The sequence below is a fragment of the Hydra viridissima genome, unplaced genomic scaffold (assembly GCF_058129835.1).
Source record: "Hydra viridissima isolate aposymbiotic clone 2 unplaced genomic scaffold, HvirCarnegie_v1 scaffold_20, whole genome shotgun sequence".
In the NCBI taxonomy this organism is placed as follows: domain Eukaryota; kingdom Metazoa; phylum Cnidaria; class Hydrozoa; order Anthoathecata; family Hydridae; genus Hydra; species Hydra viridissima.
Genome location: NW_028324319.1, coordinates 288,183 through 350,000, shown reverse-complemented (window position 1 = coordinate 350,000; position 61,818 = coordinate 288,183). Strand labels below are relative to the sequence as shown.

Below are 61,818 nucleotides of genomic sequence, written 5' to 3'. Positions count from 1 at the left end.
AGTTAGCCCTTTCAGCCATCTCCGCTGCTAAAGACGTGGCTATTGATAAAGGTAAAAAGACCATTGAGAAATTAAAGACTGGTTCATCTATTCAAATTAAGAAAATGTCTAAAAAGAACGCGATTCGAATTCAAGACCTGGTGAAAATGGGACAGGGTATGAAAATAGTATGAAGATAGCATTTTGTTGCGATGACTTGCAATGAGAGACATTTAAATGAATTAAATAATTTTTTTATTATATAAAAAATGATAAGTACAGAGCGATTAAGAGTTACTGAGAACCCAGAGTATGATATTGGTATTGAAAAAGTTGATTTTTTTGAGTACCTTCCAACCAATCTCGATTTAAATTCTTCAGGCACGATTACTTTTGAGATTGACTGTCAATCGATTCAAACAGTACCATCAGAGGCTTACATTCTTATTGAAGGAGTGTTGAAAAAGAGCGATGGAACCTTTTACGATGCTAAAGACAACATTGCACTGGTGAACAACGCTTTGATGTATTTGTTTAATGATGTGACTTATGACTTGTCGGGAGAGCAAGTGGAAAGAGTGATGTATCCAGGTCCAGCCACCACCATACTTGGATTGATGAAATATCCTTATGGATTTCAGTTTGCTGATGGATTAAAGCAAATGTGGTATATGGATACGTCAAATCTTGTTGAAAATTCAGGATTTAAAGTTAGACGAGACCATTTGTTTGCAGACACTACATCCGTTGGAGCTTTTTCGTTTAAAATTCCGTTGAAGCACATTTTTGGATTTTGCGAAACCTATGACAAAGTTGTTTATGGGTTCAGACATACCATCACCTTTACAAAGAAAGAATGCGATGATGCGATTTACAGAGCGGAGAGCGTTAGTGCAGGAATGATCAACCTTAAAAAATTCAGACTTTATATGCCTCGCGTTGAATTAGATATTTCGAAAAAGACTGATTTCATGAATTTAATAGCTCAAAAAATTCCCATTCAAGTGGCTTATAAATCAAACAAATGTGAAAGACAGCTTATTCCAGCCGGTCAAACAGAATTTACCTGGTCGCTTGGAAGAGTCACTGACAAAAGCATTCCAAGATTTATCTTGTTCGGACTTCAGACAAACAGAAATTCCAGTCAAACAGTTAATCCATCGCTATTTGACCATTGTGATGTTAGCAATTTTTACGTGACTGTTAATGGAATAAAGTATCCAAATTACAATTACGACTTGAATTTTGGAGAAAAGAGAGTGGTCATGGCTTATTCAGATGCGTTCTCTTTTGATGAAAAATATTACGGCACAAATGATCTTGTTTGTCAATCAGGGTTAACCTTGCTTGAATATATAAAATTATATCCGTTGTTCTTTGTGGATATCAGCAAGCAAAAAGAAAGAGTGGCGTCGGAAACAGCTGAATTAGTGGTAAACCTTAAATTTCGAACTTCAACTATTGCAAATACCGTTATTTTTGCAGTGGTGATCTCTGACAAACTGCTTAAATTTGTTTCAGACGGAACCAACATGACTGCTGTTTATTAAGTTTATTAAGATGTCTTTTCAGGAAAAATTGAATTGACTTAAAAAAAATCTTGGTATAATAAAATGAGATATACAACATCGTATTTGAAAAATTTGTTGAATGAAAACGGCGTTAGTAAAACAGCAGATGATTTAATGACGTTGATGATGCTTGCGGTTGAAAATAATTTGATTAGTAAAGATGAGATTTTAGAAAGAGCAAAAGAAAAAAAAGTAAAGCCTCCTCCAAAAGAAAAAAAACCTGTTGATCCAAAATGGGAATGGCTTAGTTTTGTTAAGAAAAAACCCATCACTGTGAGAATAACCAACATTGAAACGGGTGAGGTGACTGAATACAAGTCTCTTTACAAAGCGATGGCAGGAACTGGACGTGGATGGAGATATTTAGAGCGTCGAGATGGAAAGGTGGATGATGGAATCAAGATTGAATTTTTAAATTCTGAAAAGCTTGAAAAACGTAAAAAGCAGCAAAATTGATTTTTTAACTTTTAACATGTTAAAAAATTGACTTAAATAAAATTCTTGGCATAAATAAAAAGATGGAGAGGAAGTATGTGATTGAATTTGATACCATGGGTCGTGCGCATCTGTTTGATGAAGAAAAAGAAATTCATGTGGCTGGATACGAATTTACTGCACATGACGAGTGGGGAAGAAAGTATACGATTAGATTTGATGAAATGGGTCAAGCACATGTATACGACTCAATAAGCGAAATTTTTGCCAATTATCTTGTTTCATAAATTTTTAATTCTCTCGCGAAAAGAATTAAAAAACGGTAAAAACTTTTCGAAGAAGAAAATATGCTGAAAGTGTGCCAAGATTTAAAAAAATTGAATTAACTTAAAGAAAATCACGGCAGAGATAAAATGAGTCTCCATTCTTCAAAAAAATTAATTGCTAAAGAGCGAAAACTTGAATGCATCAAAAAAAATTTTCTTTCCCTTAATAAAATGGGTGATAAAACTGATGCTAAAAAGCAAAAAGCAAAAACTTTCGACAAAGAGCGAAAAATTGAAAGTGACATAAAGAAAAATCTTTCCGTAATAAAAATGGAAAGTAAAACTGTGAAAGATCGAAAAGTATCAATGGCATCATTAAGAAGAGATGCTAAAGAAAGAGCTATAAAAGACTATACCAGAATGACTATGGAAGAGCTTGTTGAAGCTATAAGAACAACAAGACCTGTCATTGGCCAAAAGCCTGTTAATGATCGAAAAGATCGAAACTATTCTAAAATGGATGTAAAAGAATTAAAAGAAATTGCTAAAGGACAAAAAATAAGAGGGTACTCTAAAATGAGAAAGGGGGAACTTATAATGGCTTTGCAGCCTCCTAGAGTTGTCTCTGCTCCTGCTTCTCTTCGTAGACGAACGACTGAGGCAAGACCGCTGCCTGTTAATGCTACTGTAAAGCCTGCAAAAGTAAGGTTTGTTGTTAGTCCTAAAAAGCCTGTGCCAGCTCCTCGTCCTGCGGTTCAAAGACCTGTTCCAGCTCCAAGACCAAGGTCTAGCGACTTGATTTCATTCGAGCCTTCTACTCTCTTGCAAAATCAGGTAACAAGAGATGAACCCTCTATTCTTAACACACCGGTTGTTGATTCAACAAACGTTATTACACCTATACCTGTTCCAGCACCAAGACCTGGTTTATTTTCAACTCTGGCAAGAGTTACAAAAAGTGTGGCGTCGTATGTTAAAACTAAGTTTGATGATGTTAAAGAATGGATAGAGCCCTACGTTCCTGAAGTAGTCAAGAAGAATGTGAGCGAATCAGCAAAACAAATCGATAAAAAGATACAGTCTATCAAATCGCTTGTATCAAAAACAGTGTACAAACAGCCGTTGCCAAAGCCAATTATAGTAAAGTTTAAAATGACTGAACATTCAGCGGAGAGTTCTGTGAGACAATTTTCTTATAGACCTTCTTCTCGATATAACGACCTTGCAACCTTTTTTAATTTGGTGAGAGAGTCTGCCATTCAAACCATGGAAGGGGAAAGAAACACCAGAGTAAGAATTATTTTAACGTGCGAAATGAAATCTGTAAGCATCATGACTGGTGCAGAAGTGACTCGGGAAGCGAGCTTTTCATCAAGATCAGAGATTGTTCTAGCAACTACAGATGTAAGAGAGCTCATGGGTGAGATGGAAGGAAAAGTATTGGAAAGTAGTGTTAAATACAATGCTTTAGGATCTAATTGCACTATATCTAAGATTTTAAGAATGGACATTAACTTTACTGATTATGAACCTATCAGTGGTTCTTCCTATATTGAGCTGTCTAAAGAGCTGAAAAACAAAAAGGCGATCATCAACATGAAAAACGATGACAATCAATGCTTTAAATGGTCAGTCACTAGAGCGTTGAATTTAAAAAATACGCATAACGAAAGAATTGACAATGATCTTATTTTAAAATCAGAAGAGCTGAATTGGGATGGAATGGAGTTTCCTGTCAAGCTTAATAAAATCAAAAAGTTTGAGAAAAATAATCCAACTATTAGCGTGAACGTCTTTGGGTATGAAAATGAAAAACTTTATCCTTTGCAAATATCTAAATTTACAGATCGAAATCACTGTGTTGATTTGCTGTTTATTTCAAACGAAGACACTGACCATTATTGTGTGATTAAAAGTATGAGTCGGTTATTGTCAACACAAACATCAAATCATCAGCATAAAATGTATTATTGCAGAAATTGCTTGCAAGGCTATGACCAGGAAGAAAAGCTTCAACAGCATCAACCTTATTGTTATGATAACACCTCAGTAAGAATCGAACTTCCTAAAGAAGGAACAACCGTTCAGTTTAAAAACTATCAAAGGGGTATGAAAGTTCCATACGTTGTATATGCTGACTTTGAAAGTTTTATCAAACCCATCGAGGACAACACTGAATATAATAATAAAGAGTCATACACCAAACAATACCAAAAGCACGTTCCAAGCTCCTTCTGCTATTATATCAAATGCTTTGATGATAGCCTTTACAAAGGAAAACCAGTCATGTACACAGCTGAAAGCGAGGAGGATGATGTTGCTCAAAAGTTTATAAATATGCTTGAATCAGATCTTACAAAGATTCTTGACAAGATTGATATAGTAAAAAAGAAAGTCATGACTGATAAGGATGAAAAGAATTTTGAGGTTGCAACTCTATGTCATATTTGCAATAAAGGTCTTAACGATGACAAAGTGTGGGATCACTGTCATTTGACTGGAAAATACCGCGGTGCTGCTCATGATGCTTGCAATAAAAAATATCGAATTCCAAAATTCATTCCTGTCGTTTTACATAATTTGTCTGGTTACGACAGTCATTTGTTTATCAAGAAATTAGGAGGGAAATTAAAATGTATACCCAACAATGAAGAAAAATATATCAGCTTCACAAAAAGCATCAAAGTGAGAGAATTTACTGATAAGAAGGGTAAGCTAAAGGAAGTATGGAAAGAATTGAGGTTTATTGATAGATTCAGATTCATGGCTGGTAGTTTAGACGGTTTGGCTAAAAATCTAAACAACGACCAATGCAAAAACGTTGCTCAATATTACTCTGGAGAGCAGTTTGATTTATTAAGAAAAAAAGGTATTTACCCTTATGACTGGGTGGACTCGATTGAAAAGTTCTCCGAAACGCAATTGCCTCCTATTGAAGCATTCCATTCCAAACTGAATGATGAGGGAATAAGCTCTGAAGACTATGCGCATGCACAAAACGTTTGGAAAGTATTTGGATGTGAAACGTTTAAAGATTACCAAAAACTGTACAACATGTCTGACGTGTTGATACTTGCCGATGTCTTTGAAAATTTCAGAGACACTTGCATGGAATATTACAAACTTGACCCTGCTTGGTATTACACCTCACCTGGTTTGGGTTGGGATGCTATGTTAAAGCTAACTGGAATTCAGTTAGAGCTTCTGTCTGATATTGATATGCTTAATATGATAGAAAAAGGTATACGTGGTGGAATTTGCATGATCAGCAAACGACATGGAACTGCAAACAACAAATACATGAGTGATTATGATCCTTCACAACCATCGAAATTCATTCAGTATTTAGATGCAAATAATTTATATGGATGGGCTATGTGTAAGCCTCTTCCTGTTAGAGGGTTCAGATGGATGACTGAGGATGAACTTTTAAATTGGAAATCCATGCCTTGCATTCTTGAAGTCGACTTGGATTATCCTAAAAGCCTACACGATTTACACAACGACTATCCTTTAGCTCCTGAAAGACTAACCATTGGAAAAGTAGAAAAGCTCGTTCCCAATTTAAACAACAAAGAAAAATACATCATTTATCATGAAAACCTAAAACTCTATGAACGACTTGGATTGATCGTTACCAAAATTCATCGAGGTATTACCTTTGAAGAAGAACCCTTCATGAAACAATACATTGACCTCAACACCACATTAAGAGCAAAAGCTAAAAACGAGTTTGAAAAAGAATTTTTTAAGCTCATGAACAACTCTGTCTTTGGAAAAACCATGGAGAATATTCGAAAGCATGTTGATATTAAACTGGTTACCACAAGAAAAGAAGTCTTAAAATTGTCAAGAAAACCTAATTATGATAGAAATACCATTTTTGATGAAAACCTTGCAGCGGTTCACATGAAAAGAACAAAACTCTTTTACAACAAGCCTGTTTACTTAGGACTGAGCGTTCTAGACATAAGCAAAATTCTCATGTTTGAGCATCATTACGACTATATCAAACCTAAATACGGAGATCGTGCGAAATTACTCATGACCGATACTGACTCACTCATTTATGAAATCGAAACAGATGATTTTTATCAAGACATTGCTAACGATCTTAAAAACATGTTTGACACGAGCAACTTTCCTAAAGACCATCCTGCTATTGAAAACGTTGGGTTTCTAGTTGGCTTAAATAATAAGATTATCGGAATGTTCAAAGACGAGGCTGGAGGTATGATAATCATAGAGTTTGTCGGCCTTCGACCCAAACTCTACTCTTACAAGATTGCTAAAGATGAACACAAAAAATGTAAAGGGGTTAAAAAGAAAGTCGTTGATAAACACATCACTCATCAAGATTATAAAGACTGCTTAATGAATAAGACAGAAAAGCTTGCAACCATGAACGTTATCCGATCACATCAGCATAACATTTACACCGAAGAAATCAACAAAGTTGCTCTCAGCGCTAACGATGATAAAAGACACATCTTACAAGACGGTATTCACACCCTAGCCCTTGGACACTACAAACTAAAACCATGCTTTACATTTATGGACTATGATAAACTCTTTAACATTATGGAATAAATACTTCTTTGCAGGTTCTGGCATGATATTAACAATGAGATAAAAATATAATAACATCTTGAATTCATTAACTATGGAGAAGACTGGTAATGTCCTGGAATCGATATTGTGTCTTGAAAACTGTCAATGCATATAGAAAACTGTCAATGTCCTAGAATCGATATTGTGTCTTGAAAACTGTCAATGCATATAGAAAACTGTCAATGTCCTAGAATCGATATTGTGTCTTGAAAACTGTCAATGCATATAGAAAACTGTCAATGTCCTAGAATCGATATTGTGTCTTGAAAACTGTCAATGCATATAGAAAACTGTCAATGTCCTAGAATCGGCATTGTCTAGTAGTAATGTTTATGACAATAATGACTACTTTAAAAAAAATACCTTAACGTACAAAATAATGCTACATTTTCCCAGCGTTTTCTATATTTTGAATTTTTTCTGCCTTTCTCCAAAAAGCTCTCCAACAATTTATTAACTTTTACCTCGGTAACTCATCGGTTAGATTATTATATCTTCATAACTTGATAAAAAATTCCGATTGCAAAAACAGAACTCTATCTCCAGTTTTGTAAAAAAAGCAAGTTACTATCAAAATTAAAGCTCCTATCAAAATTATAATATTAAACAATACCTATTAAAGTTCCTATTAAAAAACTTAAAGTTCCTGTCAAAATTATAATACAATACTAAAAAAAGTAGTTCAAATAAAAATTTAAAATTTAAAGTAATCCGTTAATTCCTCAAAGATCTCCACGTGTGTCGTTGGCTTTCCACTTAACATTGTTAGAAATCTTCTGAAAAGAAAGTAAAAGACGAGGGGAATCAGAGCCTGCAGAATATTGTACGGCTGAGAGTTTTCTTTCACCAAGAGCAGTGTAGTGCAGCCCCACTCTCAGTCTAGTTCCATTCTAGAGTTCAGTTCCACCTTTAGGCAAATGACACACTTAGGGTGTAAGGTGCTATTGATGAATAAATACATTTAAATTAAACACTCGTTTCAAATTTTAAGGTAGTTTTCCTTTTTTTTTCCCGCATTTTCGCATTTTTTTTCAATTATAATATAATACTAAAAAAAGTAGTTCCAATAAAAATTAAAAATTTAAGGTAATCCGTTAATTCCTCAAAAATCTCACGTTAAAAAAAAATCTCCACGTGTGTCGGTGGTACTATTGATGAATAAACACATTTAAACTTAAACACTCATTTCAAATTTTAAGATAGTTTTCCTTTTTTTTTTCCCGCGTTTTCCCTATAATCTTTGTAAACTTCAACATTGATCACATTATACTGCAGTGTAATGAGATTTATCATTTATCAGAACGTAATTGTGACCAGTGCACTGGTCACAATTACGTTCTGATAAATGAGAAAGGCGCGAAATTATTAGAGATGCCTTAAGTATTGGGAAATTATGTTCATGCACTTAAAATATTAAAAAATGATGTAGCTGAGCATTTTTTGAAGATTGTTGTATACTTCTAACATTTTCTAGAACCATTTGCCTAGAATGACAATAACTAATTGCCATCAACAGGCATTTGATTTCTGTGAGAACAGCCTACGGCTTTAAACTCATTTTTCAAATCATTTTTTATATTTTTGAAATCTTCTTTTATATTGGCCATAAAAAGTTCTTCTGATCATTTTGCTTTGATTGCGCTGATAAAAAAAATACGAAAGATAACATTTTGAAAGTTTTTGCTAGTTGTTGTTGCGGCGTGTTGCGGCGTTTATCCTTTGGATATAACACATTAGCCAGCCGAAAAGAAAAAACAAACAACTTCAAAATACTGGCACTGATGACTGTCAGCTCAGCAATAGCACGAAAAAGCATAGAGATTCTGTAGCATGTTTCAAAAGATAGAATGGCGTTTAAAATTTAAAAAGATTTTCAGCTGATTATTCAAAAACAAGGTCTCAGAACCCACAGAACTCATGCAGGTTCAAACCATTTTTTTTTGTTTCTCAATACATGTAAAAACTAATTTATAAAAGTGAGTGTATTTTGATTTTTAATCACTTTATAACAAATATTTTCGTACTCTTTCATATTTTTGATGGAGTAGTTTAGGTAAGCAAAAACTCAAAGTATAAACTTAAAAACGAATTCAACTAAAGTCACCATTAAACCTTCATGACCATTTAAAAATGATATCTTTCTTATGGAAAAGCGAATATCCATTAAATAAAGCATGGGGTAGGCTTTTTTAGGTTTGAAGTTATCTAACTATAAAACTTCTTAATCAAGTTAATTCCTGACCTTTTATGAACTTACAGTGTTTGCTGAAGATGTAGTGATCAGGGAATATCATCGGTTCATGTTCGGCCGCCGAACGGGTAGTTTCAAGAAATTTTTCGGATCCCGAATCCGTTTGAGTATATGCCCGTTAAACAACCGATAACCCGAACACCTGGAAAAAGTTTTTGTCGTGCACTTCCTTCTTCATTTCCGTGAGTACGAAGGCGTTTTAGTTTTGGGCGGCTCTCGAAGATGACAAGTTTAATAAAACTTACGCCAAATAACTAAAATTAATTTTGAATAAAACTTTGAATGCTTTCTATTGTCTCTTAATTCTTGGCGACTTAAAGCAATGTTTGAAGGCAATTAGCGGCTTGTGTGAAATACACAAGCACTAAACAAAGAAATTAAGTTAATTAGCAATCTATTACCTGGTTTTTTGGCTTCCCTTTCATGGGGAAGTGGGTCATCTGGATCTGAAGATCGTATTGGAATGTCTTTTTCACATTTATTTTCTTCATCGTTTTCAGTACCAACGTCACCTAGACTTTATGATGACAGAGCACTTGACTGGCTTGCAAACATTTTTGAAATGTTTTGCTCTTTTACGCAAGGCCGATTTCAATTTTAAAGTTATAGTCTTTCTCATATAACTTTAAGAAACGGAAAAGGAAATAATTCTGAAAACACACAACGATGCTTTGCGATCGCTTTTGCTGGTTTTGGTTTATCTGCGTAACAACTAATCAGAGTTAAGCATTTCAAATAAAGGGTGTGATACAGTAATTTTGCTAATCAGATTGCACGAATAGAATGACAAAATACATTAAATTTTGATTAACTGCCGAAATGCCAAGTAAAAATGAAATATTTGCCATTACTGCGTTGTACTCACTTAAGATAAGACTAAGTCCTTCTGTAAGGATTGAACACAAGTAAACTACTATACAAACAAGAAGTAAAGTGGTGTAGTATGTAATACATTTTTTGAACTTTAAGCTTCCCTGTCATTTGTAAAACTTAATTGAAATAAAGAGCTTTTTTATATAATTTTGAGTATCAAATTATGCAGAAAACAGCCTCAGAACACTTAAAAACCGTTCGAGTATTATTTTTTTAACGAGTAATTGGGTTCGGGTATCGATAGGATCAATAACTTTCGGGTACCGATGATTAAATTACTCAAAAGATTGAGTAATTTAATCATCGGTACCCGAAAACTTTTCAACTACCCGATCTTATCGACGTCATCGGGTTATACCCGTAAATAATAAAAATAAAATATTTTTTGCCTCATATTAATGTCTGATATCCGTTCGGGTTGAATCTTGTTCGGTTTGTATCAGGACCCGGACATTCCCTAGGAGAGATATTTAAGTTACTATTATTATAGAAGTGCTTTTAAGGGTTGTGTTTCAGTTTTGAATAATTGATGTTGCCATAAATTTCTCATTGAATAACATGATGCCAGACATGATTGGGGAGAATTTATAGATCTAGTTTCACAGGCTGTAAACCGCCGAACATTGACCGATTTTTAAATGCGTAAAATATTTCTTTAACACCGAATGAGGAAATTTCACAAAACCCCGCGTTTGCCAGCCGTTTCGAATTACAAAGCACGACGAACATTTTAAAAGAGATCATTTCTAATAAGCAAATCCCAAAATCATAAACCAAATCTTACGTTTTCCGTAAAGATAAAAAAGGAACTGTAAGTTTTACATCGTATTAAGTTTGGTCTGTATATCGCGAGGTTTAAATTATTTTGTTCTATCGTGGAGTGGCCTAACAAAGTCCTATGCTTTAAGAAAATCCTAATTTATGAAATTTCGTAAATATAAAATAAACATTAAGAAAAAAAATTAGTTATTTTAACTAAATAGATATCTAGTTAAAATAACTAAGTTATTTTCCCCAAATATTTCTTTTATATAGACGAAATTTGTCATTTCTTAAGGTGGTCCTATACTAATAAAACCAAAATTTTAAAAATACACTCATATTTTATGATTTTCATATAAGAAATAGTGTTTTATATTAAAAGCACAGTAAAGGAAAAAAAAATAAAAAAATTTTTTTTTTGGTCAAAATTTTGGGTCCATGAACCCTAAAAATGGACTAAGCGCTGCGATAAACAGCCTGTAAACTAATAATGGTATGATCATGAAATTTTCACAGCTTTTTAATATCAGATGATTACACTCACCCTGCCAAAATCAAATAATTTAACAAACTATTGAAGCTTTTGTAAGAAAACAGGCTTAAGGCCTAAAAAAAAGCCCTGAAAAGGCTTAGAACCTAGACCTTATTTTTAGAACCAGTTAACTAACATGAATTCATTTGGTAAGGTGAATGTGCATATATATAATAAACAACTCCTGAAAATTTCAACACAATCAGACAAACCAATCTCAAGATATTTATCGCAGCGTGCTTAAAACTCATATATTGAGAAAAACAATTATAAAGATTTTTAATGAAAAAAAATTTTTCAATATATTAAAAAGGTCAAAAAATTATTGAAAAACAAAACGACTTGAGCATTATTGAAAACACAGAAAAAAAAAAAAAGTGAAAACTCTGATATTTGAAAAACAGTTAACCAAAATAGAATTATTCAATGAAAAAAAGCTTGAATATAAAAAGATAATATACAATAACTACATTCTTGATTCCCATGATGTACAGGCATTGCATATTTTTGAAAGAACTCGATAGTCAACACATTTCCCTGAGTCACTAGCAATAACAGTAACAACACCATTAAGTGAGGAATGACCCCTTTTTTGCCAAGTTCCATCACAGGAAACAACTACATCAGCTAATACATTAATATCAAAATCATTTGGTTGGATATTGTTGTTAAGATATCGAAATTCATTTGCTGCATTTTTCATTTTCACATCAGCTACACTTTGGTATATCATATGAATTTTATCTTGAATATCATTAAATGCTTTTATGTTCATTGGAGGAGGTAAGTTCATTAGACCACAAAATTTTTCCAAACCAGAATGACCTTTTCCTATCTCTCTTATGGCAACAACAGATCTATAATTTATTTCAAATGGTGACATTCCTGGACCTTGCTTTTCAATCTCTTTGCTAGAATAAAAAGACTGTTTCCAATCGCACGAAGATGTTGTACAAGAAATGTTTAAAAACACAGCCAAGCCTTTCTTTTTTGATAAATCAGTTGAGATTTCAATTGAATTATTATGACATTGAGGACAATGTCCAATCAAAGTAACAATTGATTTTAAAATGTCTGTGTCAATAAGTATAAAGCATGAAGGCAATTTATTTGAATCATTATTTTTTGCATTACTATTTTTACTGCTATGTGATAACTTTTTTGAAGATGTTGATGTCAAGATATTTGATTGAGTTGAGTTAGTGATTTCCAATTTAGAAGTTAAATTGATGCTGACTGTTGATGCTGAGGAAAATTGATTTCTTCTAAAGTACTTTTTTTTGAAAATCCTGTTACCACCTGCTTTCCTTCTTAAATTTGAATCACATTTATTTTTTCCCATAATAAAAACAAGCACGAGGCACTAAGTATAACTCAAAGCTGATTTTTCTATAAGTAATATATGTAAACATAGTAATTGTACTTAAAAATCATGGCTTATTTAGGAAAATAAACATGAAACAGTTACTGGCACCAGTGTCAAAAACTAAAAGTAAATGGCGCAATATTCTAAAACGCCTATTTTCTAATATAAACAACCCGTTGCTAAGGCCGTTGCTAAGAAAATTATTTAACTTCACTGTGAAACTTGCTATTTTAGAGCATTTTTAAATTCACTCCCTATAATGATCTATATATATTTAGAATGTAGAATGTTTGGGCTTCAAGAATATGCAATTTTTGAAAAATCGATTTTTTTGATTTTTTTTAGTATAGGACCACCTTAAATTAGGACTTTCTTAAAGCAGATAACTTTGTTAGGTCACACCACGGTATCTTCCAATTTTAAACGTTGGGAGAAAGTTATTGATTTTTTTCTAAAAGTAAAAATTACTTAAAGATTTAGCTTCAATTTTTAAAGAAATAATAACTTGCTTTATTTTTTAAAGAAATATAATGCTTTAAATAATTTGTTTAAACAAATTATTTAGAAAAAAAAATTTAAAAATAAACTTTATTTTAAAAGTAATAAACGCAATACTTACTAAAATCAACAACTCGTTTTCTCCCAAATTTTAAAAAGGGAACAAAATAATTCTAACCTCGCGATATGTACATCTATTTCCGTATCCATTTTAGTATCAATTACCGATGTTAAAATTTTCTCTTTTAAAAAGTTTTAATTTAATGCTTATAAATTAAGCATGTTTAAAAATATTTACAATCTTGACACATTTTAAATATTTACAATTTTAATACACGGTTACATTAATGTAGCATTGGAGCAAACATAAAGTATACTCATTTTATATAAGTTTTCTCTAAAATGTAAAATCAAAACAAAATTACTCTCAAACTTTATTTTGATTGAAAAATGTTGTTTCCTGTGGGAATATTAGTTATAAATTACATCAAAATAAGCTCGAAAAAGAATGGCGGACAAAGTGTTGAGAATTTCAAACATTTACTTTAGAAGGTTGTATCATCTTTTCATGTAATTATTTGAAAGATGTGTAATTTTCAAATGATTACATGAAATATGTGGATGATTTATGCGTTTAAAATTAAGTTGAAAAACACTCTCCATTTACCGTAAAAACTGTCTGCAACCTCTTAAAATTAACAATATTGTAGTGAATCTGCAGTAACTTTCGTTCATACTAACGTTTTTTGAACCAATTTACTTTGCTAAACATTACAATCCACATCTCTTCCAATAACACTGTACTTACTAAAACAGATATTTTTCAACTTTGTAACAGTATATCGATAAGGGGTTTAAAATAAACTCAAAACATTTATTGGTATACTATATATGGGTATTTATTGGTATTACAAAGTCGTTTTTTCTGATTTGCTGTAGATACCAGAGATTTTCTTCTGAGAAATTTTAAGAATGAAGAATCCTCTGAAATCCTTCATTTCTGAAGATTCTTCTTATGATCTCATACAGCCTTTCCAGGGGATATTGCAATGTATTTCAGTATTTTAATTTATTACCTTGTTAAAAATTAGTTGCATAATACAGGTTTAATGTCAACTCAAGTGCGAGCTTGATGCAGACTTTTGTAATAAGGATTTGTTATAAAAGTTATTTGCTATAAAATATATATGTATGTACACTACCGTCCGTAAGTTTGGACGCACCTTACAAAAATAAACAAAACGCGTTTTAAACTCATAAATAAAACTAATTAGGAGTGTCTACATTGGTCTCATCATAAAGTACTGTGAGAACATAGTTAAGGGAGATATTTTTTAAAAAAATATGTTCTTACATTATTAAATTTGTTATTATTTACAAAATAAAATTAACAGAAACATTTTTAAGCGATGTCCACTTGTTTCGTAAAATAAATAAATTTTTAAATAAGATTTCTTTTTATTTTGTCTATTCTCATTATTAGTTAAACTTTTAAGCTGTGTGTGTTATAAGATTTTTTTTTTTGCTTTAAAAATTTAATAAATCTATAGTTTTTGAAAATTAATGATTTTATTGATTTTAAACTATCAGTTTTTGGTAAGAAAATTTTTTTAACTTTATTTCTCATTTTTTCAAATTAATTATTTCATTTTAGTATTCTTATAAGAGTCGTTATTTAAAATGGCAAAAAGAGGACAGATAAATTTCGAAAACCGTATTGAAATTAGGACCCTTCATAATTTAGGCTTTTCTAATCGAGAAATTGGTCGACGCCTCAGCATTTCAGAGAGTTGTGTCCGCAAAACGATTAAAAGAAAAGTAGAAACGGGGTCTTTCTGCGATGGTAAAAGAGTAGGGAGACCTCGTTCTACTACGAAAAAAGAGGGTAAGTAGTATTTAATTCTTTACGAAATCGTAGACGCACAGCGCCAGATTTAGCTGCTGATTTTAATGAACATCTTTCCAAAAAAATAATTAGAACGACAAAAAAAGGCGACTTCTTGAAGTAGGGCTTAGAGGTCGTGTGGCTGTTAAAAAACCACGTCTTACAACCGTCCACAAACAAAAAAGATTAGTCTGGGCCAAAGAACACAAGAATTGGACGGTAGAAGAGTGGAATCGAGTACTTTGGTCAGACGAATCAAAGTTTGAGATTTTTGGGAATTAACGCCAGTCATTTGCTCGTCGTCGGGTAGGAGAAAGAATGCTGGAGCAATCTACTATGCAAACAATTAAGCATGGAGGTGGGAGTATAATGGTTTGTGGTTGTTTCGGTGGTGGCCAAGTGGGATCAATCGCCAAAATTGACGGGAAAATGACAGAAGAAATCTGTCTAAAGATTTTGAAAGAACATGTTTTAGTCTGTGGAACCAAATTAATTGGCGAACGATTCGTTTTCCAACAAGAAAACGATCCTAAACACGCTGCTAAAGTGGTTAAGCAATATTTAAGTGAAAAACAAGAGGAAGAATTGTTGAAGTTCATGACTTGGCCACAGTAGAGTCCTAATTGTAACCCAATTGAGTTATTGTAGGATCATTTAGATCGAGAAGTCTAAAAAACTCCACCAAATTGTAAAAATGATCTTTGGGAGGCAATCCTAAACATATGGAAAAATGATGATGAGAAATATTTTAAAAAATTAATTGATCACATGCCACGTATCTGCCAAGCGATAGCCAAAGCTAAAGGTTTTATTTAAATCATCATTTTGACGAAAAGATGATTTAAATAAAAATATTTTATTTTAGTAATAATTTTTGACACTTTTATATATTTTTTTTCATAAAATCTAATAAAAGAAAATAAAATGATCGATTTGTTTTATTAAAGTCACAAATCAAAATTATTTTGACACATTTCTCTTAATATCTGTAGTTGCCATAGTTGCATCCAAACTTATGGATGGGAGTGTATATGTGTGTATATATACATACATACACTCATGTATGTTTCTATATGTGTGTGTATATATATATATATATATATATATATATATATATATATATATATATATATATATATATATATATATATATAAATGTTTGTAAAACTTTGAAATATAATTAATTCTTTTTCTATACATTCATAACATATTTCATTTGTTGTTAAATCTTATTATAAAAAGACTTATGTGGAGATGGTGTGACTGGCTGTAAGTTTGATTATACTAGGCATTACATGTGATGACTACAACCAATTACTCAATTATCTTTTCTCTACCCGAAGAGGAAAATGTCAGAAACGAAACTTTTTAGAGTTCTTCTTAAAAAAAAAATTTCCATAGTTTGTGGGGTAAACCTAATCTGCCAGGTTGAAGAGAAAGTTCTCTGTCAGATCACCTTGGTTCACCAAGTTTTTGTAAGGATTGGTATTGCAGAAAAAGACTTTCACGAATCGATAAAAGGGTTGACTTGAGCCAACAAAGTCTCTCCTTTTTTTTTTTTTCAAGTTTGCTGTGAATTATTGCGTTGAGCGAGAATCACAAACTGTGGTTGATGGTTGAAGTTAAAGAGCAAATAAACTAAGAGAAAAATGTCCTAAAACTTCATCACAGATCTGAAATACAGCCTAAATTATTTTAATGCCTATTTCGCTTTAATATACTTGTTTTGTTTTATGAGATAAATAGATAATTGAGGATTTTAGTTATACATTTTAGCTTATTATAAATATGAAATTTTAACAAAAAAAAGGTACTTATAAGAGTATAAAATATTCACACGACGCCTTTCCCATAATGCAAAACTAACTAAATATTTGGCGCCAGTAATGCATTAAGAAATCGCACCACACTCGCTTAATATGACTTTTCCTTATTAAGTATTGACCTTAATACGAATTGGTATCAGACATTTGTTATTCAAATTAATAGTTCGCAGATTAATGGGCAGTTAATCGCATGCGCTCGCTTGAGCTAATGATTATCTAGTCCTTATTTCTAATGACCAGGTACTAAATATATTCTGCATATTAATTCATTTAAAATAATGACCAAATTGTTAAAATTATCAATTGAAAAAAATGCAATGTATAAAAGTAAAAATCTGAATAAAATAAATAAAATTGTTTTCTATTTATATTGAAAAACCATATTTTGGTTGGAACAAATGTGACACGAAGACGGAAAAGATAAATGGCGTTATTTTAAAAAAACCTAAAGATTTGAAAAATTGTAATTGGTAAAAAACCTCACTTATAACCATAAATGAATACTGACTTTTAAAAACAGCAATTTGAATAAAGAAAATTATTAGAATAAATCCTTGAATTGCTTCATCGCGAAAGAAATAAAATCGAATTTTTACGCAGTCTCTCTTCACCGCCTTTTAAATAAAACTACCACCTGACACGTGACACCCTAAACCGCTCAGCGCATTTTACACAGTCGCTTTTATTAAGAACATGTCCTTTTAAAAATATAAATGCGTAAAATGTGACGCAGCATAGCATGAGGTACACCTTCGTCATTGCAGCCATCATAGATTCCATTAAAACGTCTGAAAAAAGATTGAGATGAATTGAAGATGCAAAAATTATTTCTGACTTCAACTTTCTTGAACTTATAAACTATTTCTTTGTTTATATTTTTACATACCATATATTTTCACTGGTTTAAAATTTAAAAATTTATTATCTAATATAATTTATAATCTATAATAAAATTAATATATATTTTTAAAATATTTAATATACATATTTTTAAGGTTGATACAGTATATGGATGCATACAAAATTGAGTAAAGTTAAAAAAGTGTAGTTTTAGCGAAAATTTAAGAAAAATATAAGCAATTATCTGTTTTATTTTACTTTTTAAAAGAAAAAAAATTATGTTAAAAAGATTGTTTCCAAGCAATGAGCCTCGATTTCAACCATCGTTTGCGATTTCGTCTTAGTTTACACTTGGCCTACAATTAAAAAGAACCCTTGTTTGAGTTTGAGTTAAGTTAAAACACAGTCGAAAACCAATATCATTTGTAGAGAATTTTTCTTCAATTATCCCGTCTTGATGTACTTATAAAGGAATCATCAGAAATTATCTTGCAATTTTGCATTCCTTTATCTGCGCATGGATTTTCTTCGAGTTTTACAAAGACACGTCCCATGCAATGTCAAAGCGAATTAAATGTTCGATAAAAAGTTTAAGCAAAAAAAAATTTAGAAATTAAATTTTAGTTAATTAGAGTTTAAAAATAATTTCAATTTTCCTTACTCTCCATTACAACGCAATTTGAGATATGTAAATTTAAAAAAAAAAAAGAATTTAAATTACCTGTTCATCGTCGCAATTCTCTTGTGTGTGGCCAAAAGCTGAAATATTTTAAAAATTTCAATATTAAAGAACAACACACAAAAACGCGCCGGGAACAACGAAAGTTTTATCAAAACAAAGACGTCAAAATCACCCGGTAAGTCAATACCTTTGGTTTATTTTGTCGTTAGTGCGACAAGATAAACCAAAGATGAAATTGGGTGAAACCCGTTTGATTCGGTACACAGAGCGCAAGATATAAATAATCAAAATTTCACCACGTAGAAATTATATTATGTAACTTAAAAAGATTGCAAAAATTTCCCGGTTTCAATTAAAGAATTGATAAAAGCAAAGCTATAAATATTCAAGAAAAATGAAAGAGTTTTCGCAACTCACATTCACATATGACACAATATGGTCTTTCGTCTGTCCTTGATCCACGATGTTGTACGCCACCGTAACTGTCGTCGGTTTGTGTCGGACAATCTTCGGTGTCATGAACATCAAACACATCACAAATGTCACAAAACGGGCGCATGCGCATGTTCGGTTTTATCGGACTCCTTAAGAAATGAAAAAGTTTTTGATCAACTTTATACATTCTCTTTAAATACTTTAACGCCATTTTTATTTGTTATTGAGAGCGATTGTGGAGCTATCGCATATACTAACATCTCTATTTCAACCAAATACGAAGAAAGAGATGTATATGTAAATACATCAACATACTTACATTGTAATATTGTGGTTGCTATCATCGCTCAGCACGTCATCACCGTATGACAATATTTTAATCTTCTCTTCTTGGTCCTTATTTTTTTTCTGGTAACAAAAAACAAAAAAATTTTATAATGAAGTCTGAGAGAGAAATAGAAAAGATATCCTAACTTCGATCTGAGAGAGAAATAGAAAAATAAGAAAATAATTTGGGAGAAATAAGAGAGAAAAATATTTTGTTAAAGAAACCATTGATTACCTGCAAGTCTACGATAATTGAATTCAAAAATCCAATCTGTAATTAAAAAAAAAAAAGATAAATGAAATTTGCTTTTTGACAAAAACTCTTTTACCCATACAAAAAAAGTAAAAAAAAAAAAAAAAAAAAAAACCTCAGCTTCTTTTTCGGTTTTTGATTTCGTAACGTGTTCAAGAAGAACTCTTAGATCTTCTGAATGCTTTGATGAATCTGGAAAAAAATTAAGTATTTTAGCAGATAGCTATAAAATCACAACATCCAATCATAAGTGATTTCTTAAGCAATATTCTCTGGATGAACTTTGAACTCACCACATTTAGTTGCTGTGTTATCGTTTAACTTTGCTGTCAATGAAGCATTGGCTCCCTCAAGAACTTCAACCTTAAAAACAAAGATTTAAAAAAGATAATTCTTTTTTTAAATACAGCAAAACATCGAAGCTTAAAAAAAAAAACGAAAACTCAAAAATGATAATTACTCAGGAGTAAAAAAAAAACAAAAATTAATAAAGTGACTTGCATCTGTAAATTTGTAGATTTACAGATGCAAGTCACTGATGTGCTCAGTTGTGTGTTGACAAAGGTTTGGTACAATTCAGCAATAAAATTAAGATGGTAACGTTTGACTTATGTTGCTTTAATCTGCCAGCCTTAAAACTACCCATCTGATGAACGTTTAAACTAGGATGAGAAAAATATTTTAAACCTTTACTTTAATTGAACAATCTCTTACTTGTTTGCGCAAAGTTTCTATTTCATTTTCCACAGCAGCTGTTTTTTTATGACGGTCAGTATCTAATGCAGTTCGCAAAGTTTGTTCTCTTTCAAGAGCTTGTTTTAGCTGATCACGCAGCAGAACAGCTTCTTTTTTCTGCTCTGCTTCTTGTTCACACTTCTAATTTTTTTATTAAATCAATATAATTATTAACATTATTATAAATAACAATTAAAGTATACTAGAAAATACTGATTTTTCACAACTAGTTCCTTTAACTTATTATTGCCTGAGGAATGCAAAATTAAGTTTACCTTTAGCAAAATGCTTTACAAGAAATATTGTCTCAAGGAAATGAAAAATGATATAATCCACTCATTTTAAAAAAAAAAAAAAAAGAGAAGAATTGCAAAAATTTATTGTTTCTACCTGACATAAATCTGCTTGCAATTTATCTTGTTCTTTAACCAATTCAAGTTGCCTTCTTGTCATATCTTCATATTCTTTTTCTACTTTCTTTAGATTGTTATGAGCAATATTTAATTGTTCTTTCAAAGATTGACTAAAAGTAAGAAATTTCTAAGAGGTTAAGTTAAAATCAAATGAATAAACATAAAAGCAGAATCAATAAATTTCTTTAAAATTTATTTTTTGCGATTTTTTATATACAGGAGTGTGCAAAAGTTTATAAACACCGGGATTTTAATGGGATGTCTCTCAGTACTGCAATATTTTCTTTTTCAATTAGAAATATCTTAACAAAGCATGAAGAAAACATTTCTATAAAAGTTATGCTAATTTTTTTTGTTGACAAACAAATGCATAACTGCAAATGAGGCACATATAAATTAATGAATCGAGTATATACCTTTGTTTTGAATTACAGTTTATGTGCTGCTATGTAAAAAGACAATGAAAAGAAAACCAGAAGGCAAAAAAGATTAAATCAAAAAGATTAAGAAAGTGAAAAAGAAATGTGAAAGAGATGTTAAAGTATTGAAGTCAACAAACGAAAAATAGAGTTGTTTACGGCTTTGTTTGATATCTTTTAGAAGATTTAAAACCAGCTCACTTCCAGAAAGGTGCACTAAATTTTTAGACTCAAAACTACTTTAAGTCTGACTGATATTACTTCAAATCTTTGAAAACTTAGATAAAGCTTTAATTTATTTTGTGTTATGCATTTTAAGATATCATTTGAAAATGATTGATAGTTTATGTGAAGAATTTTCTAAAGTTAAGGGGGGCATTGGATGCTCAAAGTAACTTTTTAAAATCTAAGTTTTATCTGCAAAATTCCTACAAAGAGCTTTACTCAAACATTTGATACTACTTCTCCAGTTAGAAAGATGACATTAGAAAAACCAGACCAGCTAAAGATGCAAAGGAAGATATTGCCTTGTTTTAAGCTTTCAAAAATGGTTAAAAACTGGAAGAATTGGTGTGACATATAATGTGCTGGATCTAAGTGCAAAGAGAGAAAAAGCAAGAATGAAAACGAAACAGGTTTTTTTGATAAACATTTGATAAACAAAAAGAAAAATCAATGATGAAGATACATTTCCATTGGTTGGTTGTAGCAGTCACTCAGCTAAAGAATCTCTTGTCACTGAAATTCTTAAAAAGATCTTAAGGGAGCCGCAACTAGCGGGCAGGAGGATAGAACTTATTTGAAGACAGCAATGCTGTTGAGCAAGGAATCAAATTATGTTTAAAACAAACACAGTTATAAAATGTATTAAAAAACTCTGTTACATTACATATACCAAATGTTCAGTTCATTTTAGGACGAGGCAATACAAAACAAAATTTGAGAGGTTGTTGATACTTATTTAAAAATTATTGGTAACTTGAATAAGTAGCAGTTTTTTAACTTTGCATTCTCTGACTTGGTTCATTACAAAAACTAACTTTTTGTAAACTAACTTTTTGTACAACACCTGGATTATATGTAATAATGATTTATGCTATAGAAATAAAATATAGTTTTATTGATTTTAAAAAAAAAAAAAAAAAAAAAAAAAAAAAAAGGATTATGCAACATTTTTAACTGATACCAAATATCATTTTTGATGCAATATACCTCTACCTTCCTTACAGGTTTGATATTTTGTTATGGTTATAGTTTAGTGTAAAAATGCAAATTTACAAAAACTCAGAAACATCTCAAAATCCTTCTTTTTTTAAATAACACTTTTAACATGTTAAGGAAACATTTTTTATGAAATCAAAATTTTCAAACTTTTTTTTGTTTTAGCCGGCCCTACTGCTCATTTTCTATTGCACAATAGAACAATTAACATATATCAAGGGGTTACTATAATTTAAAAGTTCTTTTATCTTCAGCACTAATATCTATTTTATATAACCAAAATATTGAAATTTATAGTTACACTGTAGCAAGTACACAACAACCTATTAAAATGTCTGTCACTAAATTTGTAGCAAAGCCCTGACAAATCTCCACTGTCAAATTCATAGCAAACATTGAAGAATGTCAAGTTCACTTAGAACTTTTACCTAAAGATACTATAAGAACTTATAAGGCCAGTTATATGGAACATAAAAAAATCATGTAAAGGGAAGAAATTTGGAACTAATAAAACATACAGTTGGGCTTCAAGCATAATTGTAGATGAAGAACCATCTGTCATTTGCTTGCGAAGAAGTAGTAATTCTTCTTTATGAACTTTTGATGACTCAGAACATACTTGAGCCTAAAATGCAACAAAAATTTTAAAAAGGTTATTAACTTTTTTTTTTTAACAGTTTGTAATGCTTGAATATTTCTAAAGAATCAAAGAATTTTAAACATGCACTTAACCCTCCTTTTTGTCTTCAATCCTCTATTAATGTTTTCATATAATCTATTTTTACATTACATATTATACATTATTATACATTTGATATATAACAAATGTTAAGAATTTAGTAAGAGTCTTACTTCTTCCCTTAATTTTTTTGCCTCAGTAAAAAGTTTGCTTTTTTCACATTCTAGTATTTCTTTCTCTGCTTGTAAACTTTGCTTTGTTTGAGTTAACTCTTCCACTTTAATGCGTAACTCTTCGTTAAGCTTTAACAACGCATCCTGATTTTTTAAAGCTTCTTTGGTTTCTAACTTTGAGCAATTAATTTTAAGTTCCAAATCCTCATGTTGAGAACTTAATTTGTTCAGCTGGAAAAGGGTACTTTCATGAATATCTTCTGCTGCTTTTACCTTATGCTGTAAGCACTCAATCTCTGAAGTTAACCTTTGAATTTCATTGTCTTTAGAAATCAACAACTTCTTTGAATTGTCTAGTTCAATCTTAAAACAAAAAGTAAATTCAACAATTCACTGATGAAATAATTTTGAGATATTTATAACAAGAAAAACAAAAAGTTTCCATAACAACCAAAATGCGCTTCATAACTAACATTAAAATAAAACATCAAAAACACATAAGAAATTAAAAAACATACTGAATATACAGTACAGTAACAAGTATACAGTGGAAATGTGATTTCGTTAAAATAAAACTAGAAAAAATTAACTAGAAAATTTAAGTTTTATTGCTGAAAAAATGTGTTTTTAAAACCTGTATTCTTGAGCTAATGGTTCCTCCTTCTGTAATTTTCGTCCTAAGTCCTTCGCTCTCTTGTGTTAATAACGTTCTTTGTAAATGCTTTGATGTATTATCATCTTTTAAAGTACTTATATACTCCTTTGATTTCTGAAGCTCCTAAACAGAAGCTCCTCAATTGAAATTCTTGAGAAAAAAACAATCATAACATTCTCTTGATGAGAGAAAAACGGATAAGAAAATTGTAAACCTCTCTGAAATATTTTTTCTTACAATTTGCTCGTTTTTTAAACTTTGCTCAATTTCTTCATTCTTGGTTTTCAACTTTTTGAAGTGTTCTTCCTAAATAAGATGCTCTTTGATTAGGATTAACTTAACAGAAATAATTATTAGTTGAAAGCTTTAGACTTTGACACTACTGACAGAATTAAAGTTTACCATGATACTTATTGACTCTCTTAACTTCTTCACTTCCTCACTCTTCTCTTTTTCATAAACTTGTTTTTCTTTGATCACTTTATCCTATTAGAAATGTGTAAACTTAAAAAAAATTAAATACATTATTATTTATAAAACTATATTTTCATAAACATAAACTTAGGCAATGGATTCGTTTTATTTCTAAATACTTGATACAACAAAAATTTAAAAGCAACAAAATAATAATGATCAAGACCTGCATGTTTTTCATTTCCATAACTTGTTTATGATTCTCAGCAGTCATAGTTGCAAGTTTGTCTTGCAAACCAGCAATCTCTCTAGAAAATTGAATTAAAAAAATGTAAAGAAAATATAAAGAAAATGCAAAGAAAATGTAAATAAACCATTGTTAACCATGGTGATAACCAATTGGCAGCTAATAACTGAGTTATTGATAGAATTTTAAAATTATGTTTTTGCTGAATAGATTTTTAAATCAGACTTCATTAAGCTCCCACTGACCCATTTTTTAGCTGAATTTGTTGATTGTGGTACATAAGTTGTTGTGCATTGTCCCCAGAGTTCTTTGAAACCTTGAGGATTTCTTCTTCCTACCAACAATAGAAAAGTTTGGTTTTATAAGCATGACCAAAATGAGAATGCAATGCAACATAAAATAAGAAATTGAAAAAGTTGAAATAAATTGCAACTAATCTTCTACACACCAGCTTTTTTTTATCTTCAATGTGCTGGTCAATGCGGCATTCAGCAACTTCTAACCTTGCTTTTATATCTGAGTGAAACAGTTTCTGATACAAACCTTGTTACAAAAAAAGTCATAAAAGTATAAAAACTTGCATACTAAAAGAATCAAAAGTTACCCAAATGCTCTTTGCGAAGTGTTTCATTAGATGTAGTAACAGATTGAACCTCAATTCTTTTACTTTCCAACTCTTTGTTTAAATCTGTTTAATTTTTTTAAAAAAAAAATTAGTGCTTTAAGTTAAAATAAACTTAAAAAAAAACAAGGTGAAGCAAGGGACTAAGATAACAGATAGTTTCAAATTTTGAGCAAAAAATAAATAAAACAAAAAAAGTCACCATAAATTTGTTTATTAAGAGCTCCTTTTGATTCTAAGGTGATGCTTAGCTCCTCACGCTAAAAACAGGTACACTATAAATACACTATAAATACGCTATAAATACTTTTTCTTATTATTTACCATAAACCTATCCCATCAATATTAACATTTTTTATTACCAGTCATAAAAAGAAACTACAAAAGAATCTCTCAGTAATCATGAAAACATAAATGGAACTCTACTTGACTTACTAGCTGACCAACTTGGATTTCTAAACTAGAAACTTTTGCATCCTTTTCATTATTCATCGCATTGAGCTTCCCAATTTGATTTTCTAACAATTTTATATGATCTTTAAGCTCAGAATTCTGTTTCTCTCTCTCAAGAAGCCTGTTATCAAAATCCTGTTGCAACTTGTCCCTTTGCTTGTCAACTTCTAACATTGACATTTGCATGCTACGTAGTTCTTGAGACTGTCTCTTTAAGTTTGTAACCTCATTAACTAAAGATGTCTCATTTAACTAAAAAAAAGGAAATAGAAATATTTTATAAACTTTTTTCATTATAACCCAGGGCTGAGATTAAATAAACAGAGTTGAAGTTGTTAAAACAATAAAAGATAAAGTTGTTACTTTTGTAACTTGCAAAAGTTCTCGAAGTTTTTCAACTTCTTGGTTTTTTCCATGCAGTTGCATGTCTTTCTCATCCAGCTTAAATGTTTCTTCTTCGCACAAATGCTTACATTTTTCCAACTCAAACTGCAAGTTTTGCAACTCCTTTTCCTTTTCATTCAGTTTATTCTCAAGACCAATGACTTTGTCCAGTTCATAACACGTAGAAATCTATAGTAGGATGTTAATGTAACCAAAACAATTTTTGAAATAAACAAAGTTACCTTTAAAATACAAATATACAAACGATGCATAAACAAATATGTAAAAATATTCAAAGAACTACATGTTTAAAAAAATAAATACTTAAGTAAAATAACAATAAAATACCATAAATAAATGCATCAGTGATGAAAGTATTGATAGCATTGTTGTAAGCAAAATAAAATCACCTTTTTTTCATCAGCAACTACAGCGAGTTCTTCCAGCTGAAAACGCAAATCCTCAATTTTACTAAAATTCAGAATAAAGAAACAATTTTTACCACTTTAAGTAAATTTTTTTTTTCATTTTTTGCATTTAGAATTGGAACTAAGTGTAATTTTAATTCTGTTATTATTAATTTTCAAAAAACATGTAATGAACTTACTGCTTGTATTCATTCAACTCATTTTGCATCTCAAGCTTTTCCCTGTCATTTTGGCTCACTTGATTTTGTAAACGGAAAGTAGACTCTTGCTCATGAAGGATCTAAATTAAGGTTTTTGAAAGTCATTACAGAAATAATTTTATTAGTAAGTTATTATCTTAAAGAGCCAGCATCCTGCTCCAAATTCTATATGCATCACTGATAACCTGGGAGATTATTTGAAATAATCTCATCATTTTGTTTAGGTATAACTCTACATTTCAAAGTTAACATATTAAATAATTTTGGAAATAACCTTTGTAGATGTTTTTTCTTTATCTGCCTTTAGATTCTCCAGCTCATTTTCTTTGTTGTTAAGTTGACTCTTATAATTAAAAAGATTTAATTCAAAAAAGAGAAAAAAGTGTTCACAAACACATGAAACAAATAAAACACATGCATGCAATATTTACATAAAACAAAAAACAAAAAAGATTTTGACATTTTGTACAGACAAATTTTAAGTTCAGTTAAAAATCTTATTTGGATACAATTATATTTTTTACTTGTAAAGCAATTAACTTTTTCTCCAATTCTTTCATATGATCATTGTCAACAAAACTGGGTTCTAAATGTATTTTTTCAGGTGACATGTCCTTATTATTACTAAGGTTATTATACTCGACCAGGGGTTCAACATGATGATGCAGCATCTAAATTTTAATGCACATAGTTATTTAAATCAAAAAACATTTTTAAATTTTGAAAATGTAATTTAAAAAATATTTTTGTTCTTCATATTTATGTTAGTTTACATTTTGTTTATATTTATAAAATATTCAAAACACAATAAACTAAAAAATGTTAAAATGGGTGTTATTTGAATTGAGTCTGATACAGCCAGTGATAGAAATTTTGTTAAAACTGCTAATAATAAGTTAAATTTTAAATAAACGATTAAATACATTTACACTACAGTGATCAAGTTTCATAGGAACTGGATTTTTTTTAACTTTAAGTAGAATATTTTTATAACACGCACTTTTATAATATCTGTGGCAAAGAAAGCGTAAACAAGTTTGTAAACAATTTCATTAAAAAAAAAAGTTGAAAACTTTTTTCAAAGTGTCCTTTTTTAACTTTAAAAAAAACTTTAAAGTTAGAAAGAGAATTCTAAATATTCAAAAAAAAACAATGATGCAAGCAATTCAGTAAAAAAAAATGGACAGAATTTTTGTGTCCCTGATCTTTTTGGATGGACAGTTAAAAAGTTGGTAAGAAAGTTGGATGCATACCTCTATTGAATCATTTGGTGGAATTTTGCTTACTGCAGAGGTTGTGATTGGTTTGAGAGAAGATATTTTAAAATCTTTCTTTCCTTCATCCTGCTGTGGTATCATATTAGAACCTGACCAAATTTTTTCTTCTCCTGAAGACATTTTGTTAGAACTTGATTTAATCTTATGAACTTTTTGCAGTTGAGCAAATATTCCATGCTTTGGTTCACACTGAAAATATCTATTAAAAATGAAGAACTGAGCTAAAATAAGAGTTACTACTAGTTATAAAATCTAAAAGAAAATTTTATGTTTAAAAAAAAAGATTTATAAAACACAAACAAAAAGACAAAGAAGATTAATTTTAACTCATAACAAATGATGGAGTTATTTTTTTTTTAATTAGTTTTTTCTTTTTTTTTTTAACTGTAAAATATTAAAACTGCTTCTTCATGACAATTACAGGAATAGAAATTTCATTTTTAAACAGCAAAAGATGACAATGTTACTTTACAAAACCATATTTACCTTTTACTTTTTGTTTCACTGATTTTAGTTTCTTTTCTCTTATTATTAATAATAATCCAGGAAGCACGTTTAGAAACCTTTGGAAAGTCTGAGTTGTGCTCTGTTGTTGAACTCATTATAAGATTTCCTTATTTCCTTCAATAATTTACAAAACTTTATTTTACTTGTGTGATAATATCACTTGTAGAGATGATATGAAAAATTACAAGTTTTTCTCTCAGTTAAGCCTCCCTTCAATACAAGCCTTTGATATATTTATGTGTGATCAACAAATGAATAATGAAGATGATGATGAATAGATTAAGTAAAAGAATTTGTAAACAACATTTGAAAAAATATATATTTACTTAATTTAAATGTACACCAGTTGAAGAATATAAAATTATTTATTAAAGACTAGCAACAACTTCAATGTTATTTTATAGATTTAGCTTTCAATAATGAAGATATTTGAAATGATAAGATATTTAAAAATTTTGAAGCCTGCTTTTGAAATTTTTGAAATTTGCTTTTGAAAATTTTTTCCCACAGAAAATTTAAAATATATTATTATTGAAACATCACATACGTAGATTTTTATATAAATTATATTATTAAATCTCAAAATTTACCGAGTACCAGCTACAGCTCCATCATTTTTTCCATTTGGTTCTCTTAACTCTACACCACACCATGTGCCTTTTGCAAATCCTGTTAGTCCAATATACTGAAGGATACCCTCTTGAGTTCCAATACCCATTGATATTTCAACATGATCACCTATAACCAGGTTCCCCACAACATTTTCAGCATCAGAATCAATGCTATTTGTGATGTTTGTAGAAACAACGCTTGTTGTTTCAAAATCTTTTTCTGTAAGTTTTTCTAATTTTTCTTCTTTCACAAAAACACCTCTTAATGGTGGACATGAAAAATATCGAACACCAGCTACAGAACCATCATTTTTGCCAGAATCATCATCAAGAACCACCCCAGCCCAACACCCTTTAGCAAAACGGGTTTCCCCAATAAATAATAACTTTCCTTTCTTATTAGTACCCTTTATGCCTACATCATCCCCAATAGTAAAATTATCAGAAATACCACTTATTGCATTTCGAGTCCCTTTTGCAGCAATATTACGCTCTGATACTCGTTGCTCTGCTACTGTTTTTGGTGTAGACTTAGGATTAATTGGAACAATAGAACCTCTAGGTGTAGCAGGTGTGTTTATTTTGTTAGTAATAGTTGGTCTTCCTTTTATTTCAGAACTCTCTCTTTTAATAGCAGGTGCTGAATCAGGTTTCATTTGAGGTAAAGATATCTCTCTCTTAAACAATGGAAGCTTAGAGCCAGATACTTCTCTAAGATAACCAGGTTTCAAAGGAGTATCAGCTGGTGTTGCTGAACTTGGCCGCTCAAGGGTTTCATTTTTTAAACCTGGTTTAACTAACACTGTTGGAGTTTTCAGTCTTGAAGAGGGTGTAACACTACTCATTTTAGAAGTTTTATGTTTATCACTACTACCCCAAGGTAAGAAACTTCCTCGAGAACTGGGTCTGGAGGGTGAATTTTCAAATGGCCCAAGCAATCCACCTGATAACTGTCTAAATAAATAGATAAAATTATTATTAACTAAGCTAAGTTGTATGTTTATCTATTCAGCTTGTTACATATATTCATACAGTTGATTGTATTAAATGCAGTTTTAACACAAACACACTAAGGTATACTGTTATCAAGACAATAAAACTGAGCACAGAAATTTAAAAACCTTGATATTGAAAGTTTCCACATCTATTTCTTAAAGAATTAAACACAAAAAATGGAAAAGTATCACAAGTTTTTAACCATAAAAAGCTTTTCAAATAGCCTGACATCATCAGAACATCAGGATTTATTTATCAAGTTCAGTAGATCATTAAAAATCCTTGAAAATATTTTCTTGTTTCAACAAGAATGTAAACTCAAGGATTGTGTAAAGCATGGAAAGATGGTTGAAAATGTTCATGATTGCCCTTAAAATTTTGCCTTTAAACTCTTCAGATTTCAATCAATCAGCCTATTATGTGAAGGGGATTTTTAAGAAACTTTCTTTAAAGGCTCAAGTTAAAGCAATGGGTCATTCTGTTTTGGGATGTAGACAATGTAGCTCTCACATGGAAACTAAAAATGGCTTTATTGAAAAGCAATATTGAAAAGGTTCATTTTTATTCAAAAAACATTTCTCAAATGAAGTATTTATTACAATATTTATCTATGTTCTCAAATACCCTATATATTACATACAATGTAACATTTAGACCAGACTATTGAAGGAACTAATCTGACACAAGAATAGATCAACTGACTGATAGATTTTTAAGTTTGACTCTATAAATCACTTATTGTTTGTGGTCAAGCACATCATTCAATGAAAAAATTAAACTTCACAGCTTCTCCCATAATAAACTTTTAGATCTTTCTTACGGTGTTTTATCAAACCATCTTGTGTGTTCTATCAATATCTGATCAAAATTACTAATAAATTGATCAATAAAATAAAACACATATTAAATGCTTTAAACTATCTAAAGTAAGTATGATAAATAATTCTTATAACTAATAAACTTAGCATCCATGCTGCGTTTTTGTTTTTAATGCAAAAAGATTCACTGATTTATTTTGATATCTATGCATCTAACTACAACTGAAATTATAGTATATACACTAATATTCGCATGGTGTATTACAATCATCACTCAAGATTAATGTTACATAAGGGACGGGATAAAGATGTGAGGCTGATGAGGTTTAAAAAAGTTTTTATAACTTTGTATTTAATTCAATTTATTGTTATCTAGTCATCAGTTGTGAATGGGGACGTCCTTGATCTCAGTTAATTATTTTCGAATTCCGTAAGTTTATACAAAAAAATTAGATTCATTCTGTCTTGCGCTCCACTAATACACTGATTTATTTTGTCAAAGAATTTACAATGAACAAGCATAAAGCCTCATTTTGTTAGACTTGTAACAGCATTTTATGATGAAATCCTGACTAAATAATTAAATTAATTATAGTTATTTGTTAATATATTGTTTTAACTATTGTAGTAACATAAGATTGCAAAAATTCGTTACATCAGTTCATACAACAATAGTTGTTAAAATGCATACTTTATCTGAATAACAAAACGTTCAATTTTAATATGATGCTATGAAAAAAAATCTGTCTCACAAGGAATCGTATTTTAATAAAATGCTACGATAAAAAATCCGTCTCACACAGAATTGTATTTAACTCGATTTTATTTCAGTGATCATTTAGCTTATCAACAATTATGACGTCACCCTTTTAAAATTTCTGTTGACTTGTTGACTTATTGTGTTATGAAATTGCTGCGTTTGCGGAGATTTCCTGAATCCAATATAATTGACACATTTTTTGATATAAAAATTATTATCCACTAAAGTTTTAATTATATTCTTATATAGGGCAGCTACAGTCCTATAAATAGAAAATAAACACTTCATTAGAAAAAGTTCCTTTAAAAACATCATTTTTTTTTTTCTGAAATCCTTCATCCTTCCAAAACACGGACCAATAATTAATGAACATTAATTACAGATAGTAAACGCGTTAACTATCTGTGTCAATTTTACTTTCGTTCGTGTTTCGCTTTAGTTTTCTGTAAGCGTAAAAGTTTCTTTCCTTCCACTTTGATTGTTGTCGTATCGATTTTGTTCGATCGTCATCTTATCAATTTGGTTTGATTTCTCAATTTTTTAAGTTTGATATCTAACAGTTTTGAACCCGTTGAAATCAGAAATTTTGGAAAAAATACATTACAGAAAAATCAGTTTTTTCCGGAACTTCGTTAAGGTTAGAATTTAAGTTAGGGTGAAGTTAAGGAGGAACCAGTGCTGTCAAGTTTGACATGTTTATCTTTTAAACCACAAATTTATGTTCCAAAACATTAGCTAGTTGATACGGGTTTCTCGGGGTTAAAGTTTGTGCAGTTTAACAGAAGTTATTTATCATTTCTACATTGAAGTGCAATATCTTGGTATTGCACTTCAATGTAGAAGTATGATTTGTTTTACAGCGATCCTTCAGAGTTTATTAAATTTGAAAAACGTATCAACTTGTCCCGGTCTCCCTACTGTTTTTCCATTCTCGAAATATTCATTTTACCGAATCGTCAGGTTAGAATTATTTTGTTTTATCTCCAATTTTAAACGTTGGGAGAAAATGAATTGTTGATTTTACTAAGTAATGATTACTTTTAAAATGCATTTTATTTTTAAAATTATTTTTCTAAATAGTTTCTTTAGATACAAATTATTTGAATAAGTTGTTATTTCTTAAAAAAGTAATAGTAAAATTTTAAGTAATTTTTACTTACAGAAAAATTCAAAAACTTTCTTTCAACGTTTAAAATGGGAGATAGAACAAAATAATCCTAACCTGACGAAATATCATCGTTTATCATTAAATTTTTTTCTAATAAAATGGAAAGAAACACTTTTAAAGAAGGACTACTGGGGTCCAACTTCCTACGAAGTATGTTCAACTAATACTATATTGCCTAACATCACAAAGACAAATCGATTTGCTCGAAGATGACGAGGAATAATTGTTGATTGTAATCAAATGAGACTATTTTTACAAAAAAATCTTACGCATCTTGTTTAATCAAAACGTGTACAAAACAAGGTCTGATATAGTTTTTAAAGATACTCGACCTATTGGAAATAACTTATGAAAATTCGTATCAATTCTTCCTGAATAAGATTAAAACTTAAAAGATGGTCACAGATCAATATAAGATTACGCTCTTCCAAAACATAAAAATAGAAGCATGTAAGTCCTAAATTAATAACTTTGTAAATTAATGTTGTTGTAATAATGAACGGACGGACGAAGGTCCGTACTACCAAAGTTCTATCTATGACCCAAACGAACTCAAGTCACAAAAGAAGAAGCATCTTATCAATTTATCGAGGTTTTTGTTTGCGCTATTTTAAAGCAATATTTCTTTTTTTAAGAATGTAAAAAGTAGTTTTGATGGACTAATAATAATAACGCATATCTAAAATAAGAAAGTTACAACGAGTTACACTTAAATAAACCGATTCGGTGAACTGCGCTGTCCAGCCAGTGTGGCCTCTTTTTACATGCTCCGCACCACAAAAGTATTTTTGGTATTTTAAATATCCGTAACGGTACTTAAGCCTTTATCTGATGTTTAAATTTAGTTTTTGTTTTGACATAAAACATTCCAAAATGAATAATGCTTATAAATGGATTTAAAAATGGATTTGTAAAAAAAAAAAAAAAAAATTAAAGTGCTCGTTTTTTTTATAATACTTCAAAATGGCCCACAACAAACAAAACTCTGATCTGTAAGAATCATTAGAACTTTTTGAGCTAATCGGTTTTTTTAGCTACAAAAACGAGGGAAAAAATACCTGTAACTGCTATACTGCGGCATAGACTGCGTAGAAAGGTCACTTGCATCGCTCCCATCAGAACCGACACTACCTTGACGTCGTCGGGGCTGGGCATTTTTCACCTCTAACAAATGACGAATGTCGTTCTTGTGTTTAAGTCTAAAATATTCCATTTGTTTTTAAAGCCATTTGAAAAATAAAAGAGCATTTGTTTTACATTAAAAAAAATTTTGAAGCTCGAATAGCCGCGCACACTCATAAAATATTAATTTTTAGATAAAACGCACTTTGACCTGGCTTTGAAAGCGTTATGAAAACGCCAAATACATGTGCAACTTGCTATATATACGAATGCAAATTTTTTAAAAAAAAGTTCTATGAATTAACATTAATAATGTAAACTACAAGATAAACTTTGTAACTTTGTTTGTAAATTAGATTGAGAAGTATACACTAAAACTTTTTAAATGTCTTTGTTTATATATGGTTTCGCTAATTAAAATATTTTAAAAAAATAATAAAAATAAAAAGAACTTTTTTTTTCATCAATTAAATGAGACGAGTTTTTTTTTTTTTGTGTTTTTTTTTTTAATGCTAAATTTCCCGCTCCGAATGATTTGTAAAAAAAGGCGCGAATCGAGGTAAATTTTTATGACTCATCTTAGCAAAGCTCCATAAAAAATGATTTCAAAATCTATTCAACTTTCCCTAATTAAATTTTTTAGATAAATAGAAACGTTGAAAAATAATAACAAAAAAAAGTAGTAATAAAAACGTCGTTAGTAATTAAAAAAAATCAAAATTCGAACGAAGGAAAATAAAATTTAATTCAGAGAGATTTAATGATTACCTTTTCATCTCAGTCGAAGATCAAGACTAAAATAAAGAAAAAATAAGTTCTGAATTAAAAAAAAAATCTTAATGAAAAATTATCTGACCAAATGAGTTACTGAATGTAGGTTGCTGAACTAAAGTTCTGCACAAAATGGTGGAATTGTTACGATCGTTTCTCATTTTTTTAACACCATGTTTAACTGTTTAAAGACAACTGTGCAGTTGTCAGAGGAGACAACCCAGTTAAAATTAAGATTCACTAATGGTTTTTAGAAGATTAGGAAGTTCATACAAATTGTAAAAAGAACATGATTCATCTGCTATTGTCAAATTAGCAGAACAAACGACGTTTGAAAATTAAAATGTCCGTGTTAAGTTGGCGAGTGTGGCTAAATGCTTAAGCAGGATTTTTGTTGCGGCATTTTTTTTAAGGCCAGGGTGAGGGGGTTTAACTTAGTATAATCACGCTCAGCGAACAAATAAGTACTGAAGTACTTTTTTTTTTTTTTTTTTTATCTTACTTTTAAGGTCAGATGTTTAGCTACTGGGCAAAATTGAAGAATCAACGCAGCAAATTTAAAAATAAAGTCGGAAGCTTTTCAAAAGACCGACGTTTTTAAAAAGATTTCTTTTTAGCTAACCAGTCAAGAAAAACAGTCCAATGCACCGTTTACACAAACGATAAAGCACGATTTAACCATAATATTTTAATTCAAAGATAACGACCAGCGTTTTATCAATTGCACTTAACTGCGTGAAATTCTTTCTGCGTTTATACCGCGTTGATCAGAACCTGTGAATTTCATCGAATTCTTCCGTGAAACAAGTTTACAATAAAAATTTTACGTAAGTGAACAATTTTATCTCTTTTCAGTTGCAAATAGAAACCTTCTTGTTACGACATCACTGAATAAAGCACAGAATCAATACTCTTTTTTACGTATTCCGAAGAAAAATAAGACTGTATTTATAAACAGTGAAAAAAGGAAATAAAAAAAAAATGTACCAAGACACTTAGCTTGAATTTAAGAAAAGCGCATAATATTTTGATTTCTTTCTTTCTTTCTTTCTTTTTTTTTTTTTAACTTCTAAAATAGGATTAAAAAAAAAAAAAAAAAAAAAAAAACATCGTCTGCTCTTGTCTTGACGATTGGATTGAGTTATTTTGCGATTAGCGTTTTACGCAATCGCTACCTAAACGTTTTACGTAACGACAGCTTTTTCTTCTTAACAAAGAGCAGCTTATGATTTGTCTTAGGAGGTTCTTAATCTGATTCACAATCCAAAGCAGAAAGCAACAGTGTTGAATTTACCGAAAGAAAAGTCGCATTGGCAGCAAAAATATTGAGCAAGTACACCGTGTTTATTTTATTGCATTCGCAAAAATAACAAAATGAGCAGCGTTCTGAAATTTGAGTTAATCTGCAGTTTCTGTTAAATTCAAACTAAAAATTAAAGATTTTAAACAGCTTACATGAATACTTTTGTATCAAGACGGTTCCGACCCAATATGTATTACCAATTCTCTGTTGAGACAGCGTATACTTATTTAACCTAATAAAATATAGAAAAATTTATATACTCAGTTCATCATTTTAACTTCCACTCTAACAAGTAATAGAACTATGTACATATTACAGAATTAAAATTGTTCCGCGATTTTTATTCAAACAAGATAGTGTTAATATTGGAAATAGAACAATAACTCTTCAAAAAAAGTCGCCAGGCTTTGTATAACTAACGCGATGTAAACAGGACATTATGAGAATCAGCGTAGGAGAGAGCGCGTCACATAAATCATACAGCTCTTCATGAGAAAAGCCATTTTGTAAGGTTAACGTCACAAACGCTTAAATAAAATGGTTGACGCGATTACTTCACGTTTTTTTATATTTAGAACAATTTAACTTTCGAATTTTAAATGATGATAGGCTCTACATTTTGCTAGCTGCTTTTAAAACAGAGAAAATCTGGTGAACCTTGATTTAAAAATAGGAGTTCTCCCAACAGAGTAATTTTTTTCCGTTTACTTCAGGTAGTTGATTTTGCAGAGCCTAAGCTTTTTTTTTTATTACATAAGGAGAAATTATGACATTTTTTTAAAATTCATATTTAATAATTTCATTTCCTCTTTTCCTAATGTCTATTTGATACAAATAGATGGGATTTTGTAACTGTCACTTTGAGCATCAAGAGATCTCACTTGTTTTTGTGAAACGAGCATGGAGTACAGAGATGAATATGGAATACAGAGGGAATGCTAGTGATTTAAAGATTAAGTTTTTGTATTCATTTCTTGACTTCCGGGTTTCAAATCAAAAATTTAAGCTTGAAGCGGGATTTCAAAACAAGACCTCAGCGTTTGAACACAAAAATATTTCATTAAAACAATTTTTTCAAACTGATTTTTTTTTTTTTTTTTTTTTTTTTTGCTTTTCACATCATTGACTTTATATCGTAAAATGTTACCTCGAATACGAAGGGAGACCTAACTTAGAGTTTAAATGGGTGCTTCGTGTTTGTGACTAATTAAGAAAATTGGTAAATAGCGTTTTTTTATAAACATTAAAATTCGCCTTGAAGGCTTATAAACTGTGTTGCTTGGTATGAGGCAATCAGCATGAAAGAGTGTTGTTTAAGACAACAATTCTAGTGTTTTTTAAGATATAGGAGGTAAGCGTGGTCTTTTTATAATTTCTAGAAGAATGTAGACGTTTTTTGTAAGGTTTTTTCAAAGTTCTCGGAGAAACGCCTAAAAATCTACAGTTTACTGAGTTATTTCTAGAAGATTCTGCCAGACAATATTTGAAACTACTCAATTTTTATTTACATAATGAATTAAACTTAAAAAATCAAAATTTAAACACAGCAATAATTCTCTCAAAACAATTAAACTTCGTTTCTTTGTCAAAATCTTTTCCTTCGTGGTGCATTCATTTTCATTTTATTAATGTTTTTGTTTCTTTTGAAGCTTACGAACAGTTTTTCAGTGGAAGACTGGGTATCCATTTGTTTCACTGGCACGAATTCTTTAATGGCTGGTCACATTTTCCTCAATTTTAAAAAATATGTTTTTTAAAATTTTCTTTAGCAAGGTAGAAAAAAATGTGCTTGTCTGAAACTATCCGAAAGTGCTTTTAAAATCGAAAACCATCAGGTTAGAATTCATTTACCTTCACGCAAATAGGTGCTCTGCATCTAAATGAACCCTCCGTTTGAAAGTCTTCTACCAGAATATTTTCATTAATGCTAATACCTTTTTCCAGTGCAGTCCGCTCATCAGAATTAATATTACTTTGAAAATAATACCCACCCTTTCAAACCCAAACAGTTTCCAAAAACCTTAAATAAAAATCTATCTTTGAGTATCTTTTTCAACATATTCTCTTTTAATGAAAGATTTATAATGATCCTTTGCTTCATCTGCAACATTATTGTATTGACAATTGTAATGACAATTATAATGACAATTTTATGACAATTAATTTAGAAACTTTTATAATTTTATTGTTTGTATTTAAAAATAAATATATAATTTGCCTTTTGATAAAGCCTTAATTTACTTATTTTTGAAAAATAAAAAGGCCATCCCCAGCGCTAATGAGGAAGCCCTAATATAGATTTTTTTAAGCTTTTCTATAATTCCAGTTATTCCATTTGTTAGGATTATGCAAAAGCTTTGTCATTAAACTTCAATTTTAACTTAATTATGCAAATTAAAATATAATCACTATGCTGTGGTTACATGATTTGATTGAAAATTTTTTTTTGTTATTTAACATGGCTTTTTACTTTAAGTAAAGACAATTTATTATTGTTGAAATATTTTCTCTAAAACATTTGAATTAGAAAAGATTCTTTTAAGACATAGCATGCTTTATTTTGACAAAGCTATTAAAGCTACTGATGCAACTCGTTCTTTTTAAGGAATCAATGCTCTAGAAGCAAGAACTTATTAAAGTTGGCTTGCTTGGTTTAGCAGTAGATGCTACGACTTAGAAGACCAGAAATGCTCTGGAAGACCACAAGAAGCCAAAAGTACTAGACGTTTACATGAATTAAGAAAAGTTCAAAAAAAAGGAAAATGGGTTCTGTATGAGTTGAGCGAAACATGATTCAACGATTGAAAAATTTTGAATACGTTTAGTGGGGTATGAAAGGTTTATTTTATTTTGAGTTATCGGAAACTAAGCAAACTGTTAATGCTCAACGTTGCTCTCAACAATTTTGATGTTTGAATGAAGTAATCTTAGAAAAAAGAACTGGACGATGTCATGGTAAGCGATAAGTCATGTTTCATGACAACACTCATCCAAACGTTGCTATGGAAACACACAAAAATAACTTTTGAAATAGGCTGGAAGGTCATGCCAGATTCTGCTTATTCACCAGACTTAGCACCATCAGAGTAACATTTGTTTTGCTCACTTGAGCATTCTCCCGACCAGAAGTTAAAATCTCCTTGCATCTTTTTTTGAGTCCAAATCAATATCAATCAATAGGGATGTTATTAGAGTCTTACCTACAAGATAGCAAAAGGTCATTAACTAGAATAAAAATTATTTTAGTCATAGCTTAGAATAAATTTAGAATAAATATTATTTTTAGTCATTAGAATAAAAATTATTTTAGTCATATATTTAAACTTCTTTTTGAAATAAAATTAAAACAAAAAAAAAAAACAAAACTTTTGCATACTCTTAATTCATGATTATTTCTTAAAAATTAAGTTCATTAATTATTTTTAAGTCTTTTTTATTTCCAAACCTTTTGTCGAACTTTTTAATGCTATAATTAGCTTTAATGTTTTCTGATGCAATTTTTGTATCGGATGGAAAAATCCTAAATTACTGTCGAATAGGGATTGATGCAGGGTGCGGCGACAAAATCCGGACAAATTACCATTTATTTTCAAACATATTTATTATTGAATAAACAAAAAGATTTACAAAATTTTCTTTTAATGACTAAATAATAAGGTTATAAAGAGTAGCAATGTTCAACTTATTTTGTCGTAGCGGCTAGAGAGAGCATCTCTCTCACTATGCTTGCATACAACAGTGGAGATCCTCTTCGATAATTCATAATTTTTTTACTCGCACCAACAACTGGCGACAATTTTTGAATTGACTGCCTTGATTTAGGTCCTGAGCCCGTGAAATGACGTCAGGTTTCCTGACAACGCGCTCCTTCGAGTGAGTTTTCCTCGCTGGTATTGCAGAACCTTTGTTGGACTCCTCTGGCTCATTGCATTTCACAATCACATTGTACACAGTTGATTTCGGGTACCCGAAGAACTGAATGATTTCGGGTACCCGAAGAACTGAATGAGTTTTGTCGCCGAGAGTCCAGCGTGAACACTTTTGATAATTGCTGCTTTTTGGTTATACTTAGCATTTGGTTTCAGCATAGCGACTACTTTGAAGTTATGACTGTGTAGAAGTTATTTTGAGGCTAATTGAGATCTGTTCATGCAGTATAGAGTGGTGGAGTTTTCAAATTTGATTTTGTTGGAATTCGGCTTCATACCCTATAAACCTTAAATACGAAAGCGTGTGACACAAGATCATATTGCTAAGAATAATTCAGACTCATTTTATCTTTTTTGCGAACAAAATCTTTTTCGAATCCAATCGCCGGTGGGCGAGGTCATCTAGAACTCTCCAGCACAAAAACTTCTTTTCGAAGAAATATGTTCAAAATGATGAAATAAGTTTTCCGCAAAAAAAAAAAGATTTGGTTTTGAAATCTACTTTCTAAGTGATGGCATGGTTTACATACATGCTACATCACCAAATATAAATATTGATACATTTTAATATTTCTGTGAAAATATTAAATTCTGAAAGTAACAGTACAAAAGGTACAACGATAAGCTTACAACACGAAAGTTGTTGTGAACACAACTTTCGTGTTGTGCTCACAACAACGTGACTGTTCTTATAGCTTAGTGCGTTTGGAGCCTAGTTTTTTTATTTCTGGTTTTTAATTTTTTAATTTTTTATTTCGACTTGTTGTGCACATTGAATAAGTACATTTTAGAAATCTTTTCTAATTACTATTTTAAACCTATTGTTGAAGAGCCTTGGTGATGCAAGACTAATAGTAATGTCGTGTTTCCAGACGCTGCATGTATGAAGATTTGCTTATTAAAAAAATCAATCAAATTTATTCAAAATTCTTGCTTTGTAGAGTTTAAAACACTTATTCGTCAGTTTAAAGTTGGGGTACGGCTATTTTCCGATTGTTTATAGTTAAATTTTTTGTCAAAGTTTTCTTTCGGACACTTTTTTTCACTTAAAAATGAATTCAAAACAAACGTCACTTGATTATCTATTTGACAGAACCAATAATATGAAAATGTTTTCTAATGTTCCGTGTTTTGATATTTTTTATAGAACTGAACTCGGTAATATGATTAATAATGCTAACAACTTGAATAAAAAAAGGCATCGCTTAAGGTGCCGTTGTTTTTTTATTATCTATTTTTTGGGTTTACATACGTTGTGTAACTTTAAATCACAAAATCTTGCAGCTTCGTGCACATCTTTTTCCTTTTTTATTGAAAAAAAACAACAACAAATTTGAGTGTAACACCCAAATTTTTATATCTCCAGCAATTTTAGTTTAGAACAAATTTTGAAGAATACTTCGTCAATAAGTAAAAGAAGCTTTTGTCTGTTCCGTCCACGACACGTCACTCCTATAAAAAATCCTTATAAATAGTTTTTAAATACTTCTTTTTTTGTAATCATTTTAAAAGCACCCCACCCTGGGTGTACATCGGTACACATCAATCTATATTCAGTTTGACAAAAGTAGCTATAATAAAAATCTTTTTCGCTGTTAACAAAATTTGCTGCAACGCGATTAGTTTCAGAAAGAAACAGAAAATAATTTCAGAATTGGAAAATATGTTTTAGAAAAAATACTACGTTTATATGTGCAACATTCTCTTAAAATGTGTTGTTAATTATTTTTGTACTACTTTTTTTCTGAATTTTAAATCTCTTTTAAGATAAAAAATTAACCCCTAAACAGCAAATTTTACCTGCTGTTTGACACACCTGACCTACAGTTCTCTTGAAATGGCCTTACTTGTATTTAAAAATGGGGAAAATAGGCTAGATAAAAAATATGAAAAACTCAGTTGATACTATTCTTTTGTTTCATCATAGGTTTGTTTAGAAAATATACTCTTCCTTATTTCCCTCTTCTTTAAAATACCACCATCAAAAAAGCATTTAAGACCTAAGTAACACTAAATGTTATAACTCTTAATATGATAGATTATTCTTCTTTTATTTGCTATAAATGCACCCGAAGTTTGTTTTTTAAAGATTTATTTGTAAAATTTGCTACGTTCTTCACTTATTTCATGGTATTTAACTTTAGACGTTAGGTTCCACAACATGCGAGTATAAACACACATTTAGTACTAATGTCTACCAATTATTAACTGTTCTTCTGTTTTTTTTCAGCTTTTTTTGTTTCTTCTTCTGCAATCGACTTTTCAGTAGAAATTGCTGATGGTATGAGCTCTAATTCGAAGATCTAGCTCAATAAAATCCACCACAACTATTTCAATTTCGTTTTCAATATTTTCAAGCAAAAAATAATCTTCTTGATTAATATTGAAGTTTTTTATTATACTCATTTTATGAATACAAAGAAAAATATTTTGAAATTCTTTTATTGGATAGTCGAGACCATCTTTTTCCGACGTCTAATCAAATAAAAAATACTCCCAGGTATAGCAATTATCACCTATTGTTTCGCAATTGTTATCTAAATAATTCCGTAACACGCATATCTTTTTTTGAAACAATGAGTTGAACATCCATCTATTAATATGTCCTTGATTCAACCAACCCTTCCTTGCTCATTTTGTTCGCTCCTTTGGTGCTCCTTCCTCCCCTGTCCATCCTTTGGGCACATTTTGGTTCAGAATTAATGTCGCTTTGGTTACATAAAACGGAGGATCGAAAAAGTCGATGACCGTCTTCGTGGCAGAATATTTAAAAGATGTGTCAAACGGTATGTGATTATTTTGTAAGTTATTTCTTATTTCCTTATTTCCTTATTTTTCCTTATTTTCTTATTTTTTTTGTAAGTTATTTCTTATTTCCTTCTGTTTTTTTCCTTGCTAAAGTAAAAACACCAGTTTCAATTAATAAAAATTTAAGTTTAAATGAATAATTGAGTTCAATGCAGCTTTGGGGCTATGAGATTCCACTTGCATTTAAATTGGCTTAACTCTATGGGTTTGAAAACAATGCTTTAATGAATATTTGGCAAAGTAACCCTTTTTTTTCGCTCATATATCATTATTACAATTTTATGTTTATTGATGAAAATAACTGAAAGACCTTCATGCAATCACTTTTATCATCAAAAAATATGTTGTTTGAATGTAATTTATTTGTTGATTTAATTTTTTTTAAATTTTTTAATTTGATATACTTTTATTATTGAATTAATGATATTCAATAACATAAATGATTCCATGAAGTTCTTTAACTTTGTAAATCAAAATAGTTTACCACAGAAATAGATAAACTGTGTTTCAAGATATTTAACAATTTTTTCAACAAAATTTTAACAAATTCCTCCATATTTAACAATTCTAATAAAAATTTTAACCATCGAATTCTGCAAGAAAACGTCTCTTCAGCTGCATATAAATAATCTTAGTTTCACACCTGTAGCATCTCAACAAAGTCATATAAAAGTTACTTTTATGCAACATTAAACATAATCAAATTCATTATCGAATCAAGTTCAAGTATTAAACTTGATTCAATATTAATTCTCCCCTAAAAATACCAAAAGGTTTTTTAAAACTATTTCATGCTAAAAACATTTTTCCGAAAGAAGACATTGCTGTTTGAAACTGTGGAAGTACCATTTGGTACTATAAAAAAATCCACCTGTTAAAGAAATTTCAGAACAAATAAAAGCTTAAAAAAGCATAAATAAACAAAAGAGTTTTTACACTCAGAAACAAATGGCGGAAAGATTTTTTAAATCCTAGTGAGAATTTTTCATTTTCAGTAATTTATGGTAATAGCACCATTTCTATACTAATAATATAATTATTAAAAGCGTACAATTATACAATTTATAAAAATATACAATTTACAAAAACATACAATTAACAAAAATATACAATTATAAAACAAATTTCAGAATCTTCAGAAGGTTTTTTAATATTCCACTTCCTCTTAACTTCACCATTAAACCTTTAAAAATACAAGAAAAAACCTGTTACTGCCCAAAAGCATATCGTAAGTTAAATTGCGATGAAAGATATGCATTTTGAGAGTTCATTGTTCTAATTAAATTTTAAAAAACTCTTTAAGATCTAAAGAAAACCAAAGTTTTTGTCAACTTTAAGAAAAGTTTTGAAAAACTAGTTTTAGTCAACTTTATTATATTTGAAATTTTTTAACTGATTTTACAGTTTTCTTTAGTCTCATATATGTGTTGGGAAGATAACATCTTTTAGTGATCATTGGAAAAAACTGCAGAAACTAAAAGTAAGCTTAGAAAAATTGAAAAAATCTTAAAATATACGTTTGTTAAATAATTTAGATCTATTTTCCAATAAATATTATTGGGTTTATTTATATTTTACATGCTTTTAAATTCAAGAGAAAATATTGGGAAATGAATATAAATAAGCTATATTTTTTGGTCAGAATGACACATTTGTGAAGAAAATCCGGAAATATAAATGAAGATTTCAAAACATTTTTACGGGAGGATAGTGGGAACTTCAGCGAAGGTGGGGGGGGGGGGGGGGTAATTAATCAAAAGATGGGGAAAAAAAAATGGGTGGGAGTTGAAGACTCTAAAGTTACTCTGATGAAATCAACCCAGCAAAAGACTATCCCCGTTTAACAAAAAGGCAGAAAAGTTTAACAGTCTTCTCTCACACATTTAAGTTATTTTTATTTAAGAAATTAGTTTTGTTTGTTTGATAAATTTGATCACACATACTTGAAAAGCTGTGTATGCTTCAAATTGTCATTTAAACAAAGCCAAATATTTTTTAAAAAGAAGTGCCGTAAAATTTAAATAGTAATTATTAGAAAAACTAAAAAAAAAAGTTCTAAATTAAAGAAATTTTTATATAAGAAATGATTTTGCTAAAGTTTGAAATTAATGATTTGTTAAAGTTTGAAATTCAGTGAAATATAAATAGAGCGATTCGAATGAAGAAATTTCGAAAATATGAAAAGCTCTAAGGGCGACAAAGACACGTCGCACAGTGAATCATCTAATACAAGCTAGGTAGATAAACGTCATTTCAAGGAATCAATTAGTAGATAATCCCATGATACTATTGAACATTTTCTAGGAAAAACTCCAAGTATTATTTAGTGCACGAGTTTTTAAATATTGAATTGTTAGCGCTTCAGTGACACTAAAAGAAAAATATATTTTTGTTGTCAAATTTGTTGCAATTTTGCAGTGTAGGAATAGTTTATAGAAAACTTATTATGAATAATAATTACAACTGTTGCGATGAATTTTACTTTAGAGGTATATACTTTGTATTTTTTCGAAAATTTAATTCAAATAAGTGGCATGACTAGTGTTATGTAGAGTTTAAAAACACTATATAAAAATTTTAAATTATTTTTCGTTTATTAATTTTCAAAGCATGTAACTATTTTTATCCACATATATCCAGGCTAATTTTTTTACAAAGAATAATCACAACCCCCTAAGGTGTGTAGACATAAAAATTTGGCTGCCCAGGTCTGCCCGTTTAAGTTTTGTAGAATTTTTTTCAGACCGAGTGTATTCTATTACAGAATTGGAATTATTTGAAGAATGGCGAAAGCATACAAAAGAAGAACGAAATTTTCTTCTGTGTGACTTTATTCTGAAAGAATATAGTACAGAAAATGTGACTTGTGATTCTCAAAAAAAAATACAATTAAAAATTACTAGCATATCCGCTAAATTTGCAGAAAAGTGGAATGCAGTCAATAGAACTGCGGATAACTTTTTAAACAAAACTAAAAGTTGATTAGAGGGCAACGGTTTAGAATTTAATAAGAGTTTGCATCGGTCCAGTGCTTCCACAACATGAAGGAAGTCGGCCTCAAGGTTGACTCAAAAAAAACTTTGAAGACTCGTGTATAAAAACCAAAAGACGTAGAGTTGTAGATTTAGTACGATCGCGGAGTGCCAGTGAACTAACCACAGCTGCTGAAATAGCACATCGTTTATCGGGTCAAAGAGGCGTAGCTACTTCTATTAGAAAAAGTAAAGAAACATTAAAAAAAGAAAATCTACTGATGTCATTTGTGGCGGCAGACAGTTGAGTAGCGATGAGGCATTAGCTTATTATGTAGATTTCAAGTGTACGAGTCACTCTTATAAACAAACAAGAAAGTGGTCTCTGAAAGCGGGACATGAAGCATTTCCGTCTTACCATAATTTTTGTAAATCCAAAAAGACCTGTTACCCTCCAGAAGACTTTACTTCTGTCTCAGAAACATGGGCTGAAATTAAATTCTAAGCCATATTGAATAAAACAACTGAACGGTTAATAAAAACACAAACTCAATTTCTCAAAAATGAACCTTCTTAATTGTCACTTACATTAATAAGCAAATGGGGATGTGACGGAAGTTCTGGCAATATGACCTACAAACAAAGATTTGAGAACTTCGATGCTAATGATGAATTTCTGTTTGTTTTTGCATTTTTCCTATTGAGATTGAGTGATGATTGTCATATTATTATTTGGCAAAATCCTCGGCCATCATCAACACTTTATTGCCGACCAATTAAATTCATCTTTCAAAAGAAACACATGAATTTACAGTAATAGAAACTAACAAAGTTTTGAAAGAAATATCTAAATTAGTGTTTGTATTACTTTTGTATTACAATTAGTGTTTGTGTTACTTTAAGGTGACAGTGTATTTTTTATCTCTTAAATTTCAGCGGTTGTTGATGATAACAAGGTAAAAATAACCTTTTTTATGCCTTTGAGTTATATTGTATAGATATAATCATCAATGGTAAAAATGAAACGAAAAAAAAATGTCGCCTTAAACTTACAAAAATACACTGCCGCCCTATCATTACATCCAGTGTGATATGTATATATATATATATATATATATATATATATATATATATATATATATATATATATATATACATAATATCTAAAAGAATCAAAACTCTTATAAATCCAATATGAACATCAGGTACTTTGGCAGCATATACATACATGCATCATACATACATACATACATACATACATACATTACATACATACATACATACATACATACATACATACATACATACATACATACATACATACATACATACATACATACATACATACATACATACATACATACATACATACATACATACATACATACATACATACATACATACATACATACATACATACATACATACATACATACATACATACATACATACATACATACATACATACATACATACATACATACATACATACATACATACATACATACATACATACATACATACATACATACATACATACATACATACATACATACATACATACATACATACATACATACATACATACATACATACATACATACATACATACATACATACATACATACATACATACATACATACATACATACATACATACATACATACATACATACATTCACTAGTGATGTGCGAAACCAAGATTTTAAGTTCGAAACGATTCGAAACGAAACTAAGCCACTTTCGTTCGATTTCAATTAGATTCGAAAGTACGCTGCACTAATATTGAAATTTGGTATTTAAATAGTAATAATTTATAGCGTGTGACAGAACACAGAACAGAAATGAAACATACATTTTATACTCAAAAACCAATCATATTACAGTTTTACAATGTAAACAAAACACTAAGCAACACAGACTAGACTCTAGAGCCAAATAAAAGTGAATGAAATCAAATGCATGCAATTACAATGTGTAATAATTCAAGTTAAAAAAGAGTCAAGTCAAGTGCTTGCAATGCAGTGCATAGAATAAAGACTAGGACTAGTATTATATTTACAGTTATAGTTTAACATATAATACAATACAAACAAAAGTACCAGGCTATAATGAATGCAAATGCAATACAGTTATGTAAAGTTGTTGTGCATGCATAGGTAATGGTTCCAGAGAGTCCGAGACCTAGATCTGCAGTGCACTGTACTGGCTGTGGCTGGCAGTGCACTCTGGCTTCGGTACGCTACTGCTATCTGTTATACTACAAATTTTGGTAAATAAAAGTTAGTTCAGCCACATCCTCAGAGGGCAGATTAGATCGCCTTCTTGTAACAATGTCACCAGACGTCGAGTTCAATTTCTCCAAATTTACAGAGGTTGCTGGAAAAGCCAATAATATCCTCGCTATTCTTGAGAGTTTCGGCAGACGGTGATGATTAACTTTCCACCAATCAACTACATTGGCATTCCTACCAATAGGAGGTTCAATCATATACATTCTAACCTCCCCTTGCACAGAAGCTGCATCATCAACTGGCAGCATCCTATTCGCAGTTGCTGTTGTAAGCATGCAGTCAAAGCCATCCCATAAACTGCTTGGCTAATGAGGCTGCAGCTGATGTTCGACTAGGAACTGAACCAGGACCAGCACTTCCTAAAGCAGGATGTTCCTACAAAGTATTATATAATATAAATGTCTGTAAAACTAAAATTGCAAACAGAAAATAAAACCTATGCATTATTGTTTTATTATTCATCTGTAATTAAATTAAACCACAATGCAGTAAATCTGAAAGTTAAATCTAAACTGCAGGCCATTACCATTACCATCAAGTCTTAATATGTGTTAATCACATAGCATAAAAACTTTATAGTTTTGGAATTGTACCATGAATTAAGTTCTTGTTATGGTCGCTCAAGGCATCATGTCCACCTCCACCAACACCAGTACCGCCACGAGATCGGAATTCCTTAGAGTACTGATGAAGACTGTCTACAACAGTAGCTTGCTGTTGTTCAGAGAAGAAGATGAACTTGTAGCGTGGATCAAGAAATGTACACGCTGCATCAGGCAAAGCTGATATGAATTGCGGAAATCGTCAGTCTAGTTTTAACTTTAATTTTCAAGCAAGAAGTACACCGCAACCCTTATGTGAAGGATCATTGATGAATCGCTCCAATTGCTGATTTAAGTCAATTTTCATCGACGACGTTGGGTAGTTCTTGGCACATAATTCTCTACTTGCTTATTCAAATGGAGCAAGAACTATGCAATAGCCTTCAGCAAGCTTCCATTCTGCATTAGTCAAATTATCAATTTTTTCACTTATTGATAGCTCTGCAGGTGTGGCATCTTTTACTTCGCATTATCCCTTCAGCATAAAGTAGTCCGAGTTCCTCCCAATAGCAACATTGATTATCAGTTCTCGTTCTGCCTTTCCTAATCGTTTCTGCTCTCTGTGCAAATTCTGTGTAGCCTAGCAGCTATGGTGATAATGTGACACAATACGACGGTTTTTGGAAAGGTCAGTCTGCATTTCATCAATTTAACTCACGGCGTCATTGATGGTTAATTGTAAAGTGTGATCAAAACAAGAAAGATCATAAAATAATTGTGAGAGATTCATGGCGCTCTTCATATTACTGCCACTATCACGCAACGCATAAATTGGAATAGTCCGAGGAAGTTCCCAATTATCAATAGTCTTTACTAAAGATTCAAGAATTCTTTCGCTGGTATGTTCTCCTGAAAACGGCTTGTTTTCTAATGCAAATGTCTTTAGCTCAAACCCAGTACTTACATATGACAGACAGAAATAAACAAATTAAGAGTCCATGGGAAGAAACGGCAGGGTCACATTTTTTGATTTGGAGATAAGTCATTATTAAACTTTTAAACCTATATAAGTTTCGAATTTTTAGGAAAATTTAGAAAAACCTTAAATATGCATCAAATCGTTTATTTGAATTGAATTCAAATACAAAATATGCTATTATGGTTAGTAAAGCTAGAAAGTGTAAAAAGTCAAAATTTTCAAAATGTGGCCCTGCCGTTTCTTCCCGTGGAGTCTCCAAATGAATCTTACGCCCTCGAAGGTCAGTCGTGAATGAATATGAAGGAATAACTTCAAAATCTCGATATATTTCATTAGCGGCTTTCTGTTTTACACTACAATATAACTCAGGTACAACTGATCTTGAAAACGTAGTTCTGCTTGGCACTAGATATTGTGGTTCCATTAATTTCATCAGTTCTTTGAATCCTCTGCCTTCTACAAAGTCGTTTGACAACATGTCTAGAGCAAGCATGCGACCAACCGAATTCGTTATAGCGATGGCATTTGGATAACTACGCGACCAATGTGCTTTCTTATAAAAAAGATCATCAACTTTACTTTGCTTCTTATTTTCATTTTTCAGTTCTTCTTCTGCAAGTTTTCTTTTACGATTCTCTCCATTTCTAGCTACTCACTCTTTATGCGCTTTCGGATGAGCAGCACGTAAGTGAGCATAAAGACCTGTTGTTGCTCCAGTTGGACACTAAACAGGTAACTTGCATGTTCCTATTTTGCAAGGGCCTATAATTGTATTGCCATTCGTTTTTTGCCTACTAAAATTTCCTAGACAATACTTCGACAATTACCATCGTTACTATCCGCCATTGTGGTACTGTATAACTTTTTTCTTTCACATTTAAACGATAAAATTCGAATGATTCGAAACTAAAAAAAAAGTTCGATTCGAAACGAAACTAAAAGTCAGTTTCGAATTCGCAATTGAAGTTTCAAATTTCGCACATCACTAACATCCACCCACATGTATGTACATATATCCATTATTTAATCGCTAGATTCGAGACAAGAAGCATTTAAAAAGATCACTACTTAGACCAAGCACTGATATTATTTAAAACATGTTTTGCTAATAAAACACTGTTTAAGTTACAAAGTACTGTCATAATATCTCCAAAATGTTAAAAAAATATTTGTGTTTTTATGAACATGTTGATAATTTTTGAAGTTTTTATACATACTGTAAATGGTACCAATTATTTGTTTGTAATTTAATATATATTTTAGTTATATAATTTTATAATAAGATTTAGATCTTTATCAGAAAATATCAAAAGAAAATGGTATTGATTTTTAAAATTATTTTTATTCGCCATCTAGTCCATGGAACACATATAAAGACTTTCATAAGTTAATGGATGTAAATATTTATATAGTTTCAGCAAAGTTTAATGTTTGTGTTATATAATTGCATTTAACATTTGTTACAGGTTCCAAATGATGAGATAAAACGTCTTCATGATGAAATAGAATTATTACAAAGCAGGTTAAATCAGCAGAAAAAGCTGCTGAGAGGGAGTACATGTCTAAATGTGATAAACAATCACAAACAAATAAAAATCAATCTGTAAAAAGCATCCAAAAACATCAGTTACAAAACTTGCTAAGAAAAGAAACGCAGAGCAAAAGAAAAAAAATATAGGAGCTTTTCTTCATAAGGACCATCTGGACCAACATAAGAACCATGTTGGACCATCTGGAACTGTGAAGAAGATAAAAGTGGGAAACAACCGTAGATTTTTTTATATAATCTGCCCTGTTTGTGAAATAAAGCTAAGTCATTTGTCAAATCATTTGTGAAGCATAATTCTCTAAAGGAAGATGCATCTTTAAAAGAGCGTAAGTTAAGGGTGTTATATTTGTGGTCTCAGAAAAATAAGCATGGTATTGCAAAGCTGTTGCCATGCCTTTTATGTTTTAAATGGCATTTGAGTTTGGATAACCATCTTAAATAACCATCTAATGAACAAAGATCAAATTAAAAATGTTGTTTCAGAAGCAAGAACAAAATATTGGTTATCAGAGAGTGTAGGACAATCATTCTCTGGTTATAATAAAACAATAGCAAAGCCAGTTGAAGAAACTCAAAAAGTTTTGACTGAGAGTTATCCAAGTCGTCTAACATATGTGCCTTTTGGTGATAAAAGAATTTCTGATGAGAAAGCTAAAGAATGGGATATTCAAAATGAAAACTTTCTAACGTATTATGAAAAGTCTTGTGATCTGCTCGATGGATTTAAGAATGAGCTAAGCAAAAGGCATCCTGTTAGCAGAGCAATAGCCTATCGTAATCATGAAGAATACATTTGGTTAGTTATTGATGAGAAAATGATTATCTATCCAAAATCTGCTTTTGGTAATGTGTTGCATGTTGAAGTTGTATACCACAACCCTAATATTGCACAGATTGGTAATTGCGGGAATGAGGCACCATCGTCAAGAACCCTCTAAGGTTCTTCAAAGCACCATACGTCTTTAGAGTGTAAGCAGGTAAATCAACTGAATTGGTTCTCTAAAAATCAAGTAACCCATAAACACCGCTGGTTTAATTTTGACATCCACTATAACAAACTAAAGTACCTAAATCTCTAATCTTACCGTAGCCACAACGACATCCCCAATTTCACTCTTCAGTGCTCATTGAACATCCAACATTAACCATCTGATTCTACCCCATCAAAATTTATAATTAGAAATTTCCACCCATTCCAAACTACCGAAACTTCAAACCGAAAAGGGATGCCCTACTCTACACAAGATTTACGGTAACTGAAGCAAAACAAAAAAGTTGGAGGGCAAGACGAGATAAATACTAATCATAAACTTAATCCGACGTTAACTTTTATTATCAATATTAAATTTTAACATTATTTTACACATATAAATAAAAAATTGGTCACGTAGGTGCATCAAGTAATGTTGTGTGAAAAAAGGCTGTGCGTAGGTCTAGTGCGTGTTCGTCATGATGGCGTATTACAATTTCTTTTATCTACGTTAGTCTTAAACTCGTTCATCTACGTGAGTCGTGAAGTTACTGGGGATATCTGTCCAAAATTTTTTTAGATTACTCTTAATCCGAAGGCGTTCACTATCTCTTACAAGCAATATTCACTACACAGTCTTGACAAAGCAACGCAAAAAAATATTAACAAATAATATATAGAATGAACAGAGTACTATGTGATTTTTTGTATGCAATGTTGATGGATGATTGATACTTAAAACATCCGTTTGTATTTTATAAACTTGAAAATAAATTTCGAAAGCTTCATTGTATTTTCCCATACTACACAAACAGTTTGCTATATTTAAATTTGTATTCAATGTTGATGGATGATTGACACCTAAAGAATTAGTTTGTATTTTATCAACTTGGTAAAAGAATTCTAAAGATTCATTATACTTTCCAATTCGATGCAAACAGAATGCTATATTATTTTTTATATCCAACGTTGATGGATGATTGTTACCTAAAATATCGTTTTGTGTTTTATTAACTTGATAATAAATTTCTAAGGCTTCATTGTATTTACCCATATTCCTTAAACAGAGTGCTATATTTTTTTTTGTATCCAACGTTGATGGATGGTTAATACCTAAAATAACTGTTTGAATTTTATCGACTTGATAATAATTTTCAAGAGCTTCATTGTATTTTCCAATATTACTCAAACAGACTGCTATATTTTGTTTTGTAACCAATGTTGATGGATGATTTATGCCTAAAAAATCCATTTGTATATTATCAATTTGATAAAAAATTTCCAAAGCTTCACTATATTTTCCCATTCCATTTAAACAGGCTGCTATATTTTGTTTTGTAAGCAATGTTGAATGATGATTGATACCTAAAACATCCATTTTAATTTTATGAACTTTATAGCTAATTTCCAAACCTTCACTAAATTTTCCCATTTTATTCAAACAGATTCCTATTTCATGTTTCGTAGTCAATGTTGATGGATGATTGATACCTAAAAGAACCGTTTGTATTTTATCAACTTGATAAAGAATTTCTAAAGCTTCATTGTATTTACCCATACTCCTCAGACACAATGCTATACAAAACTTTGTAACCAATGTTGATGGATGATTGATACTTAAAATAACCATTTGCATCTTTTCAACTTGATAAAAAATTTCCAAAGCTTCACTACATTTTCCCAATTCATTCAAACAGACTGCTATATCTTGTTTTGTATCCAATATTGATGAATGATTAATACTCAAAATATCCATTTTTATTTTATCAATTTGATAATAAATTTCTAAAGCTTCATTGTATTTACCATATTCCTCAAAGAGAGTGCTATAATGCTTTTTGTATTCAATGTTGATGGACGATTGATATCTAAAATACCCGTCTGCATTTTATCAACTTGATAACAAATTTCTAAAGCTTCACTATATTTTCCCATTCTATTCAAACAGTCTGCTATATCTTGTTTTGTATCCAATATTGATGGATGATTAATACTCAAAGTATCCATTTTTGTTTTATCAATTTGATAAAAAATTTCTAAAGCTTCATTGTATTTACCCATATTCATCAAACAGAGTGCTATATTGTTTTTTGTATCCAATTTTGATGGATGATTGATACCTAAAATATCCGTTTGTATTTTATTAACTTGATAAAAAATTTCTAGAGCTTCACTATATTTTCCCATATCATTCAAACAGTCTGCTGTATTTCTTTTTGTAGTCATTGTTGAAGGATGATTTATACCTAAAATATCGGTTTGCATTTTATCAATTTGATAATAAATTTTTAAAGCTTCACCATATTTTCCCATTCGATGCAAACAGATTGCTATATTGTTTCTTGTTTCTAATGTTGATGGATGATTGATACCTAAAATATCCATTTTACTTTTATGAACTTTATAATTAATTTCCAAACCTTCGCTATATTTTCCCATTCCAATCAAACAGGCTGCAATATTGTTTTTTGTATTCAATGTTGATTGATGATTGAAACCTAAAATATCCGTTTGCAATTTATCAACTTGACAATTAATTTCTAAAGCTTCATTATATTTGTCCATTCGAAATAAACAGATTGCTATATTGTATTTTGTATCCAATGTTGATGGATGGTTGATACCCAAACTATCCATTTGTATTTTTTCTACTTGATAATAAGTTTCTAAAGCTTCATTGTATTTACCCATATTTCTCAAACAGAGTGCTATATTATTTTTTGTATCCATTGTTGATGGATGATTGATACCCAAACTATCCATTTGTATTTTATCAACTTGATAATAAATTTCTAAAGCTTCCTTGTATTTACCCATATTTCTCAAACAGAGTGCTATATTGTTTTTTGTATCCATTATTGATGGATGATTGATACCCAAACTATCCATTTGTATTTTATCAACTTGATAATAAATTTCTAAAGCTTCCTTGTATTTACCCATGTTCCTTAAACAGAGTGCAATACTGTTTTTTGTATCCATTTTTGATGAATGGTTGATACCCAAGCTTTCTATATGAATTTTATCAACTTGATAATAAATTTCTAAAGCTTCCTTGTATTTACCCATGTTCCTCAAACAGAGTGCTATATTGTTTTTTGAATCAAATGTTGATGGAGGATTGATGTCTAAAGTATCCGTTTGTATTTTACCTACTTGATAATAAAGTTCTAAAGCTTCATTATCTTTTCCCATTCTATACAAGCAGATTGCTATACTATGTTTAGTATCTAACGTTATTTGGTTATCAGCTCCATAAGATGTTGTGTTATAGTCTTGAATTGCATGAAGTATGTTTAATGCTTCTTGAAAAAAACCTTCGTTTGATAAGAAATTTTGGATACTCCAACTCTGCTGATGGAACACTTCACACATTTTTGATTTGCTAATACAAAACATATGGATGAAATGGTTGTAAAAGTGCTTCCAATCGTCAACGTGTTCTTTTACTTCTTCCAACTGTAACTTTAGAATATCGACGATGTTTTTATTGCATTCATCTGTTATATGTTTGCGCTTCTGATAATATTTACACGCTCTCTGTATCATTTCGTGCATCGCATACCTGTCATTGTCATCGTCGAAACGATCAAGCAACGAGTAATTGACTAACAATCTTATTGCTTGATTTACCGAAAGCTCTTCGTTTATTTTCAAGTATTTTGAAATGCTGTGAATAAACTTTTTTGTTATTTGTTGACCATCACAATACGATAAATGGTTTAAAATTTCAATTGATATTTCATTCGACGTTTTTATTTTGTTTAATACTATGCTAATTGATGTTATTGTAGATTTTGTTTCCTCCTCAGGTCGGATACTTTCCTCGAGCATTTCGAAGGGATATGATCGAAAAAGATCTAAATATTCCTGCAAAGAAATCCTAGTGTTGTTTATATAGAGAATGGCTTGATTAATGGCAATTGGCTGATATTGAAGCACCTTAGTTATAACTTTTAGTTTTTCGTCGTCGTTTGTTAATATTTGTTTAATATTTGTTTTTGCGAAAAGAAATCCATCTTGAGGCGAGAAAGATTGAATCTGCACTTGATTAACATCGGTAGACCATAATTTCGATTGCGATGTTACCAAAGTATATGAATTTTTTTTATTTGACACGTATTTTTCAAAATTCTTCACACTTTCATCATCCACGTTGTCGAAGATGTATATTGTGTTTTCTCTTTCAAAGTAGTGATGTATTTTTCTAGAAACTACTTCAATATCAAACGGATCGCCTTGAGAATCTTTTACGCTTAACCCCAGTTGGTGACAGAGATTAGTCATTGAAACTTGTATTTTATCAAATGCTGCATCCACCCACACAATACTTTCAAAACAATCGCTGTGAATTGTTGCATACTTTCTAGCAAGCTGAGTTTTTCCTACTCCAGACATTCCAGTTAAAACCGTGATTGATTTACCCATATCGTTAGTTTGACACACGCATTTATGAATTTGATTAAGTTCATCGTCACGTGAAAAGAAGGCTTTTGTCGGCGGTAGGATACCGAAAATGGAGTGTCGGGATATTAACTCTAAAATGCAAAAACTTTTTATTTTTAACAACACGGTGACATTTTTTGAGGAGTGTTTAGAAGTTATTTTTTGAACTGCATTTCGCTGTTCACTTGTTTTATTTTTGATAGGAAAAACATTATAAGTTATATCCAAAATTTAAATGACAATTAAATCGACAATTTATGTTAAAAAATTTATCACTAGCTGTGGTATGTACTTTTTAATACGCTTGCTATTGTTAAGATGAAATATTTTGTCTATAAAGTAATTTTATTTTCCAGCCATTTCAGTGGTAAATGCTATTTAAAACAATTGCAGCTTTTTTTAGAAAAAGCTTTTACATAAAAAATGCTCCCAGGAATATTTAGAAAGATTTTTTTGATACTTTGAACATTTTGAGGAATATTTTGAAGTTCCATTTGAGAACCTCGCAGTAAAACTATTATTCTTTCGAAATTGAAATCAATTTCCTTAAAAAGGTATGTTGAAAAAGTTGACAAAAATTCCACTTTTGTAGTTTATGCAACAATACTCTTTTGGGGAGGGTGGGAAGTTAAAAACGTGCAATGCAGAGGGGCTGCAAAAAAATTGAGACAGAAAACTTTTGAGTCATGTCACATTTACTTTTTACTTCATATTTTTAAATAATTAATATTGTAAACCAAATAATTAGATATATATAATGCTATAAATAGATATTTTTTTGAACTTAATTTAAGTGTGAATTTATTCCGCAAAATTGCTAAATGTTTTTGCTGATAAAAGGCCTGAAAGATTTGTCACTTAAATTAACTAAATAAATGAAAGAAAGTTTGTCCTTTTCAAAAATGTTCGTTTTAGGTAAAAAAATATTTTAATGGTCTGTAGTATTTTAAGCTCTTTTGTATATTTTGTGTTTATTTATCTCCAATAAATATTCAGGAGCAGCCTTCTTCGGCATGCTAAGGCGGCACAAAAACTATAACGCTCAAAATACCTACTTCCTTCGCATTCACTGACCAAATCTTCACGCTTGCAAAAAAGTAATGCTCTTTTCACATCTCGCCACCTTTTTGATGAATTATTCTTACGCCATTGGTTCAGTATTTGTATAATTTGTTCTCTTGTAGTTTCAAATTCTTCTTTTACATTATCGATTGCTGAGTCATCAACCGAAAGGCATTGAGCAAATTTTTGCCAATCATAAGTGAGCAAATCAGCAAGCGTTGTAAATACATTTTGTGGAAATTTTTCAACTAAGAAAGAATGTTTTTTTTTGAAAATCGAAAATCTGTCTCATATGGGAAACATAAATATTTTATTACCTTTTATATCGTCGAACTCGTTCTCCATGACAACTTCGTCTTTTAAAGCAGCTCTACGAAAAAGAAGTCAGTTATTGGTTATGATAAATTTTAATAAAAAGCTCTTAAATTCGTCAGCTAACTATTTTCACGGTTAATAAACAAGTGTAAAGAAATAGATGCGTCAAAAATAAATTTGGGGAGTTTTAGAAGTGAAATAATCCGTTTGGTTTGAGATATATCGAAACCCTCTATTTCACTGGAACAAAACTGCTATCCCAGTAAGTTTCCTTTTGATTGATAATAAATAATTTAATTTGACTGTTAAAGTGGCATGACTTACGGGGTCTCTGCATCTTAAGAACAAAAAAGATGCCAATGATCCATCTTTCCAAAAGCAGCTATTTTAAAAGAAACTTAAGCAATTCTGAATAATGCAGCAGCTCCTGCATGATTGAGATCTGCTTAAATTAGAACTTGTGGCATTATTTTAAAATATTGATTAATAAAGCATAAGTTAAAGAACGGTTTTGAAGTCCATTCCGCACTTAGAAGCTTTATTGAAAGGCGTTTTTTCAAAAGGGGCATATGTCATATTATGCATGTTTTCTTTTATTTTTTAAACTATATTTACAACTGTTTAAAATGTGAGAGGTTTTTCATATAGGGCGCATTTTTGGAGAACAACTTTTTTGCGACAAAATTATATTTTGAATGATTTTTTGGGTGTGATCTAAGTGTATTTGAATAAATTTATAAAAATGATATCTTAAATTTCTACAACCTTTATAATATTTTGACAACTCGTTTTCGTTAAATGATAAGCAAAGACTCTCTACGGTATTGCATTCATTTGCAACATTTTAAAATTTATGCGTCATTTATTCATACGCGCGCTATTTAAAAGCAAAAACTACCATCAATGTTGTTTTGATATCAAAAATGTGTTAAATGCAGACTGGGATGGCGCAAATATTCTTTAAAATGATTTAACCATGGTTTTCATTGGCTCACATTAACTTCATCCTGCATGATTCTCTAAACTCTGTCAAAAACACTGGCAAGGAAGTCCTTCACATCAACTGTTACCTCAAAAAAAGTCATTCACTTTTGATACCTGTTTTGTTTTTCTTAAAACCAGGCTCTTCAGATTATGCACTTTGTACTTCAATCTTTATTTGAGAGTTAGTTTTAACTTTCTTATTGGAAAGAACAGATTCCAAAATAAAAAAGTTGTTTCCTCTCATTGGAAACGACTTTTTTATTTTGGAATCTGTTCAGCCACTTTTTTGTAATCATTAAGAAACCGGGCTTCTCCTAGTTTTTGTACTGTTTAAAGCTCTAATAAAACTCTATAATATTCCAGAGGAGAAAGAGAAGGAATCGGTTGGCTTTGTTGCGAGTAAAAGCACACTTTAATGACATTTTCATTTTTCTCTTTCATGAGAGAGAAGAATGTTGCTTTTATTTTATGCAGACAATATTTAGTAAATTCATATACCCTTAGTATAGTATCAAACTCTAATCAACTTTTTTTGTGTTTTCTGTTATCAGGTTTCCAAACCCAACATTTAGCATTCTTTTAATTTTTTTATTAAGTAAGAAAGTTATAAAATATCTTTATTGTCTTGGTTTCCGTGGAGTTTTCAATTTTCTTCGTAATTTTACAATATTCAGTTCAGACAGAAGATACACTCTTACACTTTTTCGTCACCTATCGTGTGAAACACATACTAAATTATAATAAAGTTTACTATTGAAGTAATTTTACTATCACTTAAAGTTTTTCTGAAGACTCCACATTTTTCAGGTCTCAAACACCCATTTTTAAAGCATTGTACCATTTGAAACAGTTCTCCAAGACATACATAAGTGAAAGAAATTTTTTTTACGAAATAGAACTGTTGCACAAAATAAAACTGTGGCACAACTCCTGTCAGCAACTATTCGTTGGTGTATATTGGAACTGTTTTTTTTTAAAGTTTTTTTTTTTTTTTTAAATAGCCATATCCCTGTCACAAGACAAAGAAAGTACGACCTAAATAGAGTATCATAAAAGTTGTAAGCTCATCTTGTAATTAATGTGTAACCGTTCTCTGCAATCTTTTTATCCGTTTTAACTTTATTTGAATGTTATATTGTTTTAGAAGAAAACTTTGTTGCTAGACTTAAATGCACTCTCCTTTCAGCTATAGCCATACGCTTGATAACATCATTTAACGATTTGCTATTATCGTTTAACGATTTTCTATCATCGTTTAACGATTTGCTATTACGAAACTTTTTTTACAACTATGGAAAGTTTTTATACTTACTTTTCTATGTTTGTTGATGGTTTATGAAATGTTTACTTAAAACTTAAAACTGAATATTATGAATATGTAACTTATGATAATTTATGCTGGTTTTGAACTCTTCGCTGATATATTTTACTTTTTCCGAAGCTAGAAACCTAGCGAGGAGAATGAGTGCAAGTTATTGTTTTGATTCTCTAATCGGAAAGGAATTGCAGCCCTTTTTGGGAATGCTATTACGCAATCAAATGAGTCGAATAACGCAGCACAATCTTTCATTAATGAACTGATTTTGCAGCGTATTTCATAAAGTTAAAGAAGCTTTCTCTGAAACTGTTTTCTGATTTTAAGTTTGTTATGTTTCTGGCATTAACTTTCTCATATTTAAGTTCTGATATTCAGTTACAATATTTGTTATTATTTAAGAGCTCTTGCTTCGTTCTGCTTAATTTATTCACTTCTTCAAAGCTATTCTTTCTTCTACTTTTACTTGTTTTTCTAACTATGAAACTAAAATCGTTAAAAAATTGGGTAACAAGTTATACAAGTAGTACAAAAATAGATAACGCACCGATTCAATTCGTGCTCTAGCTTTTCCATTTTCCTCACTTACAATAATCTTATTTGCAATCTTTATGAGAACAGCTGGTTGATGGACAAAGCCAGAATTTGTTTGAACAAACGTTTCCCACAAACGTTCTAGAACTCAATTAAACCATAACGTTAAAGATATTGAGGTTCAAGTTTTAACCTCAACGCCAAATAAAAAAGACTCAATCATGCAGCAGCAAGCCATAAAAACAAGAAACAAAACAAAAACCCAAACCAATAAAAATGGAATTGCTTTCGTAGAAAGAAAAACTGAAAACGAGATCTGCGATGAACCCAAATGAAATCGGCGTGATCTTGTTTTAGTTGTTGAAGTTTTACTTAAATACGTTTTAAGTTAATTAACTCGCATTGAGATTAAACTCAGTTGCTAATGGTTTTTAAATAAAGTCATAATTTTTTTAATTTTATACAACAATGGCCGTCGATGAGCAAGAGCCTTTATCAAATAATAGGGCTTAACAAAATAGTAGGAACATCACATATTATATTATAAAAGCGAAAACGTGCAAAACGTGTTGTTCTGAAGGTAACAGATTATTTGCAAGTGCTGAGAATCGCCAAGAAATCAAGTTGTAAACTTTCATATTGATATGTTTTGTAAAATGAGTTTCTAACTAAATTAATGACTAAAATCAACATCTGATTTTTTTCCGTTAATAACAAAAAAAAAAAGAAATTTGATTTGTTACTTGTACTTTCCAATCTTCTTTCACCAATACTTTCAGCAACAGCTTTCGTACGGTGTTTATTTTCACTTAAAACGGACAGTAAAGTAATAGAAAACAAGGTACAATGGAAAAGTAACGCAGAGTAAAGATGTTTAAAATAGCCAAAAAAGATCCGTAGAAAGGTTTTCGTCTTTTCAATGACGTCTCACCATTTTTGGTATTTAAAATATGGTGGCGAGATAAAAGATTTGCTATTAATGCATTGTATATATAGATGCCTTCAACTGAAATGGTTTAAATATGATGCTCAGTTACTAGGGGCGTTGCTAAGAAGCTATTATCTATTATCTCAACAGAAATCTAAATTCATTTTAGACTTTCATGTAAAAAAGGCAGCATTTATTTTATTAAATTTACGAAAAACTCAGGCATTCTTATTTAAATAGTTAGTAATCATAATATATTTTTGAACAATCATGCCTCAGAATTTTGCACGGCCGTGTAAAACCTTTTATAGAATTTTTTTCACAATTTCAACTCACTATAAATTTTTATTCGCACAATTTTAATGTGAAAGACTAACTATGCAGAAAACTGCATTTTTAACCCTTTAATCCGGTTACATTAAT

At 30.4% G+C, this 61,818-nt stretch overlaps 1 protein-coding gene and 2 pseudogenes across 8 annotated transcripts; all 3 read right to left on the bottom strand.

Moving 5' to 3' along the window:
• Nucleotides 1–17,081: 17,081 nt before the first annotated feature.
• On the bottom strand, nt 17,082–36,065 carry LOC145180947 (uncharacterized). Of its 7 annotated transcripts, none has more exons than XM_090075296.1 (30): nt 35,921–36,065; nt 34,463–34,488; nt 33,631–33,771; nt 28,810–29,784; nt 27,689–27,911; nt 26,960–27,106; nt 26,710–26,778; nt 26,415–26,515; nt 26,218–26,278; nt 25,787–25,996; nt 25,406–25,675; nt 25,173–25,230; nt 24,953–25,036; nt 24,797–24,864; nt 24,594–24,682; nt 24,328–24,409; nt 24,090–24,173; nt 23,925–23,993; nt 23,667–23,810; nt 23,033–23,395; nt 22,699–22,805; nt 20,518–20,650; nt 20,107–20,268; nt 19,686–19,755; nt 19,508–19,584; nt 19,375–19,410; nt 19,132–19,220; nt 18,795–18,961; nt 18,417–18,454; nt 17,929–18,051 (listed from the first exon to the last, which is right to left on the bottom strand). In XM_090075296.1, exons 2-30 carry the CDS (start codon nt 34,468–34,470, stop codon nt 17,977–17,979), a joined length of 4,200 nt encoding a protein of 1,399 aa, XP_089931422.1. In that variant the 5' UTR covers nt 34,471–34,488; nt 35,921–36,065; the 3' UTR covers nt 17,929–17,976. The 7 variants fall into 7 exon arrangements, with proteins under 7 accessions (XP_089931424.1, XP_089931422.1, XP_089931423.1 ...); XM_090075297.1 differs by lacking the exon at nt 35,921–36,065 and adding an exon at nt 35,453–35,570; XM_090075298.1 differs by lacking the exons at nt 17,929–18,051; nt 34,463–34,488; nt 35,921–36,065 and adding an exon at nt 17,082–17,643 and having other exon boundaries at nt 33,631–33,855.
• A 12,279-nt stretch (nt 36,066–48,344) lies between these two features.
• LOC149876418 (uncharacterized) lies at nt 48,345–48,857 on the bottom strand (annotated as a pseudogene).
• Nucleotides 48,858–52,149: 3,292 nt separating this feature from the next.
• Nucleotides 52,150–60,864, bottom strand: LOC149876417 (uncharacterized; annotated as a pseudogene). Its single transcript, XR_016448705.1, has 4 exons — nt 60,481–60,864; nt 57,637–57,689; nt 57,313–57,567; nt 52,150–56,349 (listed from the first exon to the last, which is right to left on the bottom strand). The product of XR_016448705.1 is annotated as an uncharacterized LOC149876417 (transcript).
• Between the last annotated feature and the right edge of the window lie 954 nt (nt 60,865–61,818).

Excerpts from the sequence above, each read along its gene's own strand:
- LOC145180947 (XM_090075295.1), bottom strand. The coding sequence starts at position 33,785 with ATGGAATATTTTAGACTTAAACACAAGAACGACATTCGTCATTTGTTA. Across the intron at positions 26,279-26,414 it reads GAGTTGAATGAATACAAGCA|TAAAATTGAGGATTTGCGTT; the intron begins GTAAGTTCATTA and ends TCTGAATTTTAG. Across the intron at positions 24,410-24,593 it reads CAAATTCAGCTAAAAAATGG|AGAGATTGCTGGTTTGCAAG; the intron begins GTCAGTGGGAGC and ends TCAATTTTCTAG.